The 68,757-nt window shown below is 40.7% G+C and overlaps 8 protein-coding genes across 13 annotated transcripts in view; 3 read left to right on the top strand and 5 right to left on the bottom strand.

Annotated features, from left to right (window-relative positions):
• sgip1a (SH3GL interacting endocytic adaptor 1a) overlaps positions 1-7,772 on the top strand; it is an 82,419-nt gene extending 74,647 nt beyond the window's left edge. For all 4 annotated transcript variants that reach the window (XM_086270216.1, XM_086270215.1, XM_086270214.1 and 1 more), the window contains 6 exons: positions 1,064-1,219; positions 2,356-2,491; positions 2,620-2,822; positions 3,072-3,136; positions 3,699-3,863; positions 4,299-7,772. In XM_086270216.1, coding sequence (XP_086126342.1) covers positions 1,064-1,219; positions 2,356-2,491; positions 2,620-2,822; positions 3,072-3,136; positions 3,699-3,863; positions 4,299-4,321 — 748 coding nt within the window. In that variant the 3' untranslated portion in view covers positions 4,322-7,772. The remainder of the gene's footprint in view (positions 1-1,063; positions 1,220-2,355; positions 2,492-2,619; positions 2,823-3,071; positions 3,137-3,698; positions 3,864-4,298) is intronic.
• A 4,434-nt stretch (positions 7,773-12,206) lies between these two features.
• insl5a (insulin-like 5a) lies at positions 12,207-13,826 on the bottom strand. Its single transcript, XM_086269347.1, has 2 exons — positions 13,553-13,826; positions 12,207-12,630 (listed from the first exon to the last, which is right to left on the bottom strand). Exons 1-2 carry the CDS (start codon positions 13,722-13,724, stop codon positions 12,500-12,502), a joined length of 303 nt encoding a protein of 100 aa, XP_086125473.1. The 5' UTR covers positions 13,725-13,826; the 3' UTR covers positions 12,207-12,499.
• A 9,028-nt stretch (positions 13,827-22,854) lies between these two features.
• pars2 (prolyl-tRNA synthetase 2, mitochondrial) lies at positions 22,855-26,341 on the top strand. Of its 2 annotated transcripts, none has more exons than XM_086268880.1 (4): positions 22,855-23,043; positions 23,701-24,040; positions 24,665-24,910; positions 25,015-26,341. In XM_086268880.1, exons 2-4 carry the CDS (start codon positions 23,717-23,719, stop codon positions 25,894-25,896), a joined length of 1,452 nt encoding a protein of 483 aa, XP_086125006.1. In that variant the 5' UTR covers positions 22,855-23,043; positions 23,701-23,716; the 3' UTR covers positions 25,897-26,341. The 2 variants fall into 2 exon arrangements, with proteins under 2 accessions (XP_086125006.1, XP_086125005.1); XM_086268879.1 differs by having other exon boundaries at positions 22,856-23,043; positions 23,698-24,040; positions 25,015-26,340.
• A 295-nt stretch (positions 26,342-26,636) lies between these two features.
• ttc4 (tetratricopeptide repeat domain 4) lies at positions 26,637-30,316 on the top strand. Its single transcript, XM_086269524.1, has 10 exons — positions 26,637-26,910; positions 27,453-27,570; positions 27,660-27,821; positions 27,920-27,997; positions 28,150-28,274; positions 28,379-28,465; positions 28,866-29,107; positions 29,447-29,528; positions 29,744-29,826; positions 30,113-30,316. The coding sequence occupies exons 1-10, from the start codon at positions 26,803-26,805 to the stop codon at positions 30,210-30,212; spliced, it is 1,185 nt and encodes a 394-aa protein (XP_086125650.1). The 5' UTR covers positions 26,637-26,802; the 3' UTR covers positions 30,213-30,316.
• A 1,049-nt stretch (positions 30,317-31,365) lies between these two features.
• LOC147310605 (cornifelin homolog B-like) lies at positions 31,366-33,357 on the bottom strand. The gene is made up of 4 exons (XM_086269525.1): positions 33,287-33,357; positions 32,276-32,381; positions 32,000-32,181; positions 31,366-31,917 (listed from the first exon to the last, which is right to left on the bottom strand). The coding sequence occupies exons 2-4, from the start codon at positions 32,340-32,342 to the stop codon at positions 31,681-31,683; spliced, it is 486 nt and encodes a 161-aa protein (XP_086125651.1). The 5' UTR covers positions 32,343-32,381; positions 33,287-33,357; the 3' UTR covers positions 31,366-31,680.
• A 7,263-nt stretch (positions 33,358-40,620) lies between these two features.
• LOC147310604 (cornifelin-like) lies at positions 40,621-48,554 on the bottom strand. Of its 2 annotated transcripts, XM_086269677.1 has the most exons (5): positions 48,492-48,513; positions 42,378-42,427; positions 41,502-41,607; positions 41,220-41,407; positions 40,621-41,137 (listed from the first exon to the last, which is right to left on the bottom strand). In XM_086269677.1, the coding sequence occupies exons 3-5, from the start codon at positions 41,566-41,568 to the stop codon at positions 40,904-40,906; spliced, it is 489 nt and encodes a 162-aa protein (XP_086125803.1). In that variant the 5' UTR covers positions 41,569-41,607; positions 42,378-42,427; positions 48,492-48,513; the 3' UTR covers positions 40,621-40,903. The 2 variants fall into 2 exon arrangements, with proteins under 2 accessions (XP_086125803.1, XP_086125802.1); XM_086269676.1 differs by lacking the exon at positions 42,378-42,427 and having other exon boundaries at positions 48,492-48,554.
• Positions 48,555-56,188: 7,634 nt separating this feature from the next.
• Positions 56,189-57,132, bottom strand: LOC147310603 (placenta-specific gene 8 protein-like). Its single transcript, XM_086268935.1, has 3 exons — positions 57,033-57,132; positions 56,751-56,938; positions 56,189-56,672 (listed from the first exon to the last, which is right to left on the bottom strand). Exons 1-3 carry the CDS (start codon positions 57,097-57,099, stop codon positions 56,439-56,441), a joined length of 489 nt encoding a protein of 162 aa, XP_086125061.1. The 5' UTR covers positions 57,100-57,132; the 3' UTR covers positions 56,189-56,438.
• A 5,225-nt stretch (positions 57,133-62,357) lies between these two features.
• On the bottom strand, positions 62,358-63,503 carry LOC147310602 (cornifelin-like). The gene is made up of 3 exons (XM_086268936.1): positions 63,401-63,503; positions 63,082-63,269; positions 62,358-62,803 (listed from the first exon to the last, which is right to left on the bottom strand). Exons 1-3 carry the CDS (start codon positions 63,465-63,467, stop codon positions 62,573-62,575), a joined length of 486 nt encoding a protein of 161 aa, XP_086125062.1. The 5' UTR covers positions 63,468-63,503; the 3' UTR covers positions 62,358-62,572.
• Between the last annotated feature and the right edge of the window lie 5,254 nt (positions 63,504-68,757).

Genomic DNA, 68,757 nt, shown 5'->3' with positions numbered 1-68,757 from the left:
ACCTCTCAACCTCACCCACTAACTCAGGCTCCTTCCCCACCAGAGAGGTGACATTCCATGTCCCTATTGCCAGTCTTGGCAGCCGGGGGTCAGTCCGCCAGGGCCTCCGCTCCTGGCCGCCACCCGGCACACAATGCACCCGACCCCTATGGCACCTCCTGCGGGTGGTGGGCCTGCGGGAGGATGGGCCCATGTCTCCTCTTCGGGCTGTGCCCGGCCGGGCCCCATGGACTAAGGCCCGGCCACCAGACGCTCGCCCTCGGGCACCCTCCCCGGGCCTGGCTCCAGGGCGAGGCCCCGGTAACCCTATCCCGGGCAGGGTAAACTGTTCCCTCGGTTTCCTTTTCATAAGGGTCTTATGAATCGCTCTTTGTCTGGTCCCTCACCCAGGGCCAATTTGCCATGGGAGACCCTACCAGGGGGCAAAAGCCCCCAGACAACATAGCCCCTGGGATCCCTGTGACACACAAACCCCTCCACCACGATAAGGTAGCGATTCAAGGAGGAGTGATTTGTCAGAAATGACAGTTTGATTTATGAAGCATCTGATGAGCTCTGGACACACACATGTGTTTACAGCATTATGTGTTTGTAGTTAATATGGTCAAACATCCACAATCCTGTCACACAGTGTTTATAGTGAATATGTGAGGAAGTATACAGGTCCACTAACAAACACTTGGTTGAACTATAGACTATAAACACATAAGAACAGTGTTGGTGGATTTTGTTACAATGAATCCAGTTTTGTATGTTTTGTACTTGAATTTCCTCCTGCAGAGTCATGTAAACAGGTAAAGTTTGCTTTTGTTGCTCTGAGTTGTGGATTAGGATGAACTAATGTGTTATTGATTTTGCTTCTGATCGGGGCTTTACTGCTGTAATAGTGTGTGAGCTGTGATTGGCAGAGCTTTTAATGTAGTGATTCAGTCAATAGCAGAAACGCATTAAGACTGTGTGTTTAGTTTTATTATCAAAAGGAAATGAAGTCATGTGTGATTTGTGCATTTGTGTGTCTCTCTGCAGTCTTTCATGCAGTGTTACTCTCTCTTCTCTTTCTCAGGTGTGTTGTGAAGATCATAGGTGAGATGGTTTTGTCGTTTCCGGCGGGAATCACGCGGCACTTTGCCAATAACCCGTCCCCCGCCGTGCTAACCTTCAGCATAACCAACTACAGTCGACTGGAGCATGTGCTGCCTAACCCCCAGCTCCTCTGCTGGTAATGACACCACCGTAAACTCAACATTTCAGTTAAAAAAATAAAAATAAAAACTCAGCTTTTGCTGGAAGATGTGAAAAGATCGAGCCAACCTTTCTGGGAATACATAACTAAATCTAAATACATTATTGTCTAACTTTAGCGTCACCCAGTAATACCTAACATGTTATATGTGGTCCCGTGTAACCAAACGTGATTAAAACCAAATCAATGTACCTGTTGCAAATTATGCATCATTTTAATTTCACTTACAGAGCATGTGCGATACTTATTTTTAATAAGCATGCCACACTTGACATTAAATTTTAATGACTTTTGTTATGCAAGTCACCTTATTATCTATGGTGACACAGCAAGTTTGATGTCACACAGACTGTAAAACATCAGGAGAGCAACATGTGACCAACAAAAAGGAGTAAAGAGGTTTTGGGGAGGTCGAGGTGATGGCGTGAATGTTTCCATGTTTGCAGCGCTGACATGTGCTAGTGAACTGACTCATCAAACATCTACAACCCCCTGTGGTTTATTCGGGGTCTTTTGACCACTTCAGATGAGTAAATTTTGTGAGCTTGTTTCCAAAATGAGCGCTGAGTAAGTGTGGAGTCATCATGAGGTCGTCTGAGTGTGCAGGCAGATAACCGTGTTGCACTTGTTGTGAAACGCCTGATAAACCGCCTGATGTGATCTTTAAAATTAAATATTAAATTATGCAAAATATCACACATCATTATAGCATGAAGTCATGTGACCTCACAGTAGAATAAACATTGTTTTTAATTATGATTCATTTGTTTATTACAGCTGTCAAATGTTGATGTTTTCCAGCCTCCTGCGCGTTTCTTGTTTTTAGAAAAGCAACTTAAAAATAGTTTTTACTTTATTCTCAGCACCTGTAAAGTCTGTGTGATCTAACGACCACCAACCACATCTGGATCATCGTTGGGTCACACTGACTCTGTGAGGAAAAAGTCACATTTTCCTCCCAAAAAACTTGTTTTTTGTGGTTGAACAGTCGTTTCGTACCAGCACACCGCTGAAGTCTAATGGCTGTGTTTAGTCACTTCAATAGAAAATCACCACAGTCCTGTGAAACGTCTGAATTGTGATCGGGCTCTTTACTGCGATTCCTCCACCAGCGACACCACCACGCAAGCCAAGGCTGACAGCAAGGACTTCTGGGTGAATATGCCAAACCTGATATCGCATTTAAAGAAGGTGGCAGAGCAGAAACCACAAGCGACGTACTACAACGTGGACATGCTCAAGTATCAGGTAACCTTGGATTTGGGATTTTGAGAGTAGCTTAAATCCCAAACACTCAACTCCTTCAGTCGAAGCATGTTCAGCTGTTTAGGGTGTTTCAGTGTGAACAGGCTTTTATCAAACCACGTGTTTGCCAGGTGTCAACACAGGGCCTCCAGTCGACTCCTCTGAACCTGGCAGTGAGCTGGAGGTGTGAGCCCACCAGCACTGACTTGAGGATAGACTACAAATACAACGGGGAGGCCATGTCGACGCCGATGGCCCTCAACAACGTTCAGTTCCTCGTCCCCGTTGATGGAGGCGTTTCAAAGCTACAGGCTGTCCTACCTCCTGCTGCATGGTACGGTCTTTCTAGACTTGTTGTTACACAGTATTAAGCTACACAGCTGAACAGATTAAGGGGGTAAAGGAGGCAGTTTGATGCATTTATTGCTCCAAATGTTATTTAGACAAGAGATAAAATCCTGTGCCATATCTGGGAGTGCCGTGCATTTATTTGCTGTCAGGTTTTGAGGTTAACCTTCAATGACCTGTTCACCTGTTTATGTTGTATCCTTTAATGGTTTTCTCTTATTCCTAATCCTGGTAGGAATGCAGACCAGCAACGAATCCTGTGGAAGATCCCCGATATCTCCCACAAATCTGAAAATGGAGGTATTTCTTTTGAATGATGATTTAACCTGTTTCTTTAAATAACATAAATGTTGGGAGGACACGTGGTGCATGTGTGTGGCTGGTGTACAAATGCTGAAAATGGAACAACCGCAGATGAGGACGACAAGATGGAGAGGAAGTCTGGTGCATCATGCCCACAGTAAACACTGCCCCCTGTTGGACAGCAGTGATACAGTTACTTCACCAAAGCTGATGTTTACAATGAGCTTTTATTTTTTAATGGGATAAAGTAAACGAGTGCCCACGGTAGCAGCTGTGGAGTATTTACACAGTTTCTTCTGACCAAGTTGAGTTTGATTTGTGCTCCAGATCGCAACCTGCCATCATTAGACCCACACTGTCATTTACATGGCAAGGACACCCATCAGTGACCTGACCTCCAGGATGAAGACACGAAACTAGATTATGAATTCTCTTTAAGATGAGATCTGCAGTTGTAGAGATGTTGCCCATTTTTCATGTTGTTACATATTTGCTTTTGTGGTTTCTAAATATTAAACATTTTGGGGCTTGGTCTCATCCTCTCATTCTGATCCCTCAGGTGTGGGCTCGTTGTTAGCACGCTTTCAGCTAACAGAAGGTCCGAGTAAACCGGCTCCACTGGCGGTGCAGTTTACCAGCGAAGGCAGCACCCTGTCAGGCTGTGACATCGAGCTGGCTGGGCCAGGGTACCGCTTCTCGCTCATCAAGAAGAGGTTTGCTGCAGGTCTGTCAGATGGGGTTTTCAAAATAAAATATTCATTACTGCTACACGAAAGCTTAGCCAGCCAATTCCCGAATGTTAACAAGTTTATAAACTGGTTATTGAACATATAAAATCCATGTTTTATCTCTTTAAACTTTTTTAAATACTGATTGTAGTTCCTGGAAATACAACTCCCACCAGTTACACTGTAAACATTTTCCTTTATGTATGTTTAGGTTAAGATAATGTGCATATAGTAGGACTTGAAAAGACTTAGATGAATCCACACAGTAATAAAAGTCAGTTTTAGGATTATTTTAGTAACTTGGTAAAGCTTACCTGAGTAGAATAAGTTTGAATCCTTTCATTGCAGCTACTTAATAAAACATAAAACTAATGAAATATCACATCTCATTTATACAGATAAGCACTTAGTTTCTAATTGACGTCTTTCAGGAAAATACCTGGCTGATAACTGACCCATCGCTGAACAAAGTGAACGCAGTGGACTGAGGTCGACGCCGAGGACAGAGGACAGACGGACACCAGACAGACTCTGTGATCCTTTTCTGAACCCACACAACAGGTCTGCAGCCCGCCCAGCAGTATTGTATAACTTGCATATAACATTGTGGAACTGTTATAGGTCATGTAATTATTGTATTTGTATTCATTTCATAACATCTGTATTGCTGCACTTAGACACAAATGGGTTCTTTCCTCCTCTGTAGTCTGTGCCTCTGTCTCCGTCCTCCTCTGGTCAACGTGTGGTGGTGTTTTTAAAGTTTTTCACTGCAGCTGCCTGACCAAACAAGGAAGGAACAGATTTTTAATTCTTGTTAATGTGAAAATTTGGGCCATTTAAAAAAAAAAAATCCTCGTTGTGGTCAGACGTGCATCAAATCTGAACACATCCAGAGTTGGATGGGATGAAGTTAGTAAACAGCCCGGTCCTCAACCTCTGGGATAAGAATACGAGAGGTGTACTCACTGTTTTGCACTGATCCATGTAGCTGCTTCACATGACACACCATCAGCTGTCACAGGTAAAAGTGGGTCCTTCTTCTTGGTGCTTGTGTACGACCTGTATGAAACTAGATTTCCAAGCATCGCCTGCTGGTATTACATGACACATCCTGCTAAAGACACCAGTTAGCCAGTCAAGCCACTATTCTATTTCTCTGTTATATACACTCGCATGCAGGTTGTAAGGATGTTAGGCAGCTGCAATGACTAGTCAGTTTCACTGGTAAAATAAGGAACTATGTTTTCGTGTCAGAACAAAAGAAGTGTACAAAGTGTCATTTAAGTCGAAAATGTATATCTTAAAGGGCGTTTGGTGTTTTCCTCGTATCGTCAGATAGCCTTCCTGTTGTTCACAGGACAGCAGTGTTAGACTGCAGAGTACATGACAGCATTCTATTTTTATTTATTGATGACAATGACTCGTTGTATAAAACGTGATTCTGTATATGAATAGAGTTTGAATGGTATCACACGACTCGAACCCTTAAAGGTATAAATATTTAAATTCCTTCTCATTTTTTGTTATCTGTGTAGTTGGGTAACCTGTGTACAGTATAAGGTCTAATTTTTTGAATTTATTTCAGATATAATTTTTTAACTCAAGTGCAACAGAAGAATTGACCTATATATGGGTGGGGGAGGGGTAATTTAAAGACAAAAGATAAATATCTTTCTGGATTCTGTGTAATGCTTTGTGAAAGCAGTGTTAATGTAGAGTTAGCTATTACATGGCCAAGATTCACGCTTTGAGGAATAAGTTTGACATTTTTGGATGATGCGTGTGACATCCGCCAGGAAACTGCTAGCATGCTAAAAAGGCCGGGAAAGGCTTGCCAGTCTGTGTCTGTCAGCACCTAGAAAGCTGATTAATCCACAGTGTCATGTTTCTTCTTTAATACAAGGGTGTAAAAACACCCTGTTGTATTCGTCATTAACAAGTTTATTTAGCTTGAGAGTACTGCATGGGTCCGAAAATGCTAATGGCGTTCATCCACGCTAGACGTTAATGTCTCTGTCAGGATAAAAGGCAGCATTTTAGTAACACCCTGTCATTTTCTCTTGCGCCATCACCAGGTCAGACTTTTCATTAGTTCATGACTTTGGTTTATTAAATAAATGTTCCCCTAGCCTTATTTATGCTCGTTCTGGTGAGCAAATTTTAGCATGCTAATATGCTAAATCACCAGGGATACTGCAGTGAACGTGCACTCATCCCATTAGCATGCCAGTAAATCACATTGCTGTGCTGCAGTGCGCACTCTCAAGAGAAGCAAGCATCAAACTCTGTAGATGTTTTAGCCTCTTATATTTTAGCAACGCTAGCTTAGCCGTTTCCCTCCCGTTTCAGTTTTTCTGCTAAGCTAACCAATATGGCTCCTGGCCAAGGTTAGTTTTTCCCCCCAAAATGTCAAACTCATCCTTCAAGGAAGACAAAAACAATAAAAACGGCTGCAGAGATGAAGTTTAGTGACCATGGTACTAGTATTGGAACAGGAACTGTTTACTGGGACCAGCTCATTTCCTTACTTCAAACTTAGCTGTAATAAAACAATAAGGAAACCCTGATCATCTAGTGTTCTCAGTTCTTTCCTCTACCTTCAGTTTGACGGCGGATCACAAGAAAACCTTCCTTCCTGTTTCCATTTACCTCACTGGTACCTAAACTCCCTCATATCATACCCTCATATCGTGAGCAAATCCCAGTCATCCAGCCAGTGCTTGAATCCATGGCTTTATTTTGCATAATTGTAACGGTCTCTGTGAGATGACATGATTTAAATGAGGTTGTGGAGCGAGGTTAAGTCGACCAAAATGCTTTCTTTTTCTTTTTTTGTTTTACGTTTTGTTTTTCGTATTTTATGTGTGTGTACCCCAGACAGTCAGTCCCTTGCTAAGGAGAATAAGCTGAATATTTTTTAAATGGATAAAAAAAAAAAATGTGTTGTTTAATGTGAAAAACACTGTGCCGATGATGCTGAACTTCCTGAATGCTCCGACACTCAACGTGAAGAACAAAAAGTGTGCGTGAAGTGTAATCGAAAAACCTCTGTACTGTACTCTGTGTTGGCAATCAACTAAATGTAACCAATCACGGTCCTCTAAGAGCTCTCAAGCATTTCGAGCGGATTTAGGACGGTATCCTGACGTCAGTACACCAATTCAGCGATGCAGTACATCTGATTGGATAGTTTTTGGGCCCTGCAGTTCAAATGAGTCTGTTCATTTGTACTTTGATCTTGTGCAGACCCAGGCTGAGAGAACGGCAAAGTTGCATTTTGTTGGTGTGAGGAACGATGGATGATTGGTGCCGTTTAGTTCTTGATAATACTTTTGTTTGGTGACGCATTTTTTCAGTCATGTCAGTCTTTCATCGAGCTAAATGGAAGACCACGTGCCCGAGACAATGCTGCTACCTTCTTTAAGCTAAACAGTGCAACAGTCACTACAGCATTATCTACAGAAGCCCACCACACATGCCACCCACGGTGCATCAGTGTAGAATTACTCCTACACTTATGGTTACACGTCTGTTTGATCACAAACCTTTTTCACTGTATTTCTGGAAACAGCGTTTAAAATTTTCAGTGCATCAAAACACAAAAGCTTCATCTTCATGGCGAATTCATCCTGCAGTATTATTGGATGCAAAGCATGCGGTCAAACGGTGGGGCTTTGTGACAATAGTGCTGAAATGACGTGTTGTGCTGAGTGTCAGTTACCTTGTGTTAATGTTGAGACGAGAGCAACGAGTGTGTTTGTGTGCTATAAGCAAGAATGCTTTTTGGTTCTTTACCATTAACCTCAAACACATGTGAAAGCTGTTTGTACAGTACATAACAACGCTAAGATGATCTGAGAAATTTAGTTTGCTTCTTTCCAAAACCAATAAAAGTTATAACTGGATGTTTGTGTTTGCTGTTTTCCTTCTATGAAGTAATATTGTGAGGTTTTATTTGTTCCCATTCAGCAGGTTGCTTTAGCAATGTTAGTCCAAACTTTTGACCTTGGCTGAAATATCCCCCAAAAAATATGGGACGGATTTTGTTTAATTAATTTTGCCCTTAGAACTGCCGCCATTCTTCACTGCACAGCTTCAACAGGTTGCTGAAAATATTCCTCAGATTTGGATCTGTGTTGACGTGATAGCATCACACGGTCATATTTGTCGGCTGCACGTCCATGATGTAAATCTTCTGGTCCACCAAACCAAAGTGTGCTGGCTTGAGATCTGGAGGCTCTGCAGCCCATTTGAGTACAGTGAGGTTACGACATGTTCAAGACATCAGTTTGAGATGATTTGAGCTTTGTGACATTGTGGCACTAAACAGCTGGCAACTACTGTGTTCTTCTGCTACTACATCATGGTTCACAGATGCTCTTCTGTGTTCCTTCATTGTAACAAGTGGTTAAAACCAAGGTATGTAAACCTGTATCCAGTGGTAAACTGCTGGTCATGGCTAGAACTGAAGGCCATAATTTGATTATGTTTGCATTTGTACAAGTGGCTGGTTAGTGTGATTTGCACATGATGGCAGCAGGATTACAATCTTCTGAATTTTCCTGTCGGGGGAATCCTGACAGCTACAGGATGGATTCCCATCCAATTTGGTCCAAACACACATACACCTCTGAGGATGAACCACAGTAGCTTTGATGTTCCCTTAATCCTGTCTGCTCTGCCACCATCTCATTAAATTAGCTGAATTTTAAAGCTTTAATGATTTCCACGTGTAAAATCAGTTTCATTCTTCCCGTCAGTCTAAGCTAGTTTGTGTGCCACGTACGCTAGGACAGCTAACACTGTAAATATGGATTCTATGGTCATTTTGAGCCCAAAGCCTGACAGGAGCTAGCCAGGCCAAAGATGCTATTGTTTCATAGAAAATAATAGAAAATGATATAGTGGAATCAACTTGAATTAATAAAATTCACCCAGGGAAAATAAACCACAGGTTATTGATGCTATTGCGCTTTCCTTTACTTCATAAAATGCTAATTGACTGAAGCTGGATTTGGAATAAGAGCATAGAGGAGTTGGTGGATTTGTAGCTGGTTAAGAGTGTAGTTTATTTTCTTGTTGCGTGCTTACGTGAGAGGTGAAACCTGCTCTAAGTACCGCCCCTTGTAGGCGGGGCCGGGTTGTTGCCTAAGGGTCATGTGTAAGTGGTGTGTGGGCGTTTGTGCACACCTGGGCCCTGTTTCAGGAAGCCGGTTTAGTGGAAAAACTGAGTAAGTATACCCTGAGTTAACGAAAACTCTGGGTTTTCGGTTTCACAAAGCGAGTTCAGCTGAAGCCTGAGTGAGTCACCATGACGACACACTCCGTGAAGCTAACCTGCCCCCTAGCAGGTTTACTACAACTAACCCTGACTGTCTCCGCCCCTTTGTCGGAAACCTGACAGTAGGAAGTGTCAGACATGGCGTGCTCCTTCCTTGAAGAGCCAGTAGATCGTGAAGCCCAAATTCTCCGCAGAGCTCTCCGCCGGGAGAGAGTGATCAGAGCGCGTTTGGACATTTTATCATTTCCTGATGATTTTCTGTGTGAACGTTACCGTTTCTCAGCACAATCTATAATTTATTTTAATAACATCCTCAGGCCATATATTACGCATGTGACACATCGCGGACATGCTCTCAGTTCTGTACATATTATTTGTATTGCACTTCGGTTTCTTGCAAACGGGAGCTTTCTGTATAATATTGGTGACGCTGAGCACGTTTCCAAGGCTACCGTCTGTCGGGCAGTCAGGAATGTTACAGTTGCACTGAAACGTCTCCTGTACTCGTCTGTGGTGTTCCCCGGTCATAGACCCACAAGATTTATCAAAGAGGGATTCCACAAAATTGCAGGTATCAGGATGAACAAAACTTAATGTATGATGTGGTGATACTTGGACTACTACTTAAATTTTACATTTATTTTCAGGGTTCCCAGGCGTGATTGGCTGTACAGATGGCACTCACATTCCAATCATTGCTCCTTCAGTAAATGAAGGAGACTATGTGAACAGGAAGTCTTTCCACAGCATTAATGTACAGGTACATAGTTCCCTGTAGCATTTCAAACTAACAAATTATTTCATTATAGTAATGGATGCTAATTTGTGTTCTCTGCACTGTGAAGATCATATGTGATGCTGCCAACATTATCACAAATGTGGAAGCCAAGTGGCCAGGCTCTGTCCATGACTCACAAATATTCCGTGAATGTACACTGAGCACAAAATTTGGACATGGTGAGTTGAGAATACTTTAAAATATATAAAGACCAATTGCTTCAGGGACATTTGAACTGAAGTGTATCCTTCTGTCTTAGGAGAGTTCACTGGCTACTTGCTTGGTGATAGGGGGTATCCATGTTTACCCTATTTGCTTACCCCTTACCCTGACCCTGAACCGGGCCCACAGCAGCGATATAATCTGGCTAATTGCAGGACAAGAGCCAGAATTGAAATGACTATCGGAATGCTTAAGGCCCGGTTCCAGTGCCTGCAAAGACTCAGGGTCACCCCAGAAAGGGCATGTGACATTATTGTGGCATGTGTGATTCTTCACAACATTGCCACAATTAGAGGAGAACACTGTCCTTCTGAACCAAACATCAGCAGTGATCCAAACCATGAACATCCTGACCCTCCCACGGACATACAAGATGGAAGCGCAGTCAGAGACACCATATGTCACAATCATTTCTTTTGACCCATCACCTCAACATGTTGAAAGAAGAATAAACAGATTTTTTGTTCAACTGGCTTTATTGGTCGCCTGTATTTCCTGTACACAAAGTATTAAAAGATGTAAACCTCATAAAGTGTCTCTGTTGCTTCCTCCTCTGTAACAGCTGTCAATGTTTCTTCATTATTTTCCTGTAGTAAAGAAATAAACAACATTGCTGTTCTACTGTACACTCATATAATCTGTGGAGTATTACTCACAACTGCATGTTGGTCTGGCTCAACAGGAGGCTGCACCAGATGCAGTACACCACCACCATCAACTGATAGAATATGAGGTTTATACAGGTCACTTATAACTTACAAGGGACCAAATGGCAATTAACAAACATACCAGTCACCTTACACTTCATTGTCATTATGCTCTCAAAGACAACCAAGACTGAGGGAAGGCAAAATCAGTAGGAAAATAACTTCACTACAAAATAATCCATTATGGTAAAGAGTTTATCAAATGAATGAGTAGCACTGCAAAGGTGACTGTGAAGAAAGGATGTATGCACATCATGTATTATTTTGAATTTACCCCCTATGTAGGCACTTGTGTCTTGCGGGGTTATTGACTCAGAGGATGTCCCCGCAGAGATGCCTTCGGCCACAGGGCGCCCACTGTTTTGGCTGAGGGCCAACTGCTCAGCCTCTGTGAGTGGTGGTGGTGGAGGACCCCCACCTGTTTTTCAGGCCTCCGCTTTTTTTCTGTTGGCTATAACGGGCCACATTTGAGCATACAGAGTAAGCAAATATGTACTTGTAATGTGCTCAGATAATTTCAATAAGTGCTTACAGAGGGGAAATTAATGTAGCCTCTAACTGCAATTGATTTACATAGGACAAACAGACCAAGCACTATGGCTCATAATACAATTACACCTCACCTGTTTGGACTATATTTTTAGATTTCATTTTTACTTGCTGCCAGGCACGTTTGGGGCCTGTTGGGTTGCACCTGTGCTCACATCACATCACAAAATAAAATGTATAAAATGAAAAATAAAATATAATAAAATAACGTGTTAAATGGGTGGAAATCCCTAGATCAATGTTTAAATTAACACTCACGCATTGACTCTGTCGGCTATGTTTTGCCATGCATGCTCCCTTTCTTTTGCAGCTGAGGCTGTGTAACTTTTTTTCCGCAAAATTGGCATGTTATCGGCATATGCTGCCATCAGAATTTCGGCCTCAAGCGCTGTAAAATACATTGACCGCGCCTTCTTTCCCTCCGTCTCCATGGTGACTCGCTTAATCTGTGCTCCACTAATCAGGGCTTTATGTATCCTCGTGCGCGCGCTTAACTTGGGGTTAAAGAAACTCCGCGTTGACTGAACTAATTGTTATCAGCCTTTCTGAAACCGAATATTCCGAGTTGGACAGTTCGGGGTTACTCAACCCTGCGTATCATTTTTCACTCTGAGTTTTCTAAACAGGCTTCTTGAAATAGGGCCCTGCTCTGCCAGCTGGTTTAGTTACTTATTCATGTACTTGTGTACATACTTGCTTACTTTTGCGTGGGGGGGTCTTAGTGATCCAGTTTGATACGTTCACACGTTGTCCAGTATTTGGAGTAAAAAACAAACAAACCTTTGCAGAATTGAATCCCGGTGTTATAATAGAATATTTATTTGACAAAAGCAGCAAAAAAATGACCAAATACAGGTGAAAGTTGCAAGAAAGACAACTGATTTTAAAACATTTATTTATGGTCGCACATGTACAGCTCGGGTTCAGGAACATGTTCAGAGATGCTCATCCAGATTCACTTCCACAAAGTTTAACAGTTGCACAGAGATCATAACAGTTCGCCACGTGAGTCAGATTTGGTTCTTAGCAAGGTACACAGTCATTATAGTCACTTTAACAACAACAACAACAACAAAAAAAGTGAGAGGATTGTCCTCAGCAGAAGTGGGCGAGGTCGGTCTTCCTGCAGCCCACCTGACAGCACATGTTGGCCAGGAAGATGTTATTATCCCGTTTGGTCATCTCTGAGGCCAAACTGCTGAACTTCTCCAAGCTGCTCTGCTCCCCTGTAGGCAGAACAAAACATCAATGAACACTGAGTGGAGGTTTTAGAATCTAAGCCTTTAACTTGGTCCTCTGCAAACGCATTAATAGTGTAACTTTAACCTTACAATCTGAATGTAACTGTGCGGGAAACTCTGTTCACCTTACTTTAAACATGACTTCCAGTAAATGCTTTCTATAGCAGTTCATTTTAGCCGACAGTGTTTCTCAACAAGTGCAGCTGATGAAGCACTGCTTTCAGACGCATCCTGTGTAATTCGTCCATGTTCCCTTTAAATAAGGAAGCGCTAAATGACTGCACGGATGAGCTCGGTCTTATTTGTCTTCTTCAGTGTCACTTTACGCTTTCCGATCAGCACGGCTGACACACTAACTGGGTTTATTTGTGTGGTGTATTAGAGAAGACGCCCGGGGAGCCGCCAGCTACAGCATTTAATCATTGAGCTGCTGACTCCTCTGGCAGACTGTGCGTCGCTGTGCTGGGAAACACCTGTTTGGAGAAGCCCTGCGCGTCAGCCGGTGAATTAATAACATAACACATGAGGTGTAGCAAAAACTGGCAGTCTGGTTAGAAAGCACAAACTTTAGCTTGTGTTGGGTTTCATTTAAGCCTCAGAAGCAGATACAGAAGAAGTACTGTGTGGGCAAACTGCACTGAGATGGTAACTCGAAAACATGCCATTTTTTTAAAGTGATATAAATGATATTTCTATTTTTTTCTTGAACGCGGTTACACCCTCACTGCAATTTAAATAATATAAATTAAAGGGTAAATACACAGTTTGTTACTGACTTTTTCTGCATCGTTCTTTCTTGAAGTCTGAACCACTAAACTTGTAGCAAATGAAACTATAGAAAGAAACTCAGCTACTAACAGCGCGTCCCTGCTGTTGTGCGAAATGAGTAAAAGCAGAGTTTTCTCACCATCCACGTCTGGCTCGCTGAAGAACCTCCTCCAGCGGGACGCTCCACAGGTGTAGGAGATGGCGTTGATTAACTGCTTACCGCACAGCTTCATTGCCGTCACTTGCGCTCTCACCTGATCCACACACACCACTGCGCACAAGAGCAGAGGCAAAACCACCAGAGCACGCATGCTGGATATCTGACTGTTGCTCTTCCAAGCCCACCACAGCTGTTCTCTGATTCTGTCTGTTATCCTGCCGCTCTCTCGGTTATTGATCCGCCGCTCGCATCCTCCTTATATTAGATTCAATCCACCTTTGACTTCATTGATGCAGAGTGTCTTTCCACCTCCCTCTAACCAGCCCTTAGCCCATCCCAGTCACACACACACACACAAAACTTGTTGTGCTTGCGGTTATCTCCACCATCACCATTTTCAGCCATCTAAATAAGAGTTACGAGCATGAGCCTTTTACAACTCGGCCGGCAATCACATTAGCAATGGTGCAGCCCCCCCTTAGCACCCCCCCCCCCCCCCCCCCCCCCATTACCCATGATTGCACTGACCTTCACTACTCTGCATGGCTAATTAAGGGATGCAAAGTGATTCCCCCTCGAATCAAACAGATGTTTCTTCTGTTTACGACGCTCTGATGGCCCGTCTGTCTTTGACTTTACAGCAGTTTGGGTCATACAAGAGGAAACAAGTCAATGTTGACAGTCCATCATGCGGTCATTACGGCGCTGCTGATGGTGCGATGTGACATTTCAGCTCGGTCATTAACAGCGGAGGATATGAAATTATGTTAGATGGGCATGATGCGTAGTTATAGCAGCAGAAAACAACAAAAAATATACAGACACATAAAAATATTTTTCAAATAGTAGAATCAAGCAGTATTTTCTAACTCTTAATCTTTCATCCAAACCAAACCAATGGTTCTGTCTGATGAGCAATTCCATACTAGCAAACTCTACCCTTTATTCTTTTGCAGGACACACGGAGATACAGTAACTATAACAGTTTATACATGAAGTCGGTGTTTTGACCTTGTTCAAGAAATAATAATCTTTCATTTTCCAACTCATTAGGCTGGTAGCATCTTAGAGAGGCAGCGTTTCACCAATCTGCAACAATGTGTGTCTACAAATTGCCGAACACTTAAAACTGTGAAAACATTGAACACCTCATCTGTCTACAGTACAAAAGATAATTTAAAAAAAAATGAGAGAATCTGAACCTGATTCTGTCATGGGAGATGAAGCCATGTGTGAAGATGATGCATAAACCTCGCCACCTTTGCTGGGTGAGACAAATAGACTGTGGTAAAGTGAAAAACTGTTCTGTGGTCAGGTCAATTGAAATTTGAAATTCTTTTTAGAAAACATGGACGACACGTCCTCTGCGCCAAAGAGGGGAGGGACCCTCTGACTTTTCATCAGCGCATGAAACAGTCAACCTGAACATCTGGAAAAGCAACATCAGTGCTAAAAGCTATGTACAGGTTTTAGAGCAACATGTGCTGCCATCCTTCAGGGGAGGCCTTGAATATTTCAGCAAGTCGATGCATTCTTCAGATACTGCAACAGCAGCAGGATTCAATTCATTCCCGTTTTATTTGTATGGCACCAACAAATTGATGCGTCTTGATATGTTTTAGATTTGCACATCGCTGCATTCTGTTGATTTTCACATTTTACACATTTTGTAATTATGGTTGTACAAAAATTCTGAAACTGGAGGTTTACTGTCCCTGACATGTAAATCGGGATATTATTAAGAAACAAATGGCAACGTCATTTGCGTGCACGCATCGTCACACTGATTACACAAGCTGGATTCTGTCTGTCACGCAGCGCTGAGATTAACTGCAAATCTTAAAGGTCACCAGCAGAGATGGGCAGTAACGCGTAATCCGATTACTTTTTTCAAGTAACGAGTAAAGTAAGGGATTACTATTGCAAAAACGGTAATTAGATTACCGTTACTTTCCCGTAGGAACGCTGCGTTACTGCGTTACTAAAACAGTGATTTTTTTGCGAGAATGTCTCATGACAGTGACGTAAGCGAGTGCGACGTTCGTGACAACAGCTGTGTGCAGATCAACAGTGGATCATATATCGAGTGCAGAGAGAGTATGAGCGCAGCGTTTAAAGCGTGGAAGCACTGACCTTACTTTGAGTTTGATTCTATACAAAGTGACAAAAACATTAGTGTCCGCTGTGCGTGGGAAGAAAACTTCTTTTTGCACCGAAAAAACCCCCTAAACTTCCGAGCAAGCACCGAGTAGCTACGACGTAATGGGAAACTCACAGAGAAACTCGCGGATTCTTCAACTGACCGCGGCACACCTGCACCAGGGTAAACCTCCGCCTACCCCACTCCTGCTTTACAGGTGAAAATAGAGCAACAGGACCGCTGAGTCTTTGACTTTATTTATTTTCTGCTGTGTTTTACTTGCATCTATTTGAAAGACAAACACAAAATATATATATATTTTATGTGCTGGAATGTGCAGAAAATAGGTTTAAATATTAAACAAATTTCTTCCAGTCAGAGAATGTTGCAGATAATTAAATGTTTGCTTGATGCATAAAGTTAAAAGATTAAAACTAATAAAACAAGTTTTAAAAAGAGACTTTTCCATCTGATTACATTTTGTATGATGGATTATGCAGAAAAAGTAGAATTGGGCTGAAAGATCTATCGCTTTATCACCTCTTCAGGTTGTAAATCGTGTTTTTAAAAAGTAACTAAGTAATTAATTACTTTTGAAAATAAGTAATCAGTAAAGTAACGGGATTACTTTTTGGGGGAAGTAATCAGTAATTAGTTACTGATTACTTTTTTCAAGTAACTTGACCAACACTGGTCACCAGTGTATGTTGCACGTTCGGGGTCAGGCAGCTTGCTTTGCTTTCTTATTTATGAGGCTATTTATTTATCTTCTCCGTTTTACCTAGAATATGTTATCATCGATAACTGCACTACTGTCTGTCTTATAAAAGGGATAGAGTCACATTTTTCTGGTTGAATAAAGGCTTAAAAGAAAAACCAACTCTACGTGCTCAAAACTTCGTGGACACAGCCTAGCTAAACTTTAAGACTGGGCTGTTTTATATCACAATATATGATAATATTTTACACATTTCTGAGTTTGTGGCAGCAGTTTTGGAGAAGTCATTTCCTGTTGAGCCTCGAGAGATACTCGTGCCTGTAACATCCAACATCAGCTGCTGATATAAGTGAAACTGTGACGATTGAGATCAAATCTCTGTATGGCCTCGCTTCTGTCAGTCTGCCCCAGGGCAGCTGTGGCTACAACCGTAGCTTGCCTCCACCAGTGTATGAATGCGAGAGTGAATGAATAGTGGCATTGTAAAGCGCTTTGGGTGCCTTGAAAAGCGCTATATAAATCCAATTCATTATTATTATTATTATCATTGGAGATATTAAAACATATATATGTCATAAAATTTTAAAATCTACATTTTTAATTAATAGAATGAAATAACAACTATTGCTATATGCAATGTATTTTGAAGGCTAATATATCTGCCTCTACATTTAACTCACAGCCGTAGTTGTAGGTGTGCAACTAACATTACCTTGGTATCACTGCACACATGTGAAGGACAGCTTTGAACGTCCGTGCCTTTCTCTCCATCCAACCAATCAGAAGTTACATCCCCAGTAACACATGATCATCTGAAACTTTTCTGCTGTGCAACATTTTATTTTATACTATTTTAACTTTTTTGAACTTTTACTTTACTAATTGATCATTAAATTGTTTCTAACGCAACCCGAGGGATTAATAAAGTTCTATCTAATCTAATCTAATCTAATTTCGTCTGACGTTTTTGGACATTTGTGTTTTTTTACTTGTTCTCAGAAACGTTGCGCAGAATCTTTGTGACAATAAAAACATGACTTCTATGTTTACTTTAATGCCCGAAAGGAAAATGTGATGTTTTCAGATTACATCTGTTTTAATGGGATTGTTCATATCTCACGGAGACATTCAGTCGCCCTTTTCTCTGGGAACTACATTTTACAAAGGGAGCCACAAGATAAGCGGATGAAACAGACATAAACCTAATTGGCTCAGGGAGACTGCATCTTTGGTCTATATGAACCTGTCAGACAAAAAGCTGACCTCAGCAGCGTCCTGCTGCAGGTAAAGCGCCCGGAGGGTGAATTCTAGTGTATTTGCAATGTTAGCCAACCATCGGTCGCCTGTGTCTGACTACAAAGGTTTAAAACTGCTGAACTTTTTTATAAGACCAGCACAAGTGCATTAACATACACCCCGGGAGGCTGAGAGAGCTGTTAGTTTAAAAACTTTGTTTTCAATGCTTGTTCCTGAAAAGAAATATAGATAAAAACACATAAAGGTTAAAAATAAGGGCAAGCACAAACAAATACTTGTTGTATTTCTGCACTCATAATGTTTTCCAGTTTTCTGTTAAATTATCACAGAAGGATCCTGGAAAACCTCCCTCCTCTCTGAGCTGAACCATCATCTGTCCATGTTTGAACCTGTGCCCAGAGGACTGAGTCTCACAACTTTCATTTTTTACATTTCCTTTTTTTTAGAAACAAATTAAACATTAACTTTTAACTTCAGATTCATGTTCTCGTGGTTTTTTTACACAATTTTTTTAAACAAAGTGTACATTTGCGCTTTTCTGGAGCAGACTGGAGCGCTTCAGCGAGTGCTGCCTTCAGTTATCACTGATATGAAAAGGCCCACGTGGTTTATTATATGTCTACATGTCATACAAATTATCAACGTCATATAAAAAAACTGCAGTTTTACTTCTACAACCAAAAACCTGCTGATTTGGAGGAAGAGAAGAAGAAAAGATGAAAGTCACCGTGCTTCTGTGGAGAAGCACCGTTACAGTCTTCTCTCTCATACAGGCTCCTCTTGGCTGTCCTGTACTGAAGCTTTAAAACTAGACTGGAAAAGTGTGTTTTCTCATTGTTTTTTTGTTTGTAATATGTTTTTATTGGTAAAATTTTATGTAACAGGTGTGTAAATATATAGCATGACTCAGTGAGGAAGAGAAGTAATGTCAATATGAAATGGCTCATTAAAAATGTTATTTCCGGCCATTGAACCTTCACTCGTTTCCACTCTGGTGCCTCGGCCTTTTCATTTTACAGGAAAGATTTCCTGTTTTCAGCTCAGTAAAGTCTAAACTCAGAACTTACACAACATTTTCTGATTTGAGGTAAAAATGTCTGAATGTAATGCAGAATTTAGCAGCAGAGTGTATGTAGGACTATTGACTGTTTCAGCTGTTTCTGTTGATTTTAGTTTTTAAAAAAAGGAATGGATGACTTTTAGTTTAGGGTGAGGTCTGCAATAAACACCTGGATGCTCTCATGACCCAACGTGTCTTGTCTTTCTCAAATAGAAAAATTTGATTTGGACACAGAAAAAGCTCAAAATGGATTTTAGATTTTATGTAAAATCACCACAAACCTGTGATTTGGGCTCAGTGGGAATAAATCAAATATACTTTAGCTTTTGTCTACTGCGAGGTGAGAACACACTTGCTTTAAGTTGACATATTTTCTTTCAAACTTATTTTTGCTTTAAATGTCTTGTAGCATTCTTCTTAAAAATGGCATTTGCACATGAATAAAATCTCTCATATGTACTTCTTCCTGTTTGTCTCTACGTGAGGGATGTGGAGGAACCCTGCAGCCAAAGCCAGCTCATATCGGTTCATTTGTTCTTGGAGTTTCTTCTGTTTTTCCAGGTTTTATGAACGAACAGAGAACATCTACCAAACCTTCTGACTCAGTCTGACTTATTTCTGCCAGAAATCTGATAATAACAGAAATAAATACATTTTTACATAAAAAATAGTGAATTGTCCTTCCTGTAGACAACTGCCAAAGGGAACATACGAAACAAACAAAGAACAAAAAAGTAAAAACAACAAGTTAAATACAACTATTATCATCATCATCATTTATTTATTTATATAGCACTTTAAAAACACACCTGTACAAGTGCTGTACAATACTAATATGCACATTGATTGATTGATTGAATCTTTATTTTGAACATGTTGAAAAAGTATAAAAAAAAAAAAATAGAATTAAAAGAGACAAATGAACAAAGCAAACAAAAGGAAAACGAGCAACCACAACTCCAAATAACGTCCATGTTCAAAAAGGAGCAGGAAGAAGCATAAGCTTATTTAATCCCACCCCTTTTCCACTATCTAGTATCAATAGACTACAGAAATACCTCCTTGTAATTACATTATATGTTATGTGTAATTTTTTTTTTTTTTTTTTTTTTTTTAATATATACACATATATGTTTCTATCTATCCATACCTACGTATATACACACATACGCACATATACACATTTTCAATAACCCCATTAACACCTGGAGGATACACAACCTACAATTACATATATATATATATACATACATACATATACACATACATATATACCCATACCAACAAACCCGTGCATGCGCACACACATGAAAATATTAGACAAGAACACCCTATCAAATCTCTACCTTTTCCCTGTACCCTGTAAAAACCATATCCTTAAACCGCTTTTTAAAAACCAGACATAAAACCAGACATAGCAATAAAAAAAAAATCAGTTACCCACAGAGTTAAAAGCCAGAGAATAAAAATAGGTTTTTAATAAAGACTTAAAAACTAAGCTTGGGTAGATAAGCCTATTTCCAATAATGTCTGGCGATCATAAAACAATGCAGGGCTGACATGTTGCACAAAATTGACTAAAAACAGTAAAATAAAACAAATAGAAGAGAGCGACAGACGGCATGCCAAACACACAGGCGCCATCTTCCTTTCTCTGTTCATGACAAAATGCATTAGCAAAAAGGAACAAAGGTATTATTATTATTTATATATTAGTTTATTATTTATTAGTTTTTAATCACAAATAGTCACAGAATTGTATATTTTGATGATGTTGTATACGGATTAGTTAATTTTCTTTGCATTAATAATGGCTCTGTTATTTTACCCTCATTAATGTGTGCTTCATACAGAATTTCAGTTATGAGGATAAAAATTAAACATGTGTTGTATGTGTAAAAGCTGGACAAAGGTGAGCAGTTATAATCATAAGACTGATTTTCAAGAACAAGGGTGACGTGCAGAGTTTTAGTAACTACAGAAAGGTAAAGCTGATGAGTCATCGTGAGTTGCTGAAACTAGAAGCTAAGGAGAGATGTGATGTTCAGTGAGCAGCAGAGCAGCTTCATGCTGAGAAAGAGCACTTACAGACGGGATGTTTGCTTTGAGAGGTCAGAAGGAGCTGCACTGTAAGTTTGTGGAGCTTGAGAAAGCAAATGATAAGGTGCCAAGAGAGGAACTGTGTCTGCGAGGGTGCTGCAGGACACGTATGAGGACTGTGAGACAGTGGTGAGGTGTGCAGTAGTTGGGTTTAAGGTGGGGGCGGGATTACATCAGGGAGAAGATCTGAGTCTTTCTTGTTTTCTGTGGTGATGGACAGATGAAATCAGATGAAATCAGGCAGGAGTCTCTGTGGACTGTGATGTTTCCGCACAGCATTGTGATCTGCAGTGAGACTGAAGGCAGGTGGAAGGGAGTCTGGAGAGGACCTCAGAGGAAGTTCACGACTGTAGTGAAGAATAACATGTAGAGGGTTGGTGCAGTTCTAAGGATAGATGACAGCCTCACCTCTCAGACGTTTACACCAGCAGATGTAAGGAAAGAACAACCTGCATCATGACAGACTCCACCCACCTTATACACGGCCCTCCCCTCGGGCCGGAGGCTGTGCAGTATCTGGTCCAGCAGGCTGAAGAATAGCTCTCAATACTCACAATTAGCGTTATGCACTTTTAATGGACTTATTGATTAAGCCATTATTATTATTATAGTTATTATAATTGTTACTATTATTTGAATTAGGTCATTACTTATTTCTAACATTCTAACCTATGAGAACTCAGACCTGAGTAATTCTCTGTCATGTTTCTTCATTATGAGTGACAATAAAGAACTTTGAACCGTGAAACTATATTGTTCAGTTTTATTTTAATACTCTTCAAAGTATTCTCCGTTTGTCTGCTACGTCAGATTTATTCTTGTGTCTGTGTTCCCTTTATTGAAATTCATAAGAAGATGAAAGTGATAAGATACTGTGACGATCACAAACATTTTGTCCCCAGAGCCTCATAGGTAGTTAGGATGGTTTTAAACTGACAGAAGGTCTAAGGAGCTTGGAAAGAAAAGCGTCTTCTTTAAGTTGCTTGAAGACATTTCACCTCTCATCCGAGAAGCTTCTAGGGTCAAATGGTGGAGAGTCCCACATTTAAACCCTGTGGGGGTGTCTCCCCCCAAGAGGGACATGGACCCCCTAATGATCATCTACCTAACCACATGAGCCAAGGTGTGAACACGGGTGTGGGTCACAGTCAGCCAAGGTTTCGGGTGAGCTCATTGTGAAACCTAGCTCCATCCTATCATGTGATTTCCTGAGGTTAGATGGCCCAGGATGTGAGTGGGTGTTAAGGCGTCTGGGAAGGGAACTCAAAACTGGATTATAGATGGCAGACCGTTGGTGTCGTAAGCCCTGCCTCTGTTCAAAGATGGCCTCTTTTATTCCTCTTTCAAACCATCTGTCCTCTCTGTCCAAAATGTGAACATTGGCATCCTCGAAAGAGTGACCTTTGACCTTTAGATACAGATGGACTGCTGAGTCTTGTCCCGTGGAGGTGAGAATTATACTTGGAAAAATTTGGTGAATTTTAACTATATAAAATTGATTCAGTCCTTGTGAGTACAGCCATAAGGCAGAAATATGTCGACATACATTAATTACTATTTTCTGTTCCTTTTTTTCTATGCACGGATAATATTTACACTAAAAGATTAAAAAAATCGAAAATATCCACAGAATATGTGACATATTAGGTCCACATGAAAAAATATTTACAGCCCGTCTTTTTAGAAGTATTATGCAATTATTGAATAATTATTATCTACATATCCATGCTTGAAAAATATTAAACACATGTCAGTGTGCTACATACTGAACCTACATGACAGAAACAGAGTATCGATATTATCACTCGTCTCGATACTATTGATATTTGGATAGACCCGCCCACCTCTTCTCATTTAATCAAGTAACATTGTTATGTTGTTTGGATTTCATTCACGGCGATTGTTTTTAAAAGGCCAGCTTTGAGACAAATCTCATCCATAATCTCTCTGAGTCAGAGTATAAACCCGGTACAGCCAGAGCTAAAACTGCCCCTGCTGCTGCAGAGCCCCTCCGGGCCTGTAGGGGGCATTTTCAGAAGACTAGCCTGTCGACATGTAGCTGAGGAAGAAAGGCAGCATGTAGTAGTGCAGCAGGACCTTCAGTGTTTTTACGAACTTAGTAAAAAATGTCGCTCTTCTTTCATTTAGTTATATAATTTACACAGGACAGTCAGACACTCGTTATCGGTCTCAAGGTGAGTCTTTCTTGCTGCATACGTGATATCGCGTGCAAACTGAAGAAGGTCATTTTCACATTAGCTCCCAAGCTAACCTGCTAGCATCCATGTATCTGTCAGGGACATCAGCACTGTGAAACAGCTATCAGTCCTCTGTATTTGTGTAATAACCCGTGGCTGTTCCGGCTGGATAAACCCTACAACCTGTATATAATTACTGAGGTTAAACAACTTGTTCTCGGATATGAAACAACCTGCTACCTAAAAAGCATCTGTGCTGATGGTTCACCCCCTTCACTCAGGTTTAATAAGCAGCATAGCATGGAGGAAGCGCATTATAAGTGCGTGTAAATGTGCTGAAGTGTTACCACAGAAAATATCAAAGAGTAAAAACTACAGTGTTGCGTGAACATACTTTCTTTTCTGTGAAAAGTATCATATAATTGAAAAAACCGGGAAATGTATTAAAAATATCTCCATGTAAACACACAGATTTTTCCTACAGTGGCCAGTAAAGAAGAACGAGTACTCTGTGATGAGGATGTTTCTTCAGTGCTCGTTTTGTTTAACTAGCAGTCAAAAACTCCAAACTTAGCTGTCTGTGTGCTAAATAGCGAGGTGAGGCAACTTATCCAGCTTCAACTGATTGTGCTATCATTTCTGTTTGAATAGCAGCACATCTGTATGCACCATGGAGCCTGTAATGCTTCAGGTTTGGCAGAGAGCCTTTCGCCGCCTGCACAGGACCCTGATCCTTCCGAAGAGGTTCGACTCAGGCTGTGCTGAGCAGGCAGCCGTCCCTGCTTCTGCGCCCTCCTATGGTAGCAAGCCCGTACTCCTGGTGTCTCGTCTCTACCAGCCTTCGAACTTACGTGATGTGGCGCTGGACAGCCGGCTGCCAGGGGAGATGAGCTGCAAGAGCCAGAGGCTCATGCAGCAGGCTGGGCTTATTCATCCATCCAGCCCAGGGTGCTACTACTACCTTCCTGCCACCGTCCGCTCCATGGAGAAGCTGGTGAGATGAGGCCTTATCTTCTTATAGGAGTGATAATAATAATAAAGTAATATTCATGGTTGGTTTTGTCCTGCCAACTAACAGAACTGATACTATTTTCTTTGTTTAGATTTTTTTTATACCATGTATACATTTTTATTTTGATCATTTATCCTGAGGTGTGCAAATGTTCCTTTAGGTCTATACATATACATATATATATATATATATATATATATATATATATAACATAATAACACGCTCAATATTTTGCTTTACGACAGCTTCAGAATGACAGACATCCTCTTACATGACATCTATCAAAGCAGTAGTATATTTGCCACAGGCTCTAAATATGTTTAGGCTGTGAACGTTGTCCAGACAGTCTCTTTTCCCTCTTAGATTATTGTGGATTATACGATTATAAAACCTAATTAATCTAATCACATAGATTATGTGATTATGTAATCGAATATATTAGATTAGATGTTTATTGGGCTAAAATGATAAAGTTAAACAGTAGCTCTTGACTAAAGGGAAAAGAGTACAGAAATGCCTTTTTTTCTAGTTTCCTATAAATTTTTGCATGACTGCTGATGTTTATCGTCCAACCTCCTGATTTGCACTGCTGTCTTTGATCAACAGGTGAGAGTGATCGACCAGGAGATGCAGGGGATTGGTGGGCAGAAGCTGGACATGCCCAGTTTGTGCTCGGCCGACCTCTGGAAAACCAGTGAGCGCTGGGATTTGATGGGAAAGGAGCTGTTCCGCCTGAAAGACCGGCACGGCGCTGACTACTGCCTGGGTCCCACTCACGAGGAGGCAGTGACGACTCTCGTCGCTCACCAGGCGACTCTCTCCTACAGACAGCTCCCACTGCTTCTTTACCAAGTAAGCATTCAGCCTGTTCTTACTGCCACTGTTTTTCCTGTAACAAGCTGCAGTTTGTTTGTTTTTTCTGACATGATTTATTTTGAAAACCCCCCAAAAAACAGATCACTCGCAAATTCAGAGACGAGCCAAAGCCGAAGTTTGGCCTTCTCCGAGGGAGGGAGTTTTACATGAAGGACATGTACTCCTTTGACGTGAGCGAAGAAGCCGCTCATCAGACGTACGAGTCTGTGTGCCAAGCGTATACTCGGCTCTTCGCCAGGTTGGGTCTGCGTTGCGTTCAGGTGCAGGCGGACACTGGAAACATCGGCGGTAAACTGTCCCATGAGTTCCAGCTGCCGGCGGACATCGGCGAGGATCGGCTTCTGGTCTGTGGGAGCTGCTCCTTCTCCGCCAATGTGGAGACCATGTCATCAGACCAGTCCAACTGTCCACAGTGTGAAACTGGGAAACTGGTAGAGTCAAAGGGTATAGAAGTAGGCCACACGTTTTACTTGGGTAAGAAGTACTCTCACATATTCAAAGCCACCTTCAGCAATGCCCAGAACAAGCCGGCTGTCGCTGACATGGGCTGCTACGGCCTCGGGGTTACGCGAATTCTGGCTGCAGCAGTCGAGGTGATGTCAACAGAAGAGGGGATCCGCTGGCCGGGGCTTATCGCTCCTTATCAGGTTTGCGTTTTACCCCCTAAGAAGGGCAGTAAGGTGGATGAGGCAACACTCCTAGCTGAGGAACTGGTCCAAGCTTTGGGAGAAACTCTGCCTCACCTGAGAGGTGAAGTTGTTTTGGATGACCGCACACAGATGACAATCGGAAAGAGGCTGAAGGATGCCAGCAAACTGGGTTATCCATATGTTATTGTAGTAGGACAGGGAGCTCTGGAGGAAACACCCAGGTTTGAGGTGATCTGTCAGCAGACAGGTGAGACTGTCTTCCTCAGTAGAGATGGACTGTTAGATCTACTGGGAAGAGTGGAAACTATATAAGTAACAAGTATGAATGTTAGAATAAATGTTTCAGTTTGTGTGAGGTGGTGGGCATAGATTATTCCATGTTTTCCAAAGCCTGTAATTTACACATTCAATAAACGTTTTTTAAACAATAGCTCTGTGATGTACCTGACCTGCATTGTACACTACAATGTAATGGAGTCCACAGCTTTGTTTTTTACAGTAAGTCGTGTAATAATCCTAATAAAAACTTAATCTGTACCTGGACAAATCAGTGCTGGTTACAACCAAATTATGAATGTCGCAAAAAAGTGAGACAGCAAAGAAAAGCAAAGTTGGTAGAAATATTCCCACTGTTTAGTAGTATTTATAGTGGTATCCTACAATGCAGATATCCTTTGTAAGTAGGCCAGTATACAGCATGAAGTACATGAGAATTTGTCACAACATGAATGTAATATAACACTGATCTCACACCAGATTGGGAGTGAGTCCTTGAAAAATTAAAATAAATGCAAGTTTATTTTTTTTAGCACAAAAATAGTTATCCCAGTGCATGTTGTAAAGCAAGGACCTCAAAATGTGGACAAAAAGCCAAGAGTTAGGCTACAGTGCCCCCACTGTGTTAGGGTTGCTTTCCATGGTGCACACAAGTAAGGCTGAAATAATTAACGGGATAATTAGAAAAGAAACTGCCACCTATTTTAATAATACGTGGCAGTGCTTTGAGAGCCTTACTTCTGCCGTCGGAGCTTCGTACCGCGAGGAGTGGAACGCTCTGCCGGAAGTGAGTTTCCACACGGATTCTTTCGCATGTGGCACCGCTGTTACACATGTGTAAACAAGGCAACTTGAGGAACGGTTAGCTGGACAGACTGCTGTCAGCATTAATATAAGATTTAAAAACAAGAACAAGCTCTTTCAAGTACATTTTGATCCAAAATGGCGTCCACAGTACACAGTGACAGCGACGATGGCATGGACGCGTTCATGGACAAATTCAAGACCCAGCGGTATAAAAATGCCTTCAGTGAAAACGACTGGGAGGAGGTAAGGTTGGCTTGCGGAGACTATGTGCACTAGATAGAAAGCCACTTGAACCTGAATAAAATGTGTTAGCACGTCTTTGTTCTTATGTTGGTGGTTAGCAACAAGATGCTAACATGCTCAGTATCTCGTGAAGATATCGAAAAATAGCATCAGTACCAGTGCTGGTATCGGATCGATACTAGCGCGATAGAATCGATACTTTGCTTCTGTTTTCCACCTTCAGTTTGTAGCCCAATGAATTGTGTCCGAACCTTTCTGTGCTGACTGTCACATCTATTTTATTTATAGCCCACAGACACATTTAGATTCCAGCCCCCCCGAAAAGAAAAAAATCAGTTTCAAAATACATGAAGCTGAAAGGTAAAAATCACAGTGATTATTAAAACGTGTTCAGAGCTTACAAATTAATAATGGTTAATCTCCGACTCTGTATGCTGCCCTCAGAGGTTAAAAGTATTAAAGTGTCCATATTGGTATCGGCATTACCGGCCATGGCTTTACTTGTATCAGGTAATACCAAAATGTACTGCTGTCTCACGCAGGAGTTTAATAAAATACCCATGTTCATGAAAAACGCCCCCGAAGAGATCGACCCACAGAAATACCCAGAACTAGCCTGCCTCCAGTCCATTATCCACGACGAAGACCGGCCTCCTGAAGGTGTGCGAACCACAGCTTTCTCTCCTCCAAGGCTTTGAATGTATTCGTGAAAACAGCTGAATAAATGTGAGAAACGTGTTCTTTTCCAGAACAAGCAAAAAGCCTGAAAGATGAAGGCAATGCCTATTTCAAAGAGAAGAACTACCAAAAGGCGGTGGTGGCCTACACAGCGGGTTTGAAGAAGAAATGTGCAGACCAGGACCTCAATGCTGTCCTCCTCACCAACCGTGCAGCATCACACTTTTACCTTGGTAAAAAAAAAAAAGCATCCAAATGTCCTTTTGCTCTCACAAAAGATGACATTGTTTAAAAAAGATATGTCTGGGTTTTTCTTTTTTCCGTGACTCAGGAAATATGCGCTCTGCTTTGAATGATGCTGCAGCTGCAAAGAAGCTCAAGCCAGACCACCTGAAAGCCTTGATCAGAGGTGGGTACTGTTTTTAACATGTACTGCTATGATATGATGACATTGTGTTACTAGGCATGGAAATCTAGTGCTGGTTTCAGTTTAGATGCTCCAGATTTCTGTCGGTTATAGCTCTTAGAAAGCAAATGAATCCCATGTTTGTGCTTCTGCAGGCGCTCAGTGTTGTATAGAGCTGCGCCACTTTTCAGAGGCCATCCAGTGGTGTGAGGACGGGCTCAAGGTTCATCCTACTGACAAAAAGCTGCGGGAGCTGAGAGCAGCGGCAGATAAGCACAAAGTAACTACACTTCAGATGATCCTTGTTTTTTTATATATTATTTTTAGAAGTGGTGAAATCTTTAAAGCGCTGAAATAAACCTTGATTTGTTTTTGGTATCGAAGAGAGCAGCAGAGAGAGATGCCAGGAAGGCCAAGGCTAAAGAAAAGAAGTTGCATGGTGAGAAAGAAGCTCTTCTGAATGCCATAAAGGTAAGCATTAGAGATGGAGCATCTAACGTCGCTCACACGTCACACACATATTTGTATTTGACACTAATTGGCAGCTACCTGCCCCGGCTGCTGCTGCAGATTTATAGTTAGAAACCAGAAGTCCAGATGCCTGCTGGAGGCGCCTAGCTATCAAGTCCAAGCCCAGCCACAGGCTCGTAGTTAATGGGCCCATCACTGGATGATGCGTTACCAGCGCAGGTCTCGTCTTCACCCTGGGCCAGGGCAACCGCCACAAACCATCCGATTCTACAAGGAGCTTAAGTCAAGAGGCTGACCCTACATATTAGAAGATGCATCTTAAACTGCCTTCACTATCTAAGTGAAAAATGAACGCAGAGAACGAAATTATATCAGTTATGATTTTGGCGTCTATACACAGGATCGAGGCATCAAACTCGTGCAGCCTGCGAGGGCTCAGCGGAGCGGTTCCGACAGTGAAGATGAGGACGAACGCTCTCCTGCGGCGATAGCGGAGCTCAGCCTGGATGGCCTCAGCTCTCAGGAGGTCACCGGGGCTCAGGTCTTCGTAGATGAGCAGGGCTCTCTGCAGTGGCCCGTTCTCTTTCTCTACCCCGAACATCAGCAGAGTGACTTCATCTCGGCTTTCTGTGAAAACAGCTGGTAAACGACTCCTGCCCTCAGTGACCAAGATTGTGCTAAATTTATATACAAATATCACTGATGATCGTTTTGATTATACATTCCTCCACTCTTTGATCTGTGACCTGTTTCAGATATCGTTTGACTAAAGTAAGACACGAGATGTAACTTTTATTAGAGCAGCATAAACGACAATAGCCAGTTTGTGTAATGTAAATGCCAACTGTGACCACTGGGAGTCACTGTTGAGCAAAAGGGACACAAAATGTTTTTAAAAGGTTTTTAAAGAATGACTCTTTTATGTAGGACAGTAAATTGAAGCAGTAAAGTGTGGAGAATAGTCACTCTTGCATCTCTCAGCTTCACAGACCACCTGGGAGTCATGTTTGAAGAACTTCCACCCTGGGACGCGGACAGAAAATACCTCCCACAAAATCTGCAGGTCTGTATGCTGGGCTTACAGGTGGGGAGGTGGGGGTGTTATTTTATGAGAACAGAGATCAATTAAAGTAATGATCAAACTTGTATAAAGCCTTTTAGTGGCTCCAGGTGGAGCCGAGTGAAGACTGGTTGGCTGTTTCAGATTGAAAATGGGGAAATGTGTTTGGCTTCAGTCATCAAACTTTTCCCACAAATAACTGATGTTGTCTTTCACAGCTTTACTTTGAGGACGAGGAGAAGGAGACACTTTACCGAGTCGACCCAGAGATGTCACTTTTGAAAATACTGCAACACAAAAGGTAGATTTAATAATTTATTCTGCTGATGAGTGGTTTCAGTTTCATTTACACGATGGTCACTAAGAGCACTCCTCAAGACAAGTTCTCTTTATAATGCTCCTTTTATTAGGTGCTGCTGTGAGTTCCTTGTTATAGATGACTTCCTTCCTTATGTCAGATTTAAATGTATACCTGAGGGGTTATTAACTGTTAGAGAATTTACTTGTACCATTGTTTTCCAGCGTTGCTTGTTGTAACTTTCCTTCATGCTGGTTTCCTGATTGAATCTCTTCTGTTTTGCCAACAGGTATTTTGTGAAGGCGGGCACGCCCAGCTTCATCGTTTTAGTAAAAGGCTCTTCATACTGCAAGCAGTTTTTATCAGGAAGGAAAATACACGGACTGTAAGGAAAGGCAGAGCTTCAACTCACGCACATGAAAACCTCTGACATTCTCAATAACTGACTCATCAAACGTCACTGAAAATAAAACATGAGGTTTTGTAACATGAACTGTTTACACTCTTTATTTCTTTCTGTGAAAAACGGGTGAGTGTTGAAGTGTGTGAATTATTGAGCAACAGTCATCTCATCTATATATTCTAAGGTAAGACCCTTCATAGCATTAGAGAGAAAACAATCAGAAGATCCCCTTTGAGTAATCACTGCTGTTAGTCCAATAGTCACACAACTGGCATAGTAACTCCAACTTTAATGGTCGCCTTCTTTCGTACAACCACAGAAAAAAACTGACCCTCCAAAACTCTTTTACTGCCCCTTTCCCGCCTGCACGTAGCCATGCCCCCCCCCCCCCCCCCCCCCCCTCACTAGACATTTGCACAGTAGGACACATCTTATATGATATATAATATGATCTCTCTGCTCCCTGTCAGCACTCTCACTGCAGCAGTTTGCTTTTCCTGATTTTGGTTTCAAATCCTTCAGATTTCATTTTTGAGTCTGAATGTTTTCTTTCTTCTACATCAGGCCAACATTTTTGCAGCACTCCTTCCAAAATCAGTAAGATTTTGATCAAAGAATTCAACTTCTTGGTGTCTTCGAGTTTTCATTTTTTGACATTTGTGAAAAAGGTTTAGATTAATAATAATGATAATATAGTTTAGTAATAATAGTTTATAGTTTAGATTTTGCTCCCAGCTGTATAACCCTATTGTTGCAGCCCTACCAGCCACAGCGCCGCCTCAGACCCGCAGGCAGGCTCTTTTAGCTTTACACGTTTTACTTATGTGAAGCATTCACTTAAGTGTTTTTCACAATGGCTAAAATAATAAACTGGTGTTAAACAATTTTTTCCAGCTTGGAAGCCACGCCTCCTGTGACACTGCTGTGTTACAGTGGATAAGTCGGCCATGTGTGAGATCTCTGAAGCTTTTTGCATTGATAGTGTGATTTGATAAGCTCTTTATCTGCACACAGTTTCCAGGTCAAATTAAGCCCATGCTTTCTGTTTTGTAGGACATCACGTTCAAGCTGACAGAGATTCATTCATTCATTCATTCATTCATTCATTCATTCATAAATGAGATCATAAATGTCTTGGATTTCATATTTTTATTGATGAAAAAACACTTTACATCAGTTTTAGCATCAGAGCAGATCTAACACCACGTTTAGCTCTCTACATGCAACTATGTTTTTCTCATTAGCAGAAAAATTAATAGACTAAAATTCAATCCTCTGTATTATTACTGAAGCTATGCAGTGACTAATCTAAAAAGGCGACTCATGCATTTAAACTAAATGTAATTTTTATGATTATTAGGAAGCTGATAGAAATATTTAACGATACTCTCAATTCAAAATGACTTCATTGTCTCGTATCACTGATAGAAACATCAACACAAACTCTGATTTCGTCACTGTGTGATCACAGTGACTGCTGGTTGAGCCATATAAGCAGCTGGCATTGGTTGTACAGGCATCATCATCATGGGTGCCTGCATGACTGGAAAAGGCTGCATGTTCACAATGTTGTTATTCTGTATGTTGATGACAGTGGGGGCTTGCTTACGATGCTTTAACTCACGATGCATCTGACACCAGGAGCACGTGGCGCAGCAACTGGAAATTACAATATCGTTAAGGAGAGAGCCCTGCAGAGAGACGGTAAAACCATTATTTCTTTCTTTCTCCTTTTCTGCTTCATGATATTGTCTCACTGTCACTGCTTCATACCTTGATGCCATATCTGTTTCGCATGGCAACCCTTACAGATAAAACTGCAGGAGGTGGACAAGTAGGGATCCCATAGAATGAAGGAGCAAACATTAAATCAAATAAAGGGAGAAGATTGTTCTCTCCAAACCTTCCTGCGACAGTTTGGGTGAGGCAGGGGCCGCACCAAAAACCATAGCAGCCTGAAAAACAGAAATACATCACCAAAGTGGTAACATGTCTGAAGTGCCTAAGACCCCAGAAATGACAAGAAAAAGATCTTAAACTTCTTCTTACAAGTACTCGCATCCTCAAAGCAATCCAAGAGACCACTGTCCCAGTCTGTCAAGGGTTTTTCTGCCATTGTGTGTTGAAGTTCAGCCACAGACACTAAATAATTACTCTGTAAAAGTAGAATGAAGTAGAGAAAACCCAAATACAACAATTGCAATGAAAGTCAGCTTTGTCTTCACCTTTGTCTTCTTTTAGCTGAGACGGAAAGCTAAAGAAAGATTCCTTGCATTTGACTTTGTTGATGTTTTTAATATTGTACTGTTAAATGTTTGGTCACGATTATAAGTATACTGTTTTATCAAGATTACAGAATTGAATCTGTTTCCAGGAAATGGAGTAACATATAGGATGGAGGGAAACATGCAAACAACTTGCAAATGATATAAAAAGAGAGCACATGAAAACATGAAATGTGGACAAAGAAGTTGCTAGTTTTCCATGAATACTGTTGTAAAAAAATAGGAACATGTTACACATGTTGTTGTTTAGGGTACATCACTTGTGAATCGGGACATGTTATATATAGCTACTTTGACATAGTCCGATTGATTGCAAGGCTAATTTATGACGTTTTTATATTTCTATTTAACCCTTTCAGGCACAGTGTCACTACAGTGGTCAGCTATTGATGGTATACTTCAACATAAACTACATTGGACACTGATGTGTAACTCCGTACCCTGCCGCACACTGGTCAACCAGTTGTCCACCTAAGTGGAGATGTTAAACTCTTCTGAAAAGTACATGTTTTAAAAAAGCGAAGATCAAAAATCTATTTTTTCATGTCTAAAGATGAATAAAAATACTTAAGAAAAGAAATCCAGATTGACACTGTCACTATTCATGCATGAAAGGGTTAAGTTTCTATTGTATATTCACCCTCCATCCATAATAAAGAAAACTGAACAAGTGAAATATCAGAATCTCTGATAAATGAAATAACTGAACTGGCAGCATCATTAACATCAAGCACTAAAGAAAAAAAAAAGATGACACAACAAACTCTTCACTTACTTCTTATTCTGCACTCTGATGTCTCTCCTCTCCAGCACTCAGTCACACTCTGTTCTTCTTTATCAAAGGAGGTCATGACACACAGTCCCAGTGAAACCATTGGACATGTGAGCATGACTGGTACTGAATGTATTTGAATATTTAAACAAGTATTTTAAATTGGCTGCACAGAAGTTAAGTGACTGAGAGTGAACTACTGAAACCAGTGGTTTGATGTAAACAGAGCAGAGCAATGCTCTAATACATATAAATAAAGACTGAACGAATAACTGAATAAACGTATAACTGACTGCTGGATTGTAGCCTTTTAGTAAAACTTTGTAACCACTGAGAGAACTCTGGGTTCAGGATGAAGGCTACGAGATCAAGCCTGTCATCATCACTAAAAGCAGCTTGTTAAAAACACTTTTAAATTTAGAGTTTCAGCATGAAAACTACTGCAATTTGTAACTCTTGTGCTTATTTGTGGTCATAGATCAACAAAGTCAGGAAAGTGAAAGTGATGGAGGAAGAGAGCCAAGAGCTGTGGCTATGAAGAGTTTGCTGAGTTTTCTTGGGAAAACAGAGATGGGAAAGTTGACCTGTGGTTATGCTTGTTCCTAGTAGAGGTGTTAGGGTTTAGTTTACATCAGTGTTCTTACCATCTTTCTCTCTTTTAACCGCGGTCAATAAAGTGTTTTTTGTTGTGTGTGGAGAATGCCCACAAACACCCAAATATAATACATTTAGAGACTGTAGTAGTTTGTGGGGCAGAGCTTCACTTTCATGCAGTGTTTGGGTGAATCTGATATTTAAAATGAACAGAGCCTTTGTCTACATAGCAACAATGTTTGCATGTTTGAAAGAAGGTGTGCCAAACTATGAGTAGGTGTCTGTTGCATGGATTCTTTTTCCTTGTTTCTCCAGATATCACTTCCTTGTTGAGCTAAAATGATAACACTGTAAACTAGTACATTTAAAAGATTACATTTAGATTCCCAAAACTTTATTATTTTATTTGAACTTATACTATATCCATTTGGAGATATGCACACAAGTATGGTTTTAAGACAATGCAGCAGTATGAGTGTGCTGGTTTGGGACAAAAATGTCATCTACCTACCAACAAGCAGAGGGTAAGTAGAAATCCTGTCCATAGGCTTGATTTTTTGCATTTGCTCAATATCTCTGTTTTAGAAATCACATGGCTATCCAGTGTTGCAACCAGGAAAGAGTTGCAGTCTTACACACCTCGTACTGATTTTATATAGTGGAGAGTACAGGGTGGGCCATTTATATGGATACACCGTAATAACATGGGAATGGTTGGTGATATTAAAGTCCTGTTTGTGGCACATTAGTATATGCGAGGGGGCAAACTCCTCAAGATGGGTGGTGACCATGGTGGCCATTTAGAAGTTGGCCATCTTGGATACAACTTTTGTTTTTTCAATAGGAAGAGGGCCATGTGACACATCAAACTTATTGGTAATGTCACAAGAAAAACAATGGTGTGCTTGATTTCAACTTAACTTTATTCTGTCATGAGTTATTTACAAGTTTCTCTTTGTTCACAGCCATTGACACGTCGAAGAGGCTAACACGTGAGGAGCGGATCGAAATTGTGTTGATATCTGGTGAACGCAGTAACCGGGTCATTGCAGCAGATTTCAATGCAAGACACCCTACGAGACCACCCATCTCCCATGCTACAGTTAGCAAACTGCTTGCTAAGTTTCATGAAACTGGTTCAGTGTTGGATTTGCCAAAATGTGGACGCAAGAAAACTGTCACTAATGAAGAAACATCAGTGGCTGTCCTAGCTTCATTCAGCAAGAGCCCACAGCGACTCGCCACATGTCACTGGAGAGTGGCATTAGTCGAACATCCCTTCGGCGAATATTAGCTACTCACAAATGGCAGCCTTACAAACTCCAGCTACTGCAGCATCTCAACGAGGATGACCCAGATCGGTGCACAGAATTTGCAGAATGGGCAAAACAAAAATTGGAACAGGACCCTCAGTTCACGCAGAAGATTTTGTTCAGTGATGAAGCAAACTTTTATGTGAATGGTGAAGTTAACAAACAAAACCACCGCTATTGGTCTGACACTAACCCACATTGGATGGATCCCTCCAAGACTGTTGGCACAACAAAAGTGATGGTTTGGTGTGGTATATGGGGTACAACGATAGTGGGTCCATTCTTCATCAATGGAAACCTCAAGGCCACTGGATATTTGAAATTGCTACATGATGATGTGTTTCCCTCTTTGTGCACTGAAGCTGGCACGTTCCCTGAGTTTTTACAGCAAGATGGTGGACCACCACATTATGGGTGCCAGGTTCGAGCATCACTAGATGAACAGTTTCCTGGAAAGTGGATTGGTCGTCGTGGGCCAGTTGAATGGCCCCCAAGGTCTCCCGATCTGACCCCCTTAGACTTTTATCTTTGGGGTCATCTGACGGCAATTGTCTATGGTGTGAAGGTACGAGACGTGCAGCACCTGAAACTACGGATACTGGATGCCTGTGCTGGCATTTCTCCTGCGGTGTTGCTATCAGTGTGTGAAGAGTGAGAGAAGAGGGTTGCATTGACAATCCAACACAATGGGCAGCACATTGAACACGTTTTATAAGTGGTCAGAAACTTGTAAATAACTCATGAAATAATAAAGTTACGTTGAAACCAAGCACATCATTGTTTTTCTTGTGACATTACCAACAAGTTTGATGTGTCACATGGCCCTCTTCCTATTGAATAAACAAAAGTTTTTGGCCGACTTCTAAATGGCCACCATGGTCACCACCCATCTTGAGGAGTTTGCCCCCTCACATATACTAATGTGCCACAACAGGACTTTAATATCACCAACCATTCCCATTTTATTACGGTGTATCCATATAAATGCCCCCCCCCCCCCCCCCCCCCCCTACAATGTGGAATTAAAGGAGCAAATAGTACAGAAGTGCATCTCATGTGTTTATTGTTGCATGTCATCTGTGTCCTCATGTTTCGCCTGCCGCGGCTGTTGGTTGGAGGAGTTGCAACATCTTGTCAACAGAAGACTTTTTAGGTTTTATTGGATTTTTTATATATAGATGAGTTTTATTGGTGGGAGTTTTATGGTTTGCTGTTGCTGTTGTCCACGCAGCCTTTAGAGTAAGCCTGTGGCTTCACACAACAGATTTCCTTTAGTTTTATTCCCCTGTTAGGTTTCAGCAGTACAGCTGCATTAGGCATTGTACTGATTTGCTTTCTAGTTATTGTGCATCAGGCGGCTGAAGCCATTGGCTCGGGAGTACCGCCGCAGTTTGTTTAAGACAGTTTGCCTTCCTCACAGCTGACAGTATGGTACATAAATATCCACCGTTAGTATGCACAGAAGACTAGGCTGAGTGAGTTAGTTTTAATAGGCAGATTAGTGGGGGATATTGCTCCTGTTAATTGTGTGTCCAAGATTTATTGCCTGACCAACGTGTTTCGGCTTGTGGCCTTCATCAGGGTCATCCTGGGTGACCCTGATGAAGGTCACAAGGCGAAACGCAGCTTTATTGGCTGAGCAACATTCTCTGTTTTTGCTACCAAGGCGTGACATTCAGTTTTTTGATGGTGATTCGTTGCAATACCAAACCTTTATGAGAGCTTTTGAAGACATGGTGGAGAGTCAAGCTCACAGTGCTAAGTATTGTTTATATTTTCTCAAGCAATACACCAGAGGCCATCCAAGAGAAATGGTGAGAAGCTGTCAGTATATGCCTGCTGAGTATGGATATGCTAAAGCTAAATCTTTGCTCCTGGAAAACTTTGGCAATTCGATGAAAATTGCTGCTGCCTATGAAAGGGTCAGTAAATGACCTCCTTTAAAATCTGAGGATGTGAAGGCTTTGCCGGAATATGGGTTTTTATTAAGGCAATGTTGTAATGCAATGGGAGATGTTGAGTCCTTGCATGAGTTTAATGTCTCTGCTAACATGCAAGCAGTTATGAAAAGCTTGCTTTATAAAATCAGGGATAATCAGGAAATGTTGCGTCCGATCTGTTGAAGAGGGTTCACTCTAAAGTGGTTTTTAGTGATGTTGTTGAGTTTGTCAAAAGGCAAGTGAAGATTGCAAGTGACTGCGGCCGGTGGGCAAAATAGTGCTCTGTCCATAATACCAGTTACAGTGAAGTCCAAGAAAGGATAATCAGTCACTGATAACCTACGCTTTTCTAGATCCTGGGAGTTCAGCTTCATTTTGTACTGAAGGGTTCATGAATTGGCTGAAACTTTCAGGAAGGAAAACTGGCATTCTTTTACGTACAATGGGTCAGGAGAAGATGGTCAGTAGTTATCTTGTTTCAGATATGGAAGTAGTGGGCTTGGATTTAGATCACTACTGTGACTTGCTTGAATTATTTACACAGAAAAGCATGAATGTTCATTAATGCAATATTGCCCGATGGCCACATTTGGATGAGCTGTGGGAACGTCAAATGAAGGCTGATTTTCCAGAATGCATTCAGAATGAGCAGTTTGCTTTGTCTAGAGATCAGCAGTTTATGAAGTCAGTGATCGACACTGTTAAGTTGGTTGATGGTCATTATACCATTGGTTTACCTTTCAGGTGCAATCAGGTAAAAATGCCAAATAATAAGAAGGCTGTAGAACAGCGAGCTATGAGCCTTAAACTGAAGTTTATCACGGATGGCTTATTTCATGTCAGTTACACCACTGTTATGACTGGTATTATTTCCAAAGGGTATGCAGAGAAGGTGCCTACTGAAGAATTGGATCGCGGTGATGGAGGGTTGTGGTATATTCCACATCATGAGGTGCATCACCCACAGAAGAAGTAGTTGCGGGTTGTCTTTGATTATGGTGCTTCATTTCATGGAGTGTATCTGAATGGACAGCTTCTGTAAGGCCCAGTTCTTACTAGATTGCTAGTTGGGGTAATAAGTGCGTTCCGTAAAGAGCCTGTTGTGCTAATGGCAGATATTGAATCTATGTTTTATCAGGTCAGAGTACAAAGAGAAGACGCAGATCTGTTAAGGTTTCTGTGGAGGCCAGACGGAGATCATAGTCAGGATCTGGTGAAATACAGAATGAAAGTACACCTGAGGAGCCACCTCACCTCAAAGTTGTGCGAGTTTTGCCTTGAGGAAATGTGCAGAGGATAACAGAGATTAGTTCAGACTTGAAGTTGTCAATAATGTTCTACATAATTTTTATGTGGATGATTGCCTTACCTCTGTTGGGTCTGAAGCAGAGGCAGTGTTGCTCCATCAAGAACTTGTTGCTGTTTGTGCTAAAGGAGGCTTTAAGCTCACCAAATGGATTAGCAACAGAAGAGCAGTACTCGCTGGCATACCTCAGCAGGAACACTTAAAAACAAACCTCTCACAAGGAGAGGGATATTGTCCCTTGTGAGCTCGATCTATGACCCTTTGGGGTTTTTGGCACCTGTTGTGGTGCCTGCTGAGTTGATCCTTCAGAAACTGTGCAGAAATCGTTGGGGCTGGGATGATGTGTTGCCAGTTACTGTTGGACAAGAATGGACAGTTTGGCTGAATGATCTTTGCCTTCTTGCAGATTTTAAGGTTGACCTTTTTTTTTTAAACCTAACTTTGGAGATGTTGCTTCTGCTCAGTTACATCACTTTGCAGATGCAAGCGAGGAGGGTTATGGCACAGTCAGTTACTTTTTGCAATATATTAGAAATGAAATTTCAAGGTTTAAAGTATTTGTAGCAAACCAGGTGACAGAGATACTTAGTGTCCAAACCTTCTCAGTGGAGATATGTTAATACATCATGTAATCCTGCTGATTTGACTCCTAACCATCTGTTGCTGCTTAAGACCAAGCCATTGATGCCACCAGGAGTGTTTTAGGAGGATTTATATGGACAACGTTGATGGAGACAAGTACAGTACATGTCTGACCTGTTCTGGAAGCGCTGGGTTAAAGAGTCCCTGCCCCATGTTCAAGCGCGTCAGAAAAGGCAGAGAATTGGATGGAACGTCATTCCTGAACTTCTCAGGGTGAGAGGTTCAGGCATCCGGGAGGGGCTCAGAGTAGAGGCGCTGCTCCTCCACATCGAAAGGAGTCAGATGAGGTGGTTCGGGTATCTGACAAGGATGCCTCCGGGGCGCCTCCTGGGTGAGGCGTACCGGGCATGTCCCACCGAGAGGAGGCCCCGGGGCAGACCCAGGACACGCTGGAGAGATTATTTCTCTCGGCTGGCCTTGGTGTTCCCCCGGAAAAGCTAGAGGAGGTGGCTGGAGAGAGGGAGGTCTGGGCTTCTCTGCTTAGGCTGCTGCCCCCGCAACCCGGCCCTGGATAAAGTGGAAGAAGATGGATGGATGGATGGTCATTTCGGGGGATGTGGTTATCGTTGTCGATGATTCTGCGCCTCGTAACTCTTGGGTGCCTGGAAGCGTTGTGGAAGCAATTTCTGATGGTAAAGGACTGTATGTCAGCTTCGTATTAAAACAAAGACTGGTTGTTTGGACGGGCCAATCATTAAAGTGTCTCTTTTAGAAGAAGCAGAAGAGTCATGAGGATTATATATACTTTATCAAATGGCTACTTGAATTAATGTGGATGTGTTTATTTTTGAATAAAATTTTATCCTTAAATGTTTGATAAAGCATTGATTATGTCTATCAATGTCTCCTACATGGTAAGTATGACGTAATTATTGATCTCAAATAATTAGGGGCCGGTATTTAGGAGCCATATGAGTTGCGTCACCTCAGCCTGTGTTTGAGTCTCTGTGTTGTTCACCTCCTGTCACTGTTAGTTACTGTTGTCTCTGTGCTCCATGTTCTGTTTCTGTGCCTGTCATGTGCTTCCTGTTTTATTTTGATAGTCCATGTCCTGTGTGCAGTGTGTCTGATTTTGCTTCCTCGTCATCTCATTATTTGTCCCGGCTGTGTCACCACCTGTTCCCCATTCTCTCGCTGTCCTGCTTGAGTATTTAAGTGTTTCTCTCTGTTAGTTGTTGTATCGTACCCTCACCGTGTTGTGTTTTCGCCTCTGTGCTTGTGGTAACATCTTAGTTCTCTGTTACCGGTTTTCCAGTTAGAGCTTCGTGCTTTGAGTTTAATTTTTCCTACTGATAGTCCTGCATTTGGGTCCTTCCTCCTGCCACACAGCACACACAATGACACATTTTAAGAAAGACAAATTAATGAGGAGTGAAATAAAAAATGAAAAAAGCCACTGCAGGACTCCTGTTTGATCTTTGTGTCATGAAAGCTGTGAAGAGCACATCAGGTCTTCATCAATCTCAGTAAACTGTAAACTGATCTGAAGCAGAGTTTGGTGAATCTAAAGTAGGATTGCAAAATGATCATAAATGTCTTGGATTTCATATTTTTATTGATGAAAAAACACTTTACATCAGTTTTAACATCAGAGCAGATCTAACACCACGTTTAGCTCTCTACATGCAACTATGTTTTTCTCATTAGCAGAAAAATTAAGACTAAAATTCAATCCTCTGCATTATTACTGAAGCTATGCAGTGACTAATCTAAAAAGGCGACTCATGCATCTAAGCTGATAGAAATATTTAACGATACTCTCAATTCAAAATGACTTCATTGTCTCGTATCACTGATAGAAACATCAACACAAACTCGGATTTCGTCACTGTGTGATCACAGTGACTGCTGGTTGAGCCATATAAGCAGCTGGCACTGATTGTACAGGCATCATCATGGGTGTCTGCATGACTGGAACAGGCTGCATGTTCACAATGTTGTTATTCTGTATGTTGACCACAGTGGGGGCTTGCTTACGATGCTTTAACTCACGATGCATCTGACACCAGGAGCACGTGCAGCAGCAACAGGAAATTGCAATATCCTTACAGAGAGAGCCCTGCAGAGAGACGGTAAAACCATTATTTATTTATTTCTCCTTTTCTGCTTCATGACATTGTCTCACTGTCACTGCTTCATACCTTGATGCCATATCTGTTTCGCATGGCAGCCCTTAAAGACAAGACTGCAGGAGGTGGAAAAATTGGAAGGCCAAAGACTCTCGACACAACACAACAGCATATATCACACAAAGGGAGACAGTTGTTCTCTCCAAACCTTCCAGCAACGGTGCAGGCGAGGCAGGGGCCACACCAGAAACCATAGCAGCCTGAAAAACAGAAATACATCACCAAAGTGTTAACATGTCTGAAGTGCCTAAGACCCCAGAAATGACAAGAAAAAGATCTTAGAGTTCATCTTACAAGTACTCGCATCCTCAAAGCAATCCAAGAGACCACTGTCCCAGTCTATCAAGGGTTTTTCTGCCATTGTGTGTTGAAGTTCAGCCACAGACACTAAATAATTACTCTGTAAAAGCAGAATGAAGTAGAGAAAACCCAAATACAACAATTGCAATTAAAGTCAGCTTTATACACCTTTGTCTTCTTTCAGCTGAGACAGAAAGCCAAAGAAACAGTAAAGTGCTTAAATGGTCTTCCCCGACCTTCCCTCTCTGAGCTGCACTTGCTTTTCCGCTCACATCAACTAACCGACTGCTCCTGGATGTGTCGAGGACACAGCGGAGGCTCAGACGGACTTTTGCCGTAGCGGGTCCCAAGTTTTGAAATTTGTTCCCATTTCACATTAGAGAGGTCTCTTCACTGCCAATTCTTAAACCCAGTCTAAAGATCCACGTCTTCTGCTTGGTGTTTGACCCAGTTTGAGATATTTATCATTCATTTAAAATTCTTTTACTCATGTTTATCTTGTATTGATTGTGTTGATAGAAGTTATGTGGGTAGTTCAGCTTCACCACTAGGGGGCTGTCTAACCAAATTGTGATATATACTGTGTCGTAGAAGCAGCGGCAGGTTATGTTTACGTACATGGATGTGAGCCACGTTAAAATAAAGAAGCTTGCTAACTACTACGGATGTTTTATTGAAAACACGACATGGTACCAGGAGTGAACCAGTAAAGCAGGTCATCATGGACAGTGTTAAGCCACCAGATGCCGTCAACTGGAACGGAAATGTGGACTGTGAGTGGCGAACTTTTAAACAGCGGTTTATGCTATACCTGCAAGCTGTCGGCCTAGATAGTAAGCCTGATACACGGAAGATTGCACTGCTTCTTACCGTAGCAGGTCCACAAGCGGTGGAAGTATATAACACGTTTGTGTTCGCAACTGCAGAAGACAAAGAAAAGTTTGACGAAGTAGTGAGAAAGTTTGATGAACACTGTTCGCCCAAAAAGAATGAAACATTTGAGAGGTACGTCTTTCGGTCACGTATACAACAACCTTCAGAGAGTTTTGATACGTTTCTGACTGACCTCAAGTTAAAGGCAAGAACATGCAATTTTGGACAGCTGCAAGAATCTATGATAAAAGATATAAAGATAAGAGAGAGGCTTCAGAGAGAGGCGGATCTGACTTTAGCAAGTGCTGTGAAAGTATGTCATGCCAGCGAGCTCGCCATACAACATGCAAAAACCTTCAGCGGGTCGCCGAGGGAAACAGACACGGAAAGCACAGCTGTAGCTGCAGTTAATACACGGCAGGCAGGGCGCACGTACAAAAAAGAACAGAAAGAATCAAAAGACACTTTCTTGTGCAAAAGATGTGGCACAAAACATGGAAGGAAACAATGCCCAGCTTATGGTAAAATATGCAAAAAATGCAATGGACAAAACCATTTTGCCAAGCAATGTTTTTCAAAGAATAAACAAAAAGAAAGAGTACACACAGTAGAAGAAACTGCTCTCAGTGACACGTTTTTTGTGGGAATGGTAATGCAGCAAGATACACCCATGGACCAACCTGCAGTCAGTACAGTGAAGCAGGACAAATGGACAGAGATGTTACCAGTGAACGGAGCCCTGGTAACTTTCAAACTGGACACAGGAGCCAAGGCTAATCTGGTGAATGAGCTGGATGTGAAAGCCACACATATTCCAAAATAACAGTTTACTCCAAGCATATAATGGAGAACCAATCAAAACCAAAGGTAAATGCAGGCTCCGGGTACAAGTAAAAGGAAAATATCACAGTCTGATGTTTATCATTGTGCCAGAGGGACATGAATCTCTGTTGGGAGATAAAGCATGTGAGAGACTCGGCCTAGTCAGACGGGTATACAGTATAAACAGCTCTGAGCCCAAAAGTGTGAAAGAAATCGTGGATCTGTACCCAGACATATTCAAGGGGTTTGGAGTCTTACCCTTCACCTACAAGATAAAGCTGAAAGAAGGAGCTCAGCCTGTGGTTCATGCACCTCGACGTGTTCCAGCTGCTCTTAAAGACAAGCTTAAAGAGGAACTAGAGCGGATGGAGGCACTGGAAGTCATAAGAAAAGTTGAAGAACCTACTGAATGGGTTAACTCCATGGTGTGCATTAAAAAACCAACCGGCGCTCTTAGAGTCTGCATGGATCCGAAAGACTTAAATGCTAACATACAAAGAGAGCATTACCAGATACCTACAAGAGAAGAAATAACAAGTGAAATGGCTGGTGCAAAATTTTTTAGCAAACTAGATGCGTCCCAAGGATTTTGGCAACTCAAACTTCATGAGGACAGTACAAAATACTGCACGTTCAACACGCCATTTGGGCGTTACTGCTTCTTGAGAATGCCTTTTGGAATTTCTTCAGCTCCTGAGATATTCCACAGGACCATGGAGCATATGATCGAAGGAATCGAGGGAGTCAGAGTTTATATGGACGACATCATTTTGTGGGGATCCACACTACAGCAGCACAATGAGAGACTAGTAAAGGTTTTGGAAAGGGTGAAACGTTATGGACTTAAACTGTACCAGAGTAAAATGTCAGTTTGGCGTGGGTGACATTACCTTTCTCGGTGACAAGCTGACAGCCGAAGGCATCGAGCCGGACAAGGAAAAGCTACGAGCTATACTGGAAATGCCATGTCCTGAAGATAAAAAAGGTGTGTTGAGAATCCTGGGAATGGTTAACTTTATTGGAAAATTCATCCCAAGCCTGGCGGCCAAAACAGTGCACCTGAGACAGCTTCTACACAATAGCTGCGAGTTCAGATGGAATGAAGAACTGGAAAACGAGTGGCAACAACTGAAAAAGACACTTACAACAGAGCCAGTTTTGGCGTATTTTGATCCAAAAAGAAAAACAAAAGTGTCAACAGATGCTTCGAAGGCCGGGATCGGCGCAGTGTTGTTGCAGGCTTATGGAGACCACTGGAGGCCAGTGGCATATGCCTCAAGAGCAATGACAGAGACAGAATCTCGCTACGCCCAAATAGAAAAAGAGACATTGGGGCTTGTTTTTGGATTTGAAAAGTTCCACACCTATGTCTATGGTTTGCCAACATTTGTGGCAGAGACTGACCACAAGCCATTGATAGCCATAATCAAGAAAAACTTAAGTGAAATGTCTCCACGCATTCAAAGATTGATGATGAAACTACAGCGCTATGATTTCAACTTGATCTACACACCAGGTAAACACATTGTGTTAGCAGATGCACTCTCTAGGGCCACAACCCCAAACAAAGAGCAAAGCTCCACAGAGATGGATGTAAATATACATGTAAACCTGGTAGCAGAGTCACTTCCTGTGTCAGACAGAAAATCACATCAGATCAAGGCTGAAACACAAAAGGACTCTAGTCTGCAAAGAGTTATAACACTGTTGAATGGGAAATGGCCAAGAGGTGAATGCAAAACATACTACAACATAAGAGCAGAACTAAGTGTTGTGAATGGACTTCTGCTAAGACAAAACAGAGTAGTAATTCCACACTCACTGAGAGGAGACATCCTGAAAAGACTGCATGAGGGACATCTAGGCATAGAGAAATGCAAACGGAGAGCCAGAACAGCAGTCTATTGGCCAGGTATAAATGCAGACATTGAGCAAATGGTTTCCACTTGTGATACGTGTATCAAACACCAGGCAAAACAACCAAAAGAGCCTCTGACCATAACAGACATACCGGAGGAACCATGGCAGAAAGTCGGAACAGACATTTTCCACCTAGGAGGAAAAAACTACCTGCTGGTTATTGATTACTTGTCAAACTATCCAGAGATGGCATTATTGTCCAACATGTCAGCTACTTGTGTCATAACGCACATGAAATCAATATTTGCTAGACATGGGATACCACAGATTGTTCATAGTGACAATGGACCTTGCTATAGTTGTAGAGAATTCCAACTATTTGCTCAGGAATATGACTTTAAACATGTGACCTCAAGCCCCCTGCATCCACAGTCCAATGGGAAAGCAGAGAAAGGTGTGCACATTGTGAAACAGTTACTAAAGAAAGCACAAGATGGTAAGGCAGATCCTTATTTGGCACTACTGAGCTACAGAGCATCACCACTGGAGCATGGCAAGTCACCAGCAGAAATATTAATGGGAAGAAAACTACGGACCACTCTTCCTTACACAACAACCAGGAAACATAAACAAGTGAGAGACAAAATGAAACAGTTGCAGAAGAGACAAAAGGTCAACTTTGACAAGTCCTCAAAAAGTCTAAAACCACTCGCACCCAATGAAGCAGTCAGAGTGGAAGATGCAAACATCTGGGAAAAGAGAGCAACTGTACTGGAGGAGGTAAACCCAAGATCGTACAATGTGAAAACTGAAGATGGACTGATATTAAGGAGAAATCGGAGGAGTTTACTGTACACTCAAAAGACAATGGGACCATCGGAAGGACAGTGTGATGACAACAACACACCACCTGAACCAACAACACCCGTGAAGGACAATGTGGAGCAAAGAGACCAGTCACCCATTGTCAGAAGATCAGCACGCTCTATCAAGCCACCTGATAGACTAAACCTTTAAGCATATATATATATGTATATGTTGGTGTATACATATATAGCTAGATATATATGCATATATCAAAAAGGAACTTTCTGCATTATTGTGTGTTCCGTAGTTTACACTGTCACAAGTGTTTGTGATGTTATTCAAGCTATGCAATGTTAGGTATGTTTCCATAGTGTTGTTCAGCAGATAACATCTAAAGAAAAGGGGATGTGTTGATAGGAGTTATGTGGGTAGTTCAGCTTCACCACTAGGGGGCTGTCTAACCAAATTGTGATATATACTGTGTCGTAGAAGCAGCGGCAGGTTATGTTTACGTACATGGATGTGAGCCACGTTAAAATAAAGAAGCTTGCTAACTACTACGGATGTTTTATTGAAAACACGACATTGATGTTTTTAAAAAATGTTTGAATTCTATTTTATATTTAATGTATTTATTAATAAGAATATCTCTAGAATATCCCAAAATCTGACATGTTTGTGAACCAGGACACGGACCCCATTAAGCCAGGTGACGTCTGGTCCCATTTGGCTTTAGTTACGCGTCTCTCCTTCATGCTCCATTGCAGGCTTGGGTATCAGTGCAGATCTACGTACATGGATTCCTTGCATTTGACTTTGTTGATGTTTTTAACATTGTACTGTTAAATGTTTGGTCACGATTATAAGTATACTGTTTTTAAAAAAAAAAAAATTTTAATTTTGATTTTTATTGATTAGCATTCAAATATCTCAGTGAAAACAGAACATAGATCTACCACAAAGCAAGAAAGCACGAGACAAGGCTAATCAAAAGGTACTGGCTGAAGCATTTGCTTATTACGCCAACCCTTTTCACAAAATATCTTTTTGCATGCAGCTCCTGTACACAGGGCTCGAAGCAAATAATAAAACAAACAAACAAAAAAAACTTTCCACCTTAGATAAGTAACTACATCAAAGCAAAAGAATCAAGAGGTTTTTTTTTTTTTTTTTTGCTCTTTTCATTCTTGATTTATATATTTTTCTAATACTCTATTTTTAAACATATTTTTAAACAAGGAAAATGAACTACACCTTTTAAAATCACTGTCATAACTATTCCACAGGTTAACTCCTCTAACAGAAACACATCTCTGCTTTATATTTGTCCTCATCTTGTTTTTTTTTTTTTAAAGAAATCTGTTCCCCTTAAGTCATATTGACTCTCTCTGACTTTGAACAGCTTCTGAGTACTGGGGCAAAGCAAGTTATTTTGTGCTTTACACATTATCTGTGCCATTTTATATTCAACTAAATCATAAAATTTCAGGGTATTCAGATTAATAAACAAATGTTAGTTGGTTCTATATAGTTTGATTGATTTATAATTCTTATAGCTCTTTTTTGTAACTTGAAAATATGAAGAGTGTTTGTTTTATATGCATTACCCCATATCTCCAGACAGTAAGTCATATATGGAAGCAACAGAGTACAATAAAGTGTGTTTAATGATTTTTTGTTCAGGACATGCTTTGTTTTATAGAGAATAGCAATGGTTTTTGACATTTTTGTTTTCACATGGTTTATATGAGACTTCCAACTCAGCTTATCATCAATTATCACTCCAAGAAATTTATTTTCGTACACTCTTTCAATTTCAATTCCATTAACCCTTATTTTAGATACATTTTTCATTTGTCTAGTGCCAAAAATAATCAATATTACAATATTACAATATTACTTTATCAAGATTACAGAATTGAATCTGTTTCCAGGAAATGGAGTAACATATAGGATGGAGGGAAACATGCAAACAACTTGCAAATGATATAAAAAGAGAGCACATGAAAACATGAAATGTGGAGGTTTTGAGTTTTCCATGAATACTCTTGTAAATAAATAGTTACACGTTACAAGTTTTGAGGGTTTTTTTTTAGGGTACATCACTTGTGAATCGGGACATGTTATATATAGCTACTTTAACATAGTCCGATTGATTGCAAGGCTAATTTATGACGTTTTTATATTTCTATTTAACCCTTTAAGGCACAGTGTCACTACAGTGGTCAGCTATTGATGGTATACTTCAACATAAACTACATTGGACACTGATGTGTAACCCCGTACCCTGCCGCACACTGGTCAACCAGTTGTCCACCTAAGTGGAGATGTTAAACTCTTCTGAAAAGTACATGTTTTAAAAAAGCGAAGATCAAAAATCTTTTTTTTCATGTCTAAAGATGAATAAAAATACTTAAGAAAAGAAATCCAGATTGACACTGTCACTATTCATGCATGAAAGGGTTAAGTTTCTATTGTATATTCACCCTCCATCCATAATAAAGAAAACTGAACAAGTGAAATATCAGAATCTCTGATAAATGAAATAACTGAACTGGCAGCATCATTAACACCAAGCACTAAAGAAAAAAAAAAAGATGACACAACAAACTTTTCACTTACTTCTTATTCTGCACTCTGATGTCTCTCCTCTCCAGCACTCAGTCACACTCTGTTCTTCTTTATCAAAGGAGGTCATGACACACAGTCCCAGTGAAAACATTGGACATGTGAGCATGACTGGTACTGAATGTATTTGAATATTCAAACAAGTATTTTAAATTGGCTGCACAGAGGTGAAGTGACTGAGAGTGAACTACTGAAACCAGTGGTTTGATGTAAATATTGGCTACTACTAACACAAATAAGACTTAAAGAGCAACGCTCTAATACATGTGAGTGAAAAGAGCAAGGGACTGAACGAATAACTGAATAAACGTATAACTGACTGCTGGATTGTAGCCTTTTAGTAAAACTTTGTAACCACTGAGAGAACTCTGGGTTCAGGATGAAGGCTACGAGGTCAAGCCTGTCATCATCACTAAAAGCAGCTTGTTAAAAACACTTTTAAATTGAGAGTTTCAGCATGAAAACTACTGCAATTTGTAACTCTTGTGCTTATTTGTGGTCATAGATCAACAAAGTCAGGAAAGTGAAAGTGATGGAGGAAGAGAGCCAAGAGCTGTGGCTATGGAGAGTTTGCTGAGTTTTCTTGGAAAAACAGAGATGGGAAAGTTGACCTGTGGTTATGCTTGTTCCTAGTAGAGGTGTTAGGGTTTAGTTTACATCAGTGTGCTTACCATCTTTCTCTCTTTTAACCGCGGTCAATAAAGTGTCTTTTGTTGTGTGTGGAGAATGCCCACAAACACCCAAATATAATACATTTAGAGACTGTAGTAGTTTGTGGGGCAGAGCTTCACTTTCATGCAGTGTTTGGGTGAATCTGATATTTAAAATGAACAGAACCTTTGTCTACATAGAAACAATGTTTGCATGTTTGAAATGTGCCAAACTATGAGTAGGTGTCTGTTGCATGGATTCTTTTTCCTTGTTTCTCCAGATATCACTTCCTTGTTGAGCTAAAATGATAACACTGTAAACTAGTACATTTGAAGGATTACATTTAGATTCTCAAAGTTTCATTATTTTATTTGAACTTATACTATATCCATTTGCAGATGCACACAAGTATGGTTTTAAGACAAATGCAGCAGTATGAGTGTGCTGGTTTGGGACAAAAATGTCATCTACCTACCAACAAGCAGAGGGTAAATAGAAATCCTGTCCATAGGCTTGATTTTTTGCATTTGTGCAATATCTCTGTTTTAGAAATCACATGACTGTCCAGCGTTGCAACCAGGAAAGAGTTGCAGTCTTACACACCTCCCTGCAGCTTCTCTCCCCCTGCTGTGACCCCAAACCCCATCACCATAGCAACTGTATCTGCTCACAGACCGACAAACCAACCAAAACTGACTTAAGCATAAAACAATCACAAAGAAAGAACAACATAGTTTCCTCAGCTCCATCAGTGTGTCTGTTATACCCCATTCCTAAAAGGATCCTTAAAGACGTCCTACCATTGGTTAAATGATTCAATATAAAAAAGTTGTGGAGGTGAACACAGGAGAGCTCTCGATTAACAAACCTGGTTTATTACTTTATTACTCATCACCACACAACTTAATACTTTTGTATTCTGAATACTTTTGTATTCAGTTGTGTGTGGAGCCCTCTCGTGGTCCACCACAATGTCATCATTTATCTCTGTTAATGGGGTATGTACAAAGGGCCTTCAAGCTGGGAGTGATTAAACCACTATTTAAAAAAACATCACTTTGTTTTCTCTGTATTAGTATCTCTGCCTTATAATATAAAGCACCTTGATGTGACCACTGTTGTGATTTGGCACAATATAAATAAAATTGAACTGAATTGAGTGTCTCTGCAGGTCAGTGTATGCCAATGAGGCCATGCAAAACTGTCAATGAAATGATCAGAGCCTTTATCATCCTTTAATGAAGTTGGTTGCACCTTAAGTGTGTTTATTTAGCAATTGGAAGAGAAAAAGAGTCACTCATTTTCTTCTAAAAATCTTTGTCAGAGGAGACGACCAACAAGCAACTACAAAGTTTAATGAAATCACTAGTTTTATTACATATAGTTCAATTCTACCCAGTGTAAGGTGGATTTCTTACAGCTCAGAAGACAGCTGCTAAACCAAGGTATTTACAAAATGTAGCGTATCCTCACGCCACATCGCGGTTCACTTACTAAGGGTGCAGAAATTATTTATAAGGGTGTGGGGAAGGTTTTTTATGGCTTAAAATATACAAAAATAATATAATAAACACGTGGTTTCTACTTGGTGGATTCTCATCGATCACGAGGGGTGTCGCAATGTAACCCCTACGATGATCAGGGATGTAGGACCCATATGAGTCGTTCCTTTTTTGGATTAAGAGGGTTGGTTTAAATGCAAACACTGTATTGGTGCACGGGTGTGGGGCGTGACTCATGGGTGTGTTAGGTGATAAAGGTGGTTGCACTCACCTGTTCACCACACATGATGTTGATGACACAAAGGTAGGCTGAACATGAGGGGAAACTTTCTGTTGACCACAGCTTGAGTCATTTTGATGCATTTTTGTATGCAGCCTGAGTTTGGTTTAGTGCACTAATTGATGCCATAGGCCGATGTTGTAGTTTGACATAGCAATTGGTGTAATGTTTGTGAGTTGTGTTCATGTTTGTGCAGTCTGTGCATTTGTATCCTGTTTGATCCCATGTACTGGTTTTGTATAGTGGACAGTACAACGTGGAATTAAAGGAGCAAATAGTACAGAAGTGCATCTCATGTGTTTATTGTTGCGCAACATCTGTGTCCTCATGTTTTGCCTGCCGCGGCCGTTGGTTGGAGGAGTTGCAACAAGGGATCTTGGTTCAAGCCCTGGCTGGATCCCTTCATAGTAGAGTTTGGTTGGTCTCCCTGTGGTTGTGAAGGTTTCCTCTGAATACCTCGTCTTCCTCCTGCACTCAGCTGAGTAACACTCAGGGTTACTGTTCAGAAGACGTGTTTGAGATTTAACTCATTTAAAGGAGTTTAGATTTTGCTCCCAGCTGTATAACCCTATTGTTGCAGCCCTACCAGCCACAGCGCCGCCTCAGACCCTCAGGCAGGCTCTTTTAGCTTTACACGTTTTACTTATGTGAAGCATTCACTTAACAGTGTTTTTCACAATGGCTAAAATAATAAACTGGTGTTAAACAATCTTTTCCAGCTTGGAAGCCACGCCTCCTGTGACACTGCTGTGTTACAGTGGATAAGTCGGCCATGTGTGAGATCTCTGAAGCTGTTTGCATTGATAGTGTGATTTGATAAGCTCTTTATCTGCACACAGTTTCCAGGTCAAATTAAGCCCATGCTTTCTGTTTTGTACGACATCATGTTCAAACTGACAGAGATTCATTCATTCAAGAGGATCTTTGCATGCTTTGGATTTTGTGTTTGGCATAGATGAAGTTCACAAGCGGTCGAACTGATTTACCACTGAGGAAATGATAGGTAATAGTTAAACCTTAAAACTGATTTCTTTTATTCAATCTTTAAGCTATTAAAAGAGTCAGATGACTTAACTAAGCATAGACCTGCTGCTGGTCATTGTTTCTTTGTCATTTAAGTGACGCAGATATTCAATTCCTAATTTGATGACGTGACAACAGGTTAGTTCCTTGTTAGTTTTCAGTTTCAGAGCTGTTGGACTCGACCTGAAACAGTGATTTAAATAAAACAAAACAAACAGCAACAGCACAAAAGCTTCTCAGAGGATGTAAGATAAAACTGAAAATGGGGCCTGAACTCTTTATTGATTCAGTTCAACATTCTTAAACTCGTTTTGCTATCAGAACAGGAATAAAACCAAAAACAACTGACTACACAGCTGAGAAAGGCCACATGTTAACTGGGTTACTCTCGATACTGATGACGGTTTTTCTTGTAATGCTTTAACTCACTTTTTAATTTATCCAGTCGCAGTACACCACTTTGCAGTGACACAAGTCACATTTAGAGTTTGTGTTATGTAATTGCCAATTGTGACCACAGGGAGGCACTGTGTGACAAAACTGCTTTGAAAAAATGACAAAGCAGTAAACTTCTCTGATTCTTCTCTCTTCTTGTTTTATGAGAAAGTACATCCGTTTCTGACTCCAGTCTAAAAATAGTCAGGTCACCCAAGAAGTTTACTTTTAATTCTTTTCCTGGTTTTACTTGTTAGGCAAGTCACAGCAAAGAACTCCTGATGTTTCACCTTGTTGGCTGTTTGTCTGCGGTGAGCTGTATTCCTATATGCCCTCCTTCCTTACCACAGATTTAATGTAAACCCAGAGAGTTATCAGCTGTTTAAGAATCAAATTGTTTGTATTTGTATCATTGTTTCGGTATTCCTTATAGACCTTCTTTACTGTCCTTCCTCTGTGCTGTGTAATCACTGAATCTTGTCAGATTTGTTTTTGACACCAAGCATCATTGTAAGTACATATAAAACGTGAGTTTTTAATTTACTCCATTTGGATTCTGTGTTTCTATTTATAAAAGACATTTTGTCACAAAGACCCAGTATTTGTATTTCAGTCTTTGTAATTATGTTCTTTGATTGTTCTTGTTCATGTTGTTGGGTTTCTTTAGCTCTCAGTGATCTTAGTCGCGTCACCTCAGCCTGTGTTTGAGTCTGTGTGTTGTTCACCTCCTGTCACTGTTAGTTACTGTTGTCTCTGTGCTCCATGTTCTGTTTCTGTGCCTCCCCTATGTTCCTGGTGTGTTGTCTCTAGTGAACATTTATTTCTGCTTTCTTATTCTCTTCATTTAGTCTCCATGTGCTTGGTTCTGTGCCTGTTGTGTTTCCTGTTTTATTTTGATGTGTTAGTGTCTGCGTCGTACCCTCAGGGTGCTGTGTTTATGGTAACATCTTAGTTCCCTGTTTCCAGTTTTCCCCTTAGAGCTTTGTGCTTTGAGTTTCTAGTTTGGGTTATCGTGAGTTTTCTCAGCAAATAAAGCTGTGCTTTGAGTTAACAGATCATCTGCAGGGGAATGGCTTATTTGAAGAGTTTCAGTCAGGTTTCAGAGCTCATCACAGCACAGAAACAGCTTTAGTGAAGGTTACAAATGATCTTCTTATGGCCTCTGACAGTGAACTCATTTCTGTGCTTGTCCTGCTAGACCTCAGTGCAGCGTTCGATACTGTTGACCATAATATCCTATTAGAGTGATTAGAACATGCTGTAGGTATTACAGGTACTGCACTGCAGTGGTTTGTATCATACCTATCTAATAGACTCCAGTTTGTTCATGTAAATGGAGAGTCCTCTTCACACACTGAGGTTAATTATGGAGTTCCACAGGGTTCAGTGCTAGGACCAATTCTGTTTACATTATACATGCTTCCCTTAGGCAGCATCATTAGAAGACATAGCATACATTTTAACTGCTATGCAGATGACACCCAGCTCTATCTGTCCATGAAGCCAGATAACACACACCAATTAGTTAAACTGCAGGAATGTCTTAAAGACATAAAGACCTGGATGGCCGCTAACTTTCTGCTTCTTAATTCAGATAAAACTGAGGTTATTGTACTCGGCCCTGAAAATCTTAGAAATATGGTATCTAAGCAGATTCTTACTCTGGATGGCATTACCTTGGCCTCCAGTAACACTGTGAGGAATAGGGATGGGTACCGGAATCCGGTGCCATGATGGCACCGGTTCTGACATAAACGGTAGTAACCAGACCGAAAAGCAGCGCACATTTCGCTGCTTTATTTCGGTGCTTTTTTTTCCTGAGCTGTGATACACTTTAGATTCTAGCCAATCATTTTACGTTTCCGAGGATAGTAGGCAAAAGAGGCAAACTCAGCAGCCTGCAACAAGTGCTTTAAGCTGATACTGTGATACTGTCAAAGGAGGTAACACCTCGAATCCGATGAAACACCTGGTGACGCATAGCGTTTTTTTAAAAGCCGAGAAATGCACTGAATTTGATAGCTTGCTGCGAGACCTCACACCGAGCACATCTACTGCGGGTGGGTTGCCTGTTATCGGACCCTGAGTTAGCAACATCCCCCAAAAACCCGAAGAGGAGAGTCCTGGCCCCTAGCCCTGCCAGTGTAGCAGAAATGATGAGGATGATGATGGCAGCAGCAGCCGTTCTTCTCTGCGTGAGTAGCTTAATGTTGTTCGTGTTTAATTTACGTTGAGTAGGCTAACCACGTTATTACATTAATGCATGTAAGGTGAACTAGCAAACACCGTCGTAGTTACATGCAGCTGTCTTCTTGTTTGATGGCAGATGCTCCCTTCACCCTGGCCAAAAAGGCTAAAATGACCAAAGAAAAAGAGGAAAACAGCTAAACATGAGAGGTTTTTGGACAAAGTGTGTGTTTTTTTTTTTTTTTGTTTTTTTTTTTTTCTTCATTGTTTAAGCACTGCTTCCAGCCAAGAGTGATACCATATATGCCCCATAGCTGCAGAAAAGGCTAACATTGTTATCTTTTTACAAAAAAACAGCTAAACATGAGAGGTTTTTGGACCAATTTTGTGTTCTCCATTCTTTAAACACCGGTTTGAGCACCGTTTAAGCACTGTTACAGTTTCAAAAGTACCGGTTTGGCACCGGTATCGGATAAAACCTAAACGATACCCATCGAGGAACCTTTTCTAGTCCTGACAGGGACTAGAAAGAGAGAGCAGATTTCTCCTGTTTTGGCTTCCCTTCATTGGCTTCCTGTTAAATCCAGAATTCAAAATCCTGCTCCTCACATACAAGGTCTTAAATAATCAGGCCCCATCTTATCTTAATGACCTTGTAGTACCATATCACCCTATTAGAGCGCTCCGCTCTCGCTCTGCAGGCCTACTTGTTGTTCCTAGAGTATTTAAAAGTAGAATGGGAGGCAGAGCCTTCAGTTTTCAGGCCCCTCTTCTGTGGAACCAGCTTCCAGTTTGGATTCAGGAGACAGACACTATCTCTACTTTTAAGATTAGGCTTAAAACTTTCCTTTTTGCTAAAGCATATAGTTAGGGCTGGACCAGGTGACCCTGAATCCTCCCTTAGACGTAGGCTGCCGGGGGATTCCCATGATGCATTGAGTTTTTCCATTCCAGTCACCTTTCTCACCTTTGTGTTAATAGACCTCTCTGCATTGAATCATATCTGTTATTAATCTCTGTCTCTCTTCCACAGCATGTCTTTATCCTGTCTTCCTTCTCTCACCCCAACCGGTCGCAGCAGATGGCCCCGCCCCTCCCTGGGCCTGGTTCTGCTGGAGGTTTCTTCCTGTTAAAAAGGAGTTTTTCCTTCCCACTGTCGCCAAAGTGCTTGCTCATAGGGGGTCATATGATTGTTGGGTTTTTCTCTGTACCTATGAAGCACCTTGAGGTGACTTTTGTTGTGATTTGGCGCTATATAAATAAAATTGAATTGAGTTTAATTTTTCCGTCTGATAGTCCTGCATTTGGGTCCTTCCTCCTGCCACACAGCACACACTTAGACACATTTTAAGAAAGACAAATTAATGAGGAGTGAAATTAAAAAAACAAAAAAAGCCACTGCAGGACTCCTGTTTGATCTTTATGGTGTCATGAAAGCTGTGCCGAGCACATCAGGTCTTCATCAATCTCAGTAAACTGTAAACTGATCTGAGGCAGAGTTTGGTGAATCTAAAGTAGGATTGCAAAATGATCATAAATGTCTTGGATTTCATATTTTTATTGATGAAAAAACACTTTACATCAGTTTTAACTTCAGAGCAGATCTAACACCACGTTTAGCTCTCTACATGCAAGTATGTTTTTCTCATTAGCAGAAAAATTAATAGACTAAAATTCAATCCTCTGTATTATTACTGAAGCTATGCAGTGACTAATCTAAAAAGGCGACTCATGCATTTAAACTAAATGTAATTTTTATGATTATTAGGAAGCTGATAGAAATATTTAACGATACTCTCAATTCAAAATGACTTCATTGTCTCGTATCACTGATAGAAACATCAACACAAACTCGGATTTCTGTCACTGTGAGACCACAGTGAATCTTGGTTGAGCCATATAAGCAGCTGGCACTGGTTGTGAAGGCATCATCATGGGTGCCTGCATGACTGGAACAGGCTGCATGTTCACAATGTTGTTATTCTGTATGTTGACCACAGTGGGGCCTTGCTTACGATGCTTTAACTCACGATGCATCTGACACCAGGAGCACGTGGCGCAGCAATAGGAAATTGCAATATCCTTACAGAGAGAGCCCTGCAGAGAGACGGTACAACCATTATTTCTTTCTCCATTTCTGCTTCATGACATTGTCTCATTGTCACTGCTTTATACCTTGATGCCATATCTGTTTCGCATGGCAACCCTTAAAGACAAGACTGCAGGAGGAACACAAACAGGTATCCCACAGGCTGTTAATCCACCAGAGCAACATGTATCACACAAAGGGAGACAGCTATTCTCTCCAAACCTTCCTGCAACGGTGCTGGCGAGGCAGGAGCCGCACCAGAAACCATAGCAGCCTGAAAAACAGAAATACATCACCAAAGTGGTAACATGTCTGAAGTGCCTAAGACCCCAGAAATGACAAGAAAAAGATCTTAAACTTCTTCTTACAAGTACTCGCATCCTCAAAGCAATCCAAGAGACCACTGTCCCAGTCTGTCAAGGGTTTTTCTGCCATTGTGTGTTGAGGTTCAGCCACAGACACTAAATAATTACTCTGTAAAAGTAGAATGAAGTAGAGAAAACCCAAATACAACAATTGCAATTAAAGTCAGCTTTATACACCTTTGTCTTCTTTCAGCTGAGACAGAAAGCTAAAGAAACAGTAATCCGTGCCCTTTTTACAACTTGGTTGTATTACTGTAAAGCTTTATATACTGGTGTTACCATTTTGCCCTGTGTCGTCTTCAGCTGCTGCAAAATGTTGGATCACAGCTTTTAACTGGCTGCACAGTTAAAGTGCTTAAATGGTCTTCCCCGACCTTCCCTCTCTGAGCTGCACTTGCTTTTCCACTCACATCAACTAACCGACTGCTCCTGGATGTGTCGAGGACACAGCGGAGGCTCAGACGGACTTTTGCCGTAGCGGGTCCCAAGTTTTGAAATTTGTTACCATTTCACATTAGAGAGGTCTCTTCACCGCCAATTCTTAAATCCAGTCTAAAGATCCACGTCTTCTGCTTGGTGTTTGACCCAGTTTGAGATATTTATCATTCATTTAAAATTCTTTTACTCGTGTTTATCTTGTATTGATGTTTTTAAAAAATGTTTGAATTCTATTTTATATTTAATGTATTTATTAATAAGAATATCTCTAGAATATCCCAAAATCTGACATGTTTGTGAACCAGGACACGGACCCCATTAAGCCAGGTGACGTCTGGTCCCATTTGGCTTTAGTTACGTAGTGAGGAACATGTTACAAGTTTTGAGGGTTTTTTCAGGGTACATTACTTGTGAATCAGGACATTGTTATATATAGCTACTTTGACATAGTCCGATTGATTGCAAGGCTAATTTATGACGTTTTTATATTTCTATTTAACCCTTTCAGGCACAGTGTCACTACAGTGGTCAGCTATTGATGGTACACTCAAAAAAATGAAATTGGGTCGTTGTTACATGTACAAGATTCAAACTTGTAATTTGAACTAAATAATTTCATGTTTCTATGGTGAACGTATTTAAATCATGTACCATTTGCATGAAATTCAACTTAATTTGTTCTTGTTGAAATGATACAATCTAGTAAGAGTGGTTAGTTGCCCTGACTTGCCTGGACTGGTTCGTTGTCTCTATGAAATCATCAACACTCATATTGGTTCATTACGCAAGCCTAGCAGTATTTGCCTTGATTAACAAAGTATTTGTTCAAACAACAAGATTTCATTGTGTTTTCCTAAAGTTTTTAACTTATGCAGAATGAATTAAAACAAATTTCACTTTACATACTTCAATAAATCACTTCAAGTAAATGCAAGTATACTACGGTGATGATGATAAAATTGAAGATCAAAAATCTTTTTTTTTCATGTCTAAAGATGAATAAAATACTTAAGAAAAGAAAATCCAGATTGACACTGTCACTATTCATGCATGAAAGGGTTAAGTTTCTATTGTATATTCACCCTCCATCCATAATAAAGAAAACTAAACGAATAAAATAACAGAATCTCAGATAAATGAAATAACTGAACTGACAGCATCATTAACATCAAGCACTAAAGAAAAAAAAGAGATGACACAACAAACTCTTCACTTACTTCTTATTCTGCACTCTGATGTCTCTCCTCTCCAGCACTCAGTCACACTCTGTTCTTCTTTATCAAAGGAGGTCATGACACACAGTCCAGTGAAACCATTGGACATGTGAGCATGACTGGTACTGAATGTATTTGAATATTCAATTGGCTTCACAGAGGTTAAGTGTGAGTGAACTACTAAAACCAGTGGTTTGATGTAAATATTGGCTACTACTAACACAAATAAGACTTAAAGAGCAACGCTCTAATACATGTGAGTGAAAAGCGCAAGGGACTGAATGAATAACTGAATAAACGTATAACTGACTGCTGGATTGTAGCCTTTTAGTAAAACTTTGTAACCACTGAGAGAACTCTGGGTTCAGGATGAAGGCTACGAGGTCAAGCCTGTCATCATCACTAAAAGCAGCTTGTTAAAAACACTTTTAAATTGAGAGTTTCAGCATGAAAACTACTGCAATTTGTAACTCTTGTGCTTATTTGTGGTCATAGATCAACAAAGTCAGGAAAGTGAAAGTGATGGAGGAAGAGAGCCAAGAGCTGTGGCTATGAAGAGTTTGCTGAGTTTTCTTGGGAAAACAGAGATGGGAAAGTTGACCTGTGGTTATGCTTGTTCCTAGTAGAGGTGTTAGGGTTTAGTTTACATCAGTGTGCTTACCATCTTTCTCTCTTTTAACCGCGGTCAATAAAGTGTCTTTGGTTGTGTGTGGAGAATGCCCACAAACACCCAAATATAATACATTTAGAGACTGTAGTAGTTTGTGGGGCAGAGCTTCACTTTCATGCAGTGTTTGGGTGAATCTGATATTTAAAATGAACAGAGCCTTTGTCTACATAGAAACAATGTTTGCATGTTTGAAATGTGCCAAACTATGAGTAGGTGTCTGTTGCATGGATTCTTTTTCCTTGTTTCTCCAGATATCACTTCCTTGTTGAGCTAAAATGATAACACTGTAAACTAGTACATTTGAAGGATTACATTTAGATTCTCAAAGTTTCATTATTTTATTTGAACTTATGCTATATCCATTTGCAGATGCACACAAGTATGGTTTTAAGACAATGCAGCAGTATGAGTGTGCTGGTTTGGGACAAAAATGTCATCTACCTACCAACAAGCAGAGGGTAAGTAGAAATCCTGTCCATAGGCTTGATTTTTTTGCATTTGCGCAATATCTCTGTTTTAGAAATCACATGACTATCCAGCATTGCAACCAGGAAAGAGTTGCAGTCTTACACACCTCCCTGCAGCTTCTCTCCCCCTGCTGTGACCCCAAACCCCATCACCATAGCAACCGTATCTGCTCACAGACCGACAAACCAACCAAAACTGACTTAAGCATAAAACAATCACAAAGAAAGAACAACATAGTTTCCTCAGCTCCATCAGTGTGTCCGTTATACCCCATTCCTAAAAGAATGCTTAAAGACATCGTACCATTAGGTAATGATTCACACAAATTACCATCATTTATCTCTGTTAATGGGGTACGTACAAAGGGCCTTCAAGCTGGGAGTGATTAAACCACTATTTAAAAAACATCACTTTGTTTTCTCTGTATTAGTATCTCTGCCTTATAATATAAAGCACCTTGAGGTGACCACTGTTGTGATTTGGCACAATATAAATAAAATTGAACTGAATTGAGTGTCTCTGCAGGTCAGTGTATGCCAATGAGGCCATGCAAAACTGTCAATGAAATGATCAGAGCGTTTATCATCCTTTAATCAAGTTGGTTGAACCTTAAGTGTATTTATGTAGCAATTGGAAGAGAAAGAGTATTTACGAAATGTAGCGTATCCTCACGACACATTATAAGAGTATGGGGAGGGTTTTTATGGCTTAAAATATATAAAAATAATATAATAAACATGTGGTTTCTACTTGGTGGATTCTCACCGATCACGAGTGGTGTCGGAACGTAACCTCTGGGATAATCAGGGACCTTGGTTCAAGCCCTGACTGGAGTCTTTCAAAGTAGAGTTTGGTTGGTCTCCCTGTGTCTGCGTGGGTTTCATCTGAATACTTCAGCTTCCTCCCACACTCATCTGACATGCATGTCAGGTTATCTGGCTAAGTGGAAAAACTTGCTGTAGGTGGCAGGTAGACAAAGTCCTCAAAGAATACAAAATTAGTCCAAGTTTATCAAAAATTAAATTTGACCCCAGCCTTTAATATGCTCTGAGGAAGTTCATTGACAGTAAAAGTGTGCTTATGTAATAAAAAGCAGAGATTCTGCAATTCTGCCTGATCTGTTAAGGCTAATGCTGAATGTTCAGTTTCATTTCTGCTTAATCGTAACTTAACATTTCTGTGTCACACGGAAGCAAATACAGGATGTACATTCTTGATGTCACATTTTTGGTCTGTTAGTCATTAAATGCGCTTTGGACTAAACCAGCTTTTCTTACTTTCTTACTAACTGCTAATGACAGTTCAGTTTCTGTTCTGCTTAAACCAACTTTATAGTATAAAATATAAACTTCTAATCAGAGCAGTTTTTCCAGCTTGCATGGCAGCCAGGTGCAGTCGTCTCTTTGTCAGTGTGATTCATCGAACGCATTATTAGGATGCACTTGCCAGGTCATATTAAGTCTTAAACCCTGAGCGTCACATGTCCGTAGAGATTCATTTGTTCAAGAGGCTTTTTTCATGTTTGGATGTTCTCTTTGATGTTGACAGAAGTCACAGGTTTCCTACAGAGGTAAAGTTAGTTAATTTCTAAAACAAATTATATGAATACATAATTTTTAAAACCCTTTCCTGCTGTTGGCTGTCAAGCAGGAGACTGTTTTTCCTTTGCCAGTCTGTTGCTACTCATGGTGATAACTTGGTCATCAGTTCCTTATGATTCTCTCGTTGTTCAGCTGTGTACTTACTTCGTTTCCTTGAGCCTACAGCTTGCATAGTTTCAACTTTCAATTCAATTCAATTCAATTCAATAAAACTTTATTGATCCTGAAGGTTGACCCCAAAGGAAATTGGGACAGTTGGCAGTCTTGTGTCGGGCTCTCATCCGCCTTCACCCTGTTTCACCGCTTCACCTTCAGAAGTTAGATCTTCCCCATCTGCTGCTCACTCGGCCTCCTGCCCACCCTGAGGTTTAAATCAGCGCACACCTCATTCAGTCTCTTTCTTTCAGACGCTCAGTTCCCCTCTCTCTCACTGAACCAGCTTCTCCTGTGTTTTGCAGCCTTACAACTCAGTGAACCCCGTTTGGAGACCCTGTGTCATTATGGCTAAGTTGACTGTGTTTTGCCTTAAGAACATGATTGTGATCACTGTTTGAATTTGGGGTTTGTTCATCTCCTGCATCGGCCTCTGGGCCTTGTTACACTTGTGTAATTTTCTGAGTCTTTCCTTGTATGCTAACATTTTTTTTCTCCCTTTGTCAAGGAGGGATACCCAGCATCATAGTTATAATAAATGGCTCTTTATATTGAAAACACCAGACAAACATACTGCATGACACAAAGCATCAGTGTAAAGTCTGAAACAAATGCTTCATGGTGGATTTTTTCAGTTGAAACACTCATTCAATAAACTCTCAAAAAGTAGGATAAGACTACAAAAATGGGGCCCAGATTGTAGATTGAATGTTTTTATTCAGTCAGTAAAATATTATTAAATATTGTTATTACTATATTATATTATTACTTATATAATCCTTCCATTTCTGCACTTGCAACTAAGATTCGCATGGGTGAATCATCATTCCCTTCATTTATGTTAACTCTTAACACAGATAATTTTCTTGATAACTAGGAAATCATGAAAATTTATTTAACATAGTCTAATTTCAAAATGATTATATAACACTCTTTCACTGATAAATATGTCAGAACACACTTAGACATTCTGCATTATCAGATCTCTCAGTTTCACTTTTAGTGAATGACAACTGCTGGTTGAGTCATGAAACCAGTTGCAACTGGTTGCGCAGGCATCATCATCACTCCTGGCTGAAAAGTTGGAATAGGCTGCATGTTGACAACAGTGTTATTGTGTAAGTTGATGACAGTTGGCGTTTTCTTGCGATGCTTTAACTCACGATGCATCTGACACCAGGAGCACCACTCACAGAAACAGGAAATTGCAATGTCCTTACAGAGAGAGCCCTGCAGAAAGAGAGTACAAGCATTACAGATGTGGTGTAATTCAGGTGGAGGAGCAGGTCATCTACCAACCAGAGGTTTGGTAGATCAATCCCTGGCTCCTCTGGTCCACATGTCACAATATCCTTGCAGCAGATACTGAGTATGTGTGTGAATGTTTGACAAAAAACATTTAGGCATAGTTGAAATCAAATATGGATGTTTTTGATTCAGTGAGTGAGACTTGTAATTCCCACTAAAGTCCAGCTTTGAGTTCAGTGTCATCATCTCACGGTTCATACCTTGATGCCATATCTGTTTCGCATGGCAGCTCTTACAGACAAAACTGCAGGAGGAACACAAACAGGTATCCCAAAGGCTGCTAATACACCAGAGCCACATATATCACATAAAGGGAGACAGTTGTTCTCTCCAAATCTTCCTGAAACAGTGCAGGCGAGACAGGGGCAGCACCAGAATCCATAGCAGCCTGAAAAACACAGAAACGCATCAACAAAGTTGTAAGAAGTCTGAAAAGATGAAGGCAACACAAATGAGAAAAAAACTGTAGTCCTGAAAACACAAATGCAATTTATGAGACAAATTTAACTGGCTTCTTACAAGTACTTGCATCCTCAAAGCAGTCAAGGAGACCACTGTCCCAGTCTGTCAAGGGTTTTTCTGCCATTGTATGTTGAACTTCACCCACAGACACTGAACGATCACTCTGTGAAAGTCGAGAAGCAGGAAAAAACAAAATAAAATTAAAAGTACAAATTAAATGAAAGTTAAAATTTTGGAGCACTTTCTATCAAACTACAGCAAAAAACTATATGCCGTCGATCTCTTTTGTTTGAAAAAAGAGATCACTTTTATCATTATTAGAGCATTTTCCTTCAGATTAATGAAAAATGTATTCTTTTCACGGTCAAATAAACACTATACTGAAGAAACAAAAGTCTGTCTTAAGGATTTTGTGGTCATTTTTTAATTCTCCAACTAAGCTTTATTAATACAGGGAGTGCAGAATTATTAGGCAAGTTGTATTTTTGAGGAATAATTTTATTATTGAACAATAACCATGTTTTCAATGACCCCAAAAAACTCATTAATATCAAAGCTGAATGTTTTTGGAAGTAGTTTTTAGTTTGTTTTTAGTTTTAGCTATTTTAGGGGGATATCTGTGTGTGCAGGTGACTATTACTGTGCATAATTATTAGGCAACTTAACAAAAAACAAATATATACCCATTTCAATTATTTCTTTTTACCAGTGAAACCAATATAACATCTCCACATTCACAAATATACATTTCTGACATTCAAAAACAAAACAAAAACAAATCAGCCACCTTTCTTTGCAAGGACACTCAAAAGCCTGCCATCCATGGATTCTGTCAGTGTTTTGATCTGTTCACCATCAACATTGCGTGCAGCAGCAACCACAGCCTCCCAGACACTGTTCAGAGAGGTGTACTGTTTTCCCTCCTTGTAAATCTCACATTTGATGATGGACCACAGGTTCTCAATGGGGTCCAGATCAGGTGAACAAGGTGGCCATGTCATTAGTTTTTCTTCTTTTATACCCTTTCTTGCCAGCCACGCTGTGGAGTACTTGGACGCGTGTGATGGAGCATTGTCCTGCATGAAAATCATGTTTTTCTTGAAGGATGCAGACTTCTTCCTGGACCACTGCTTGAAGAAGGTGTCTTTCAGAAACTGGCAGTAGGACTGAGAGTTGAGCTTGACTCCATCCTCAACCCGAAAAGGCCCCACAAGCTCATCTTTGATGATACCAGCCCAAACCAGTACTCCACCTCCACCTTGCTGGCGTCTGAGTCGGACTGGAGCTCTCTGCCCTTTACCAATCCAGCCACGGGCCCATCCATCTGGCCCATCAAGACTCACTCTCATTTCATCAGTCCATAAAACCTTAGAAAAACCAGTCTTGAGATATTTCTTGGCCCAGTCTTGACGTTTCAGCTTGTGTGTCTTGTTCAGTGGTGGTCGTCTTTCAGCCTTTCTTACCTTGGCCATGTCTCTGAGTATTGCACACCTTGTGCTTTTGGGCACTCCAGTGATGTTGCAGCTCTGAAATATGGCCAAACTGGTGGCAAGTGGCATCTTGGCAGCTGCACGCTTGACTTTTCTCAGTTCATGGGCAGTTATTTTGTGCCTTGGTTTTTCCACACGCTTCTTGCGACCCTGTTGACTATTTTGAATGAAACGCTTGATTGTTCGATGATCACGCTTCAGAAGCTTTGCAATTTTGAGACTGCTGCATCCCTCTGCAAGATATCTCACTATTTTTGACTTTTCTGAGCCTGTCAAGTCCTTCTTTTGACCCATTTTGCCAAAGGAAAGGATGTTGCCTAATAATTATGCACACCTGATATAGGGTGTTGATGTCATTAGACCACACCCCTTCTCATTACAGAGATGCACATCACCTAATATGCTTAATTGGTAGTAGGCTTTCGAGCCTATACAGCTTGGAGTAAGACAACATGCATGAAGAGGATGATGTGGACAAAATACTCATTTTCCTAATAATTCTGCACTCCCTGTATATCCATAATTTACATGACATTTTATGTAAAAAGTTAAATATACTACAGCATTATAGAGAGAAACACCTAAACATCCACCATGAACAAGCATTTGGGGAAGTTGGAAAAACAAGCTTTCTATAAACATCCAAGTGACTTAAAAACAAATAGCAATACATGGTTGACATATCTCAGAAAGATGGCTTTTGTAATTTGAAACACGAGTACAGTAACGCATGGGTAAACAACTCTCTCCCGAACAGGATATGAAGACTGGTTTGGAAGTGAAAGTCTATTATGCTTACAGTTCAGACAGTTTAATAACTGTCTGTAACACAGTGTAAAAACGGGAATAAAAGCATAAATATTGATACTATTTTGATTAAAATACGCATTTCACAATGGGAATAAACATTGGTAAAAAGCAATTAAATATAATAAATCCTCATAAAAAGCATGTAAACATAAGTTTGATTAATATGTGGACAAATGTTGTGGAGGCAGGACTTTGTTAGAGTATTTCAGAGTTTTGTCAGATACACTGAGTCTGACCCTCCCCCTGTGTGCGCTCCTCAGTGTACCAGTCAGCTAAGAAGGAGATACAGGCAGAGAGAGATCAGTCACTCCTGTTGTGGAGAATAGTGATGGGATTTCCGGCTCTTTTTAGAGATCCGGCTCTTTCGGTTCGGCTCACTAAAAAGAGCCGGCTCTTTCGGCTCTGAACCGGCTCTTCAGGTTGTTTTGTTGCTTTAATTAATTTATTATTAACAATAATATAAAATTATGCACAAAAGGAATTACTAATGTAAAAAAAAGTGGTTTTATTTGTATATGTTTATATATAAATATATGCGGTGGCCCCTAGAGACAAAACACGTACAAACTCCAAAACACATTTCTAGCATGAACTGAACTTCCAAAGCAGAGCTACTAGATCACTTAAATTACACAATTGAAAGCATGTGTGTATTGTTTGTGTATTTATACACAGGCACTCATATATATTCAAATAATTTTAAAAAAAGTTCATTTACCTGTTATTACCACACACCAAATCCGGTCGTTGGTACTTGCTGGCTTGTGTAGCCACAAGATAACAAAAGCTCAACACTGCGCCCAGCATCCTGGAGCACTTCTGTTGTCTTTTGTACATGTTTTGAGTTTTTATGTGCTTCTGAGTTTTTTTGTACGTGTTTTGGAGTTTGTACATGCTTCACAGTTCGTACGTGATTTGAAGTTTGTATGTGCTTTGTCTGTAGGGGCCACTGTAAATATACTTTTATTTTTTCGCTCCACATAAAATGTAATAAATAAATCATATAATACAAAAATCAACTATTCACATTTCAACTTTGAACTATTTAAATTTTCAGCTTTTTCCTTTTACAAATTTAAAGTGAAAACAACACAAAACACTGCAAACCACAACACAATTAAATCTAAATTATAATATGAAAACAAAAAGAAGATGCATATTCTCTGTCATATGGGCCTGCATGAATAAACTTTCTGAATCCTTTATCATCTGCAACCGAAAATAGTTGTGGATGATTACTATACCTTTCTAATGTGATGTTGTTGTCCCTGGCTCTCTTTCTCTCTCTCTCCCTCTGGCTCTGTTCCTGTGCTACTGAGTGTAACTACCGCCCCTCCCCCCTCTGCCCAGCATAAAGCACAAGGCTCAGGTGCGAAGTGAAGCGGAAAAAAAGTGCGAGAGAGAGAGAGAGGGTGAGAGAAAGAAAAAAAAAAAAAAAAACCACGTGACGGCTCGCGATAAGGAGCCGGCTCGCGTCGTTCACGTCAAAGAGTCGGCTCTAAGAGCCATTTCGTTCGCGAACGACCCATCACTAGTGGAGAAGCTAACTGGATGTAAAAGCCTTTAAGGCAAAAACACTCAGTGATAGTGAATTCCGAAGGCTGTGAGCCCACGCGAGCACTGTGAAGCCCTGCATAGCATTTGCTACTTCACATGTTAAGCCCCAGTCAGTGCATGTGCGCTAGCATAGCATACTACTTGCCGCTAGCTCTGATGCTAATTTCCGCTAGCCATTTTGCAATGAAAGTGCCCTTTCCGAGGCTAAAGAAATTGACTATGTGCACGTTAGCATATGCTACTTCCGGTGCGGAAACTCCTGTGGGGAGCTTTGTTTCCGGTTTCCTATTCGCGCCTGGTTTACGGTCCAAAACAAGTTAAGCAAATGAATGAATCAAGCGGCGATTTACATTTCTATAGATGTCTTGGGCATTTACCCAAAATATCTGTAAATGATGTTCATCGACTTGTCGATGTTTTTTCCCCGCGCCTCAGAGCAAAAGAGAAAACGGATTCAAATGTTATATTTCTCAGCTGTCCCTCGTTTACCGCGGGTGTATGTTCTAAAAATAACGAGCGATAGGTGAAATCAAGTAGCCAATTTTATTTTTTGACGGTGCAAAGTGTTTGGTGGACATCGTGGACATACAGCACTGCACTTCAGAGTCACACTGCTAGCGATCGATGCAGTGATTCTGTACTGTACAGGAGAGACGTCACGGAGGAGATCGTCTGCAGCGATCAGGACGCAGGACACAATGTGATGTAAAAAAAGCATGCAAACTTGCACTAAAAAATCTGTGAAACAGCGAGGTGAAATGTGAACCACGTTATAGTGAGGGACCACTGTAATTTTGAAGGTAAGTCACAACATACCCTTCGTAAATACTAATGTATAGAAACCGTTACCAGCAATCATTCATTTTTGTGTGGCTTTTTTCACGGTTTGTTAACATGCTGTGTAGGTGTGTACTTGACTAGCTGATATCGACATAACGGGGGAAACATCTGGTTTGACTATTCTTCACCTGTAGTTTGAATGCTGAACATTTGCCTGTTTAAATCATAAGACCAGTCACTATACAGAGATGTGCTTCTGAATGTGGACGATGTGTCTTCTGCTGCAGTAATGCAGTTCTGCTTGTGTTGAGTGATGTAAACAACTGATCGATCTAAACTCGATTGATGATTAGATTTTTTTATGACACAACAGTGGTGAGTGTTCCCACCTTCTGCTCTTTGTAACTTAACGCAATCTTTCCGTTTTCGAGTTTTGGACATGATTTTGGAGTATATCTTCGCAGTAGCGATTGACAGCAAAGTAAAGCTACCGGAAATATACAACCCCACATCCGGTCTCAAACCAGGAAGTTAGCATTTTCTCGTGCACAGGGTCAATTAGCACTGAGTCTGTTGCCTTTTTATATTACCATGGTTAGAGCTGGGCGATATATCGAGTTTTTAAAAAATATCGATATATTTTTATACGAGATATAAGATGTGACAATATCCTTTATATCGATATAGTCTATGTTACGTTATAATTATACTTGTGGAGCCGCAAGTTTGCCTCTCTTTCGTCCACTTTCGTCTTTACGCAACGTTACTCGGCCTCGC

Source organism: Aulonocara sp. 'chitande type north' Nkhata Bay, linkage group LG17, assembly GCF_057382095.1.
Source record: "Aulonocara sp. 'chitande type north' Nkhata Bay isolate Kocher_YH1m ecotype deep benthic linkage group LG17, A_spYH_male_GT1.1, whole genome shotgun sequence".
Taxonomy (NCBI): Eukaryota; Metazoa; Chordata; class Actinopteri; order Cichliformes; family Cichlidae; genus Aulonocara; species Aulonocara sp. 'chitande type north' Nkhata Bay.
The sequence above is the reverse complement of the archived record's forward strand: the minus strand, read 5'-3'. Positions and strand labels throughout refer to the sequence as shown.

What these genes read in the sequence shown, in the direction of transcription:
- insl5a (XM_086269347.1), bottom strand. Translation starts at nt 13,724, where the DNA reads ATGCGTGCTCTGGTGGTTTTGCCTCTGCTCTTGTGCGCAGTGGTGTGT. An exon ending in CAGCGAGCCAGACGTGGATG is followed by an intron (nt 12,631 to 13,552) that starts GTGAGAAAACTC and finishes TTCTGCCTACAG; the next exon opens with GGGAGCAGAGCAGCTTGGAG.
- pars2 (XM_086268880.1), top strand. Translation starts at nt 23,717, where the DNA reads ATGGAGCCTGTAATGCTTCAGGTTTGGCAGAGAGCCTTTCGCCGCCTG. An exon ending in TCCGCTCCATGGAGAAGCTG is followed by an intron (nt 24,041 to 24,664) that starts GTGAGATGAGGC and finishes TTTGATCAACAG; the next exon opens with GTGAGAGTGATCGACCAGGA. An exon ending in TCCCACTGCTTCTTTACCAA is followed by an intron (nt 24,911 to 25,014) that starts GTAAGCATTCAG and finishes CCCAAAAAACAG; the next exon opens with ATCACTCGCAAATTCAGAGA.
- ttc4 (XM_086269524.1), top strand. Translation starts at nt 26,803, where the DNA reads ATGGCGTCCACAGTACACAGTGACAGCGACGATGGCATGGACGCGTTC. An exon ending in ACCTCCCACAAAATCTGCAG is followed by an intron (nt 29,529 to 29,743) that starts GTCTGTATGCTG and finishes TGTCTTTCACAG; the next exon opens with CTTTACTTTGAGGACGAGGA. An exon ending in AAAATACTGCAACACAAAAG is followed by an intron (nt 29,827 to 30,112) that starts GTAGATTTAATA and finishes TTTTGCCAACAG; the next exon opens with GTATTTTGTGAAGGCGGGCA.
- LOC147310605 (XM_086269525.1), bottom strand. Translation starts at nt 32,342, where the DNA reads ATGGCAGAAAAACCCTTGACAGACTGGGACAGTGGTCTCTTGGATTGC. An exon ending in CTTTGAGGATGCGAGTACTT is followed by an intron (nt 32,182 to 32,275) that starts GTAAGAAGAAGT and finishes TCTGTTTTTCAG; the next exon opens with GCTGCTATGGTTTTTGGTGC. An exon ending in GAAACAGATATGGCATCAAG is followed by an intron (nt 31,918 to 31,999) that starts GTATGAAGCAGT and finishes GTCTCTCTGCAG; the next exon opens with GGCTCTCTCCTTAACGATAT.
- LOC147310604 (XM_086269676.1), bottom strand. Translation starts at nt 41,568, where the DNA reads ATGGCAGAAAAACCCTTGATAGACTGGGACAGTGGTCTCTTGGATTGC. An exon ending in CTTTGAGGATGCGAGTACTT is followed by an intron (nt 41,408 to 41,501) that starts GTAAGATGAACT and finishes TCTGTTTTTCAG; the next exon opens with GCTGCTATGGTTTCTGGTGT. An exon ending in GAAACAGATATGGCATCAAG is followed by an intron (nt 41,138 to 41,219) that starts GTATGAAGCAGT and finishes GTCTCTCTGCAG; the next exon opens with GGCTCTCTCTGTAAGGATAT.
- LOC147310603 (XM_086268935.1), bottom strand. Translation starts at nt 57,099, where the DNA reads ATGGCAGAAAAACCCTTGACAGACTGGGACAGTGGTCTCTTGGATTGC. An exon ending in CTTTGAGGATGCGAGTACTT is followed by an intron (nt 56,939 to 57,032) that starts GTAAGAAGAAGT and finishes TCTGTTTTTCAG; the next exon opens with GCTGCTATGGTTTCTGGTGC. An exon ending in GAAACAGATATGGCATCAAG is followed by an intron (nt 56,673 to 56,750) that starts GTATAAAGCAGT and finishes GTCTCTCTGCAG; the next exon opens with GGCTCTCTCTGTAAGGATAT.
- LOC147310602 (XM_086268936.1), bottom strand. Translation starts at nt 63,467, where the DNA reads ATGGCAGAAAAACCCTTGACAGACTGGGACAGTGGTCTCCTTGACTGC. An exon ending in CTTTGAGGATGCAAGTACTT is followed by an intron (nt 63,270 to 63,400) that starts GTAAGAAGCCAG and finishes TGTGTTTTTCAG; the next exon opens with GCTGCTATGGATTCTGGTGC. An exon ending in GAAACAGATATGGCATCAAG is followed by an intron (nt 62,804 to 63,081) that starts GTATGAACCGTG and finishes CTCTTTCTGCAG; the next exon opens with GGCTCTCTCTGTAAGGACAT.